At 34.4% G+C, this 72,089-nt stretch overlaps 5 protein-coding genes and 1 pseudogene across 5 annotated transcripts; 4 read left to right on the plus strand and 2 right to left on the minus strand.

Moving 5' to 3' along the window:
• The first annotated feature begins 12,953 nt into the window (after positions 1 to 12,953).
• LOC111909395 (probable purine permease 10) lies at positions 12,954 to 23,114 on the plus strand. The gene is made up of 5 exons (XM_023905214.3): positions 12,954 to 13,138; positions 13,253 to 13,374; positions 19,268 to 19,389; positions 20,377 to 20,958; positions 22,436 to 23,114. Exons 3-5 carry the CDS (start codon positions 19,353 to 19,355, stop codon positions 22,930 to 22,932), a joined length of 1,116 nt encoding a protein of 371 aa, XP_023760982.1. The 5' UTR covers positions 12,954 to 13,138; positions 13,253 to 13,374; positions 19,268 to 19,352; the 3' UTR covers positions 22,933 to 23,114.
• Positions 23,115 to 27,117: 4,003 nt separating this feature from the next.
• LOC111909383 (mitochondrial carrier protein MTM1-like) lies at positions 27,118 to 28,710 on the minus strand (annotated as a pseudogene).
• A 12,830-nt stretch (positions 28,711 to 41,540) lies between these two features.
• On the plus strand, positions 41,541 to 42,638 carry LOC128128730 (uncharacterized). The gene is made up of 2 exons (XM_052767559.1): positions 41,541 to 41,829; positions 41,913 to 42,638. The coding sequence occupies exons 1-2, from the start codon at positions 41,595 to 41,597 to the stop codon at positions 42,524 to 42,526; spliced, it is 849 nt and encodes a 282-aa protein (XP_052623519.1). The 5' UTR covers positions 41,541 to 41,594; the 3' UTR covers positions 42,527 to 42,638.
• A 4,146-nt stretch (positions 42,639 to 46,784) lies between these two features.
• LOC128127866 (uncharacterized) lies at positions 46,785 to 51,889 on the minus strand. Its single transcript, XM_052766582.1, has 6 exons — positions 51,785 to 51,889; positions 50,444 to 51,042; positions 50,217 to 50,358; positions 49,982 to 50,125; positions 49,530 to 49,901; positions 46,785 to 46,814 (listed from the first exon to the last, which is right to left on the minus strand). The coding sequence occupies exons 1-6, from the start codon at positions 51,815 to 51,817 to the stop codon at positions 46,785 to 46,787; spliced, it is 1,320 nt and encodes a 439-aa protein (XP_052622542.1). The 5' UTR covers positions 51,818 to 51,889.
• A 694-nt stretch (positions 51,890 to 52,583) lies between these two features.
• LOC111909389 (3-oxoacyl-[acyl-carrier-protein] synthase I, chloroplastic) lies at positions 52,584 to 55,158 on the plus strand. The gene is made up of 7 exons (XM_023905203.3): positions 52,584 to 53,053; positions 53,119 to 53,550; positions 54,091 to 54,264; positions 54,341 to 54,454; positions 54,537 to 54,638; positions 54,723 to 54,789; positions 54,864 to 55,158. Exons 1-7 carry the CDS (start codon positions 52,598 to 52,600, stop codon positions 54,929 to 54,931), a joined length of 1,413 nt encoding a protein of 470 aa, XP_023760971.1. The 5' UTR covers positions 52,584 to 52,597; the 3' UTR covers positions 54,932 to 55,158.
• A 3,459-nt stretch (positions 55,159 to 58,617) lies between these two features.
• LOC111909384 (uncharacterized) lies at positions 58,618 to 60,044 on the plus strand. The gene is made up of 2 exons (XM_023905198.1): positions 58,618 to 59,259; positions 59,607 to 60,044. Exons 1-2 carry the CDS (start codon positions 58,618 to 58,620, stop codon positions 60,042 to 60,044), a joined length of 1,080 nt encoding a protein of 359 aa, XP_023760966.1.
• Positions 60,045 to 72,089: the final 12,045 nt, after the last annotated feature.

Consider the following 72,089-nt stretch of genomic DNA (forward strand, 5'->3'; position numbering starts at 1 on the left):
GACTCACACAAATATGTGAACAAGGAATTAGTCTTAATTTTCCAAAGATGAAAAATTCTCATTCATCTTACAATACAAGTTGTATGATTCCAAGTTTCTATCCAACTGGAACTTGGGTGATGAGAATCTTTCCTTATTTGGTAAATTGTAACACTACCACAACCGAAAGAATCAAATCCATTTTCCAATATTGCTATCAATGGAATCATATAAACAACAATTTTTCACAAATGTCATTGTAAGGATATTTAAAATAAATAAAATTAAAACCTTTTTATTTTAAAACTTGCGGAAAAAAGACTTATCCTTACAATGCAAAAGCATATGAAAATAAATTTGTTATTTATTCCTAGGAAATCTATCCCAACTCTTAAGTAATAGCTCAAAATTCTGATCACTGAACCATGCGATCGAAATACATCTTCGCGATCAGAATCAACATATTCTTCCTTTAAGCTTCCTCTCTTTTCTTTGATTCTTAAAACATCAAAATGCCACCTAGTCACATCATGTAATAAGAATCTCAAAATAGGAACTTAATAGAGTTAGATAGTGGACTTTACCCGAAGTAGAGTCAAAGTTTTTGACTTTACCATCCTTATGATCTTTCAAGTAAATAGGGCAGCTTCGCAACCAATGTCCCTTCCTTTGGAAATAGAAGCATATGGACTCTTTGGGAATAGTACACGAGACTATCTCTGACTTAGCCTTTCTCTTTACCATTTGGTCAACCGAGTTGACTATGGCCGATCCCTTTCCATTTGGAAGAGAAAGCTTTTCTGGATTTCCAATGTTACCATTGTCAATGTCCATGTAAGTTTGGGAAGTTGATCTTCCAATCAGATTTGCTTTACCAGTGCTCCAAATGATTGCTGATTCAGCAGCATCTAGAAAATAGGTAAGATCATTAAGGGTCATGTCATGGTCTATCATATAGTAGTCCTAAAGGAACTCACTATGTGACTTAGGAAGTGATTGAAGAACCTAGTCAACAACCAACTTCCTCAAGACTTTGACACCCAACTCTCCCGACTTGTCATTATGTGACTTCATCTCTAAGATGTGACCACACATAGACTTTGCTTGCCAATAGGGATTGAGTAACCTTGAACTTGTAGGTTAAGGATAATTTTTGGAGGAGGTAGAGGAAGTGAAGTATGATTTCCAGTCCCATTAATGCACAATAAAGGGATTAATCTTTCACCTTGATTGCCATGTAGGATATCATCTTCAATGGGAAGGCCTTTTCCAAAAGGATAATGAAGAACATAGTTGTCTGAACTAGACATTTGTGAGGGAGAAATTCAAGTTTAGTTGATTTAAGTCCTTAATATAACACGCAATATGGAATATTAAGGCTAGGACCCAACACAATATTTTATAACTTGGAAGAGGGATGTCGTAATCCAAACTACAAAATATTTGAAGGTAGGTAAATGACGATTTACCAATTTCCACCATGAAAAATGAAATTTAACATTAGGTTTTAAATGAATTGAAACTCTTAGATCTTTTGAGATTCATTGAACTATTCAGTGGCATGTTTAAATCTCGATTGTGCCCTTAAAGTTTGTGACTGGGATGCCGAGGATCACAAACAAGGTGTGAATAACCATGCAAATTAACTTGGTACACCCAATGTTACAACCACCTAATCAATGTGCCGGTTAACCACACACGCTCCACTGATCTACGATTAACATCGAACTACCCTTTCCCACGCACTGCCAGTCCAAAATTTGTGTGTCGGTTAACCACACACGCTCCACTAACGACTTAACAGGGTGTAAAGTGTAATTTCATGGGTTAGCACCAAATTCACATTTTCCTAAGTAACTAAGATTGGGAATTTATAAGTGTTTAGTTACTTAGTATTTATCGTTATACATTTAATGAAGGGAGAATTAATGTCATGTCCTACCTGTTCGACTAATGACCCTCCACCAGTCAAGGAAGCGGTGGGTGAGAGTGGACACCCATTAAACTGCCATTTTATAGGCGGTAACCATATACCTACCTTATAGACCGGCTTCGTGAATGAGGCCTACTAACGGTAAGACTGACTTACTCTTATACATATATATAAATATTAAACCTATAATATTATAATAGTATAAGGGTTGAATTTTAATTATTAAAATTCTAAGGGTTTAACTTGGAATTAAAGTATTCATGGGGGGAAACTTTACAAATTCCAAAACTTAAGGGCAAGTTTTGAACAATTCAAAAACTTTTGGTTTCCATAACTTATGATTTTAAAGTAGTTTTAATGAAAAAGCTCTTCAAGCTCCATAACTTGAGGACAAGTTATGGAAGACTTTAAAACATTTAAAAAATAAGACTCTTCATTTTCATAACTTATGGAAATCTTATGAGTTTTAAAAATCATAAATTAGACATTTCATATAAATTGAGGATAAGTTACAAAAAAACATATTATGAACAACTTTTAGATCAATTTGGATCGAAAACAATTATCACATAATTTTTTCTATTAATCTAAACTAACTCACAAGAACAAGATAATTCACATCAACATTTTTCAAGAATCATATGAACTTAATATAAAACTTCAAACTTTGACAATTATCTTTGAAATTGGATTAGTATGATCATTACCACATCAAAAACAGGTTTACAAATCCAAAAAAAGTTTAGGGTAATGATCCTAGTCCAATTCCATCCTTAAAAGTCGAAAAGCTGCACTCTGGGCCTCCTACTCGTCGAGTGTATGAACCTACTCGACAAGTAGGATGAATTTATTCATGGACTCGGCGAGTCCACAGTCCAGACAGCCAGAAAATCGATTTTTTCAGCAATTACATCAAGTATAATTGAAAACAAGCCTTGGCTCTGATACTACTGATGAGTTTTTGTATACTACAACATCCTATGGTGCACAACCCTAAATACCTTGGATATATGTTTTCACTAATTATACATGCAAATGGTTTCCAAGGCATTAAACTTATAACTAGCATGTAATTTAACATAAACAATACAATATACTAGTTAGGGTAACATACCTTTTATATGGCTTGAAGTCTTGATGCATTTCGTGTTGCTAGAAAGACTTTGGACTTTAAGAACTTAGTGCCCGAAGTGTTGCACCTCAAATGGAATCACAACTCACCTAGAACAAAGGTGACTCTTGAGAGAGAAACTCCATGCACCAAAAACCACCATCAACTCGAAGAACATGTCAAGTGTCTATCGGTTGGCGTTTTTAGGTCATGGTGCATGTATTTATATGTGTGGATTCCAAGGGTCATGGGTATAACCCAAATCCATACCCATGGGTTTTATGATCCATGGTTCATGTGGCCCAATTCTTTATGTATCCATACATAAACTTGGTCCAACATGGATCATAAGCCCAACACATATAAATGATCGGCATCCCTGCTGAGGGATGCAACACTTCTGAACTCTGACTTCGTTGCTAAACTAATCACGCTAATCTGTCTATTGATCTTCCAGGCGATACCGCTGAATTGTTTCCACCAATGGCCTACAACAAACTACTTGACCATCTAAATCCAGCTCAACACACTACTAGAAAAACAGCCTTTTACGACGCTCATTGCGCGTCGTAAAGGGCTCAGACGACGCGCAAATGCACGTCAAGGAAGGCCCTGTCATAAAGAGAGACGACGCGCATTTACGACGCTCATTTACGACGCGCAATTACGACGCGCGTTTACGACACGCAATGCGTATCAAGAAAGGCCCTGTCATTAAGGAAGACGAAACGCATTTGTGTGTCGTAACCTTACGACGCGCGTGTTTATGACACGCATTGCGTATCAAGGAAGCCCCTGTCAAGAAAGGCCATGTCATAAATGAAGACGACACACATCTTTGTGTATCGTAATTTTAATTTTTTTTTTTTTAAAAAATTATTTATAGATTTACTGAATTTCAAATTAAATTTGCATATCATGTCTCATAATAGAAAATACAATACCATATACAAAAAATACAATACATTGCACAAAAGTTAATGTCATACAAATAATCATTCCAATAGTAGACAAATCTAACATTTCAACATTTTTTATATAATTAACTAAATTATTAGCCAAATTTCCTAAAATACCAACATACTTTTCTATGAAGAGCATTAACACTATTCTTTTCCATCAAAAACTTCAAAACCTGCATAATTAAATTAATGTGTAATCAGCTACATAAAACAAATTTCACTATATTTATCAAATTTAACATGAGTTGTATTAAGCCAGGTTTTCTAGCTATCTATCCCTTTTTCAGTGCTTAAGTCAAAAAGAAGCAAGTGCATGTATGTATGTACCCACTCTAAGAGAAGACCGAATTACAACCACGAGTATGTTTTTCTCAGGGTCCCACAATATGATGACAGTTTCTGCAGCAACAACCAACACAAAAGCATCACTAGAAAATGCAGCAACAACCATATAACTTCCTAATATTGTGACATAAATTTATTTTTTATGCTAAAACAATATCTAGGGGCTGCTTTTATAGTGCAAGAAAAAATTTATGTGTATATAAACTAAAACAAGTCAGAGGCGGAGGGAGGGGCTACCTTTTTTTTGTATCATCATGTTTGGGAAGCGAATCCAAGTTCTTAATTAAGTGGCCTGCCAAATTTCAAAAAGCAGGATGAGTTAATAAAGTTATAAAATTGTTGTCCATGTTTACAACCATATAGAATTTCGTATATGTCCTTGTTAAGCATCGAAATATCATATTTATCCGTCCTAATATCTAAATATCATATTTACCCTTCTTAATGTTTTAAAATATCATATGTACCCAAATCTATTTTTTGATATTTTTATTGATTTATAATTCTTATTTATATTCCTAAATCATTATAATTGAAAAACATATTAGAAATTAACAAAATTACCCCTTGATGTCAAAAGATACTATAGCCTCACTGTTCTGTCAAGTGTCAATATATAAATACAGTTACTATGCAAGCACCAAAGGTAGCTCCTCCAGACATGATATGTAGGGACAAATTCTTAGTTCAAAGTACATATGTCCCAGAGGGAACAAAGGAGGAAGATGTCACCTCTAACATGGTTGTTTTTTTTTTCTGAAAATGTTTTAAGTTCTTTTTTTTAATAGTAATTTTATTACATGATTTATAAATTTGAACAATTTGTTAGAGATGGTAAAGTTGTTGATGAAAAGAGGCTTAAAGTGATCCTCATATCTCCACCAGACTCACCTGAATCATCACCAATCAATGAAACATTAAAGATAGTGCAGAAAGATGATGCTAGAGAAGTGAAAGATGAATTTGTTCAAAAACATACCTCTCATTCCAAATCGAGCAGCCCAGTAAAGGGCAGTCCAACCATTAATGTCACGAAAGTTGACACCAACTCTAGAGTTAAGAATCGGGGTCAAGGCCCATCCCTCTATCATTTGAGACCACGACTCTTCTTCACCACCTTATTTTTCAGATAATAAAATTTGAACAAATCTCACAAGTAATAATAATTCTTCTGAACTTCTGGAACATTTTTTTTACCTCCTCTAGGGTTACTGATTTGATTTTCAAGGTACTCAAATTCACGGATTTCACTGCATGTAATACAAACAATAACTTTTCCAAGTGGCAAGGGAGGAGCATGGCAAAAAAGGACTCCCTCTAGAATAATCTCAATTCGGACTTCAGTCTTGCCAAACATACAGTACAACTGTCATAACAAGTTAAGTTCCTATGAGGAAAAAGAAAAAAAGAATCCAATTTAGCTTCTATAAATGAGGAATATGAAATGGCTCATAGAACAAATAAAGGGAACATAAAATTTACCAAATCTATTTGGTTAAGTAAGGGACCATGAGTGCATACCCCAAATATACAAGTGAAACATGCTATTGAAACTATTTTATTTTAATTTTTTTAATGTTTTTTCTTATGAAAGCATTGCTTTTTGAAAGTACAATGCTATACTTGGGGTATACTTTCAAAGTTTACCCATTTTTAGCATAGTACAATACTTTATAAGGAAAAATGTTAATTTTAAACATAAAAAATAACCGTAACTGTTACTTATTGATCCTAACTGTTCTTTTTTTATAGGTAGTAGAAATAAGAGGATAAATGAAAGTCAAACATAATGTACATATTTTTTGTTACTCGTTGATCCTAACTATTCATGGACACTTCTAAAATCATCCAAAATTTAAGCCTAACATATGCAAAGGAGGCAATCTATTTTCTATCCATGATGCAACCTTCTTCTGTTCATAAAAATAATCATAAATCGGCATAAATGTTTAATAAAGAAGGTGCATAAAGTTGCATGTTAATTGACGTGTAGGGACAGGATGGTCTTTCTAATCCTTTTAACATCCTTTAAAAAGTGAGAATTTATGTATATAAAAGTTTTTATGGTAATTAATAATCGTCAATGAACCAAACCTTCTTTTCATTTTCCAAAAGTTCTCTTATTGGATGATTTATAGCTGCCTGTTAGTAACGAAACACACAAAATTATATATATATATATATATATATATATATATATATATATATATATATATATATATATATATATATAGACACACACACACACACACATATATATATATATATATATATATATATATATATATATATATATATATAGAGAGAGAGAGAGAGAGAGAGAGAGAGAGAAAGAGAGAATAATAACCTTCAGGTCACACTCCGAGTAGTCATTTGCCATTTTCCACCGTTTTAAGATCAATATTTAGTACTAATTCCTCTTTTGTTAATATGACACTTAAAAATATTCTCTCGATTTGGGGAATCCAGTAAATTAACCATCAACATGCACACCAAATAGCACCAGATATTATATTGAGCATCCATATCTGTCAATTACCTATAATGCCCTTTTCCATAATAGAAAAAGATTACACTTACCTCTTAGGTTGTCTCCTGATGAAAGGCTCAACAAGATCAAAGGGTCTATTGGTGGCATTAATCTATCCTTTGTACGCAAACCATCCCTGTTTACCATAACTCGTTTTTCTTTTTGCACGTTGCTACAAGTTCCCCTGGATTTTCACATCTACCCAACATGTTGTCCACCTATTACAAAAAATCATAATTATTTAAGGAAATAAAAAAATTGATAAATAAGAAAAATCGGCTATAAGCTTTGTAACAACATCATCAACAAACACAACACTCGGAGTGATTTTAGTAGGAAGATTGAAAATAACCTTCATATACTTCTCCCCTAATACCAAAACAGGTTTGGATCCACATCTATGTTTGGGTGTCACAAAATCGTTAAGTCGCTGTTAAGTTTATAAATACTCACACAACTTTTAACATCAACATAAACGCCAAAAATGAAAGATAAATGAATAGCAGTAGTTTCGGTAAAAGAAAGTTCAGAAGTACCTCTAAAATCAAAACAGAAAAAAGAAAATCAAAAATGAAAAATGAAAGAAACATAGATTAGCAAACCCACTACTAACGATTGATTTAAAAAATGCAAGGGATCTTTACCTGTGTCTCAAAGAACAAGAGAAAATTGGGTTTTCTTTCCTTGCTAGATATGTGGATCTGAAAAAGGAAAAGAACACACATGTGATATAAGATTTAATCTTTTTATCAAACAATGATGAAAAAATTTCATCTCTTTACCCAGAATCCTAAGCATGTAGAGAGAGAGAGAGAGAGAGAGAGAGAGAGAGAGAGAGAAAGAGACCTTACTCTTTAGTTGGTAATGACTTCTTCATTATCAGACTAAAATCTTCTTCATTATCAGACTAATGCTCGTGATTGGTAAGAATTTGTCCTGTTCAAAAACATTTGAAGACCTTGGACTTAGTTTCCCACTCTGATGACTCCTTGTGGTGCCTGGACTCCCCAGACCGACGGTGTCAATGGTGGTGGTGGGAACCAGGGTTCTTTGAGTGAGAACATATAGATTTTTTCACGAAGCGTGTGTGAATTTTGGAAGGGATGGTGGGGAAGAGGGGGTACATGAGAAGAGATTTCAGGCACAATGAAAAGAGCTGATGATTTTTTTAGGAAGCGTGAGCTGGGGAAGAGGAAGTACGGGAGAGTGGAAAGTCTTGCAAGCTCCAGTGCAAAAGACTATTGTTTGATGTGCTCTTATCTACAGTGCTCAACATTTTGACAAATTTTAATGTTTACAATTAGCCTCGAAATTGGACAATGGAGTCTTGCAACCTATATTGTAGGGCATCACCTGTTACACAATTGATAATCCATGAAGACAATTAAACGTTTTGTAGAGTAGATAGTGTACTGAATTGACAATGAACAGATCACGAAAATGATGAATTGAAGAACTAACCTTAAACCCTCTATAAAAAATGTATGTGTATGCAGACACATCGACATGTGAGTAATGGAGTAGTAGTGGTGGGCATCATCTCCATTATCGATCGCAGACATTAAAGGAGGGGGATAACGAACCCTAGAAGGCCATTACATTGAGCAGCCACACATTTAGATAGTCAAAGGTAGTGAAGTGGTGCATCGATGGCTATTGTTTTAGCAGTCCGGTGGGGGACTGTGGTGGTCCAATAGGAGCGGAGGCAAGAGCGGATGAACCTGGTTCAAAAAACCAGAAGGGTGATTAGGGTTTTCTAGATATATATATATATATATATATATATATATATATATATATATATATATATATATATATATATATATATATATATAGAGAGAGAGAGAGAGAGAGAGAACGCAAAGGTAGAGGAAGAGGGCTGCTTCAAAAGGATTATTAGGGTTTTTTGTTTGAGTATTTTAGGAGAAGAAGGAGATGAATCAAGTGAAAAAGGATTATTAGGGTTTTTTGTTAGAGGATTTTAGAAGGAGAAGAAGGAGAAGAATCAGGCGGCTGTTTAATTTTTTGGGATTTCATTTCCCACCATAGATTATTAAAACAACTGAGAACGCGCCTTTCTAAAAAATATAAAACAACACATTTACACGACACGCTTTTTATGAGAGGTGCCTTCCGTGTTTTTTTGTGGACACTAATTTTAGGCGCGCAAAAATGTGCGTCTTCTATCCTTCAAATTTTGGAAAACTAACATTAAATTTTAGGGCACGCACAAATGCGCGTCCTCTATCAGTGCGTGTCATTAATTGCGTATCATAAAAGGCTGTTTTTCTAGTAGTGACAAGACGTATCCCACTCATAACTCTTGACATGAAAAAAAATGACATATCAATCCTTGATAAAATCAACCATGCAACAAAGATAATGGTCTACACACAAGCACATGGTTCCAAAGCACACACACACACACACACACACACATATATATATATATATATATATATATATATGTGGATAATAAGTCACAAAGAATGCAAAAGATGACATACATGCGATAGCATCTGCTGGAACTCTGGCCTCCCTGGACTGAAGTTGTAATGCCTGAATCCTTGTTGTTGGGGCTTCCGCCCTGCCCTTATGACCGTCAGTGATCCTCAAAGTAACTGGACCAGGTGCACTCACTGCTCCACTCATCAACCTCGAATAATCATCCTTCTTGTGGCCCACCTAGTTGCAGTGAAAACACATCATAACCGATCCACAGGGGTAATCCCTACTAAAATGACCCATCAGACCACAACTGAAACATCCTTTTCTTGTCTCCCGACAACCTCCTTCATGGGTCCTTCCACACTTGGCACAACGGCCCCGACCCTTATGGCTTCTCATACATGAATCCTGATTTCTCGGCCTCTTCGCCTTGCCCACTGTGATCTAAATCTGCTCTAGCTTTCTTTTCCCGAGGTGCTCCAAATCAATCTCCCTCTCTCGAGCTCTAGCTATCATGTCATTCATGGTCTTGCACCCTGATAAGATCACAAACTCACTGATGTCATCCCTTAACATATCACTATACCTCACCTTCTTCATCTCCTCGTCCGCCACATACTGTGAAACCAACAAATCCCTCTCCTGAAATGAGGGAGACTGCACTCCCAATTGTCCAACCGCAATATTGACCCAAAAGGCCCCGATTCGCTCATCCATCAACTCCATAATCTCAGTGCGGTATGCGTCCTGGCACTCCTGCTTAATCTCCATGATCCCATCCTTGATCGTACCAAAGATCACAAGAGTTTGCTGCAAAATATCGTGGGTGATCTCTGACGAGATGAACTCCCGCACCCGCTCATCCATCGGCTCAGCACCAACACCTGAGCCTGAACCAGAACCCGAACCTCCTCCACGAGTTCTTATCACCATTCTAAAAAAACAACCAAACAATAATTAGGACATACTCAAAGAATCCTCATCCCACAGGCTTCCTAGATTCTCTGTCACCATCCTTGATTCGAGTATGGATCCTATGCTTTCAGTAGTATGGTCCAAATACAACCTTCCATACATCTCCATACTATCCTCAAGCATTTTCCCGAATCCTCCAAGTCACCTTCTCTAATCGGTACTCTGAGTACCTTCTAAACAACGCAACCAAACCCACTAAAGCACTTCCTAGGCTCTCCTAGGTTCTGATCTCACCCTACTATCAGCTATTGAAACTCCCACTAATAACTACTTCATGAATATAATCACATGCAATAAAGCTTAGATATTCCTTCGAGTAACAGACTCAACCCTACAACGGTTAGTCTCAAACAAGAGTTATGCAATAGAGTCAAACCCATCACTTTGAGATTATTTAACCTTTGTAACATGTGACTTGACATATTCACTTAATAGTTAACTCACATCACTAAGAGTTCTGCAAAGCACCAAGCAAGTAGCATTCGTGTAGTAACACTCCAAGCCATATAACAAACAAAGGGCATCCTAAGCTCACCTACTATTATCCATGCTAGGAACCTCTACTCTGATTGCTGGTTGCATTATGCATGCAAATTATACACGATACAAGATCAAATAGACTGTCAAATAAAAGACTCTAGCCTAGGACCACAACCAAACGAGGAACATGAAACAAGGCCAAATCAGTCATTCTGGGGCTATATGTTCCCAATTGTATACAATTTTTAAAGCTTACTCTTAGCAATTAATGATACCAATACATATTCCCAATTAAGCATAGCATCCAATGCTTCCTAAGCTACAAGGCATCACATATTAGGCCAATCTATCATGTAATTCATGAAAGTATCCCTAGTTTTATCCTAGAATGCAAACATTCATATCATATAACATATCAACATGTATAGGTATTCTTGGAATCACTTACTTAAGCTCGGACGATTGCACGCATCACACCCTTTTTTCTTTATAAAAATATTTTTAGAAAACTTATTTCCTTTCAAAAGATTACTGATTTCTCATTTTGAGTTTAGACACACTTGAGAGTGTGCCCGAATCCTCAAACCAAGGCTTTGATACCAACTTGTAACACCCCAAAAATTATAAGGTAAAATTTTCATTTTTAATTCAACTAGAAACACCAATTATCCTTTTCTATCAATCAAAGGTATATCACAATAAAAACAATTATCATAGTACAATCCCAAAAATCATATAGTTGTAGAAACATGGGTAGATGCACTATGATCAAGTCGGGTCCTTTCCTTTCGAACAGAAAGTACCATAAACCATAACCATAAAATCGTAAGAACAAAGCTTAGTGAGTTCCCCAAAATACCACATACCATACATATCATAGGCATAGCCCACATATTGGGCCCAACCCATAGTAATAGGCTTAACCCTCATACAACGGGCCCAACCCAACATACAAATGCAAGAGCCCACATATTGAGGAACTCTACAACTCTGTCTAATTTCTTTTGACTTAAAACACATCGAACTAAAATTCTTAATTCATGAAAGGGCTGAACCACCACTTTTACAATTATACCTTTGGGCTCCAAAACACAAACCGAAATCTTGGATCACATAATCTACATTACCCTCATCCAAATGGGTCTAAACCCCTCTTTCCCCAAAGCCCGTAGTCTTAAGATAATTGATCTTTGGATCACGGGCCAGAACTATGGAACCACTCGAAAAACGGATATTTAAAAAAGGATAAAAAAAGTTGTTACTAAAAATTTAAAAATAGTAAAAACAATATAAAAAATTAAAATAAAAGCTGTTACTTAAAAAAAAACATTAAAAATTGAAATAAAAGAGAAATAGAGAAAAATCAAATGTTTAAAATATAAAAATCATTAAGAAAAACCGAAAATTCAAGAAAAATGAAAAAAATACTAATTTGATAAATATTTTTCAAAGTATACTAGAATGATAAATATATTTTTCAATCACTTTATTACGGTTAAAAACTTATATATATATATATATATATATATATATATATATATATATATATATATATATATATATATATATATATATATATATATATATATATATATATATATGGAGTGTGGCCCATATTGGTTTAATCGGTCCGGTTTTCGGTCACCCTCATTAGTCTTATCCGGTTTCGGTTTATTCGCGTACGGGCTGATTCGGTCCGGTACCGACTAGAATAACAACCCTAGCATGGACTATAACCCTCATGAGTAGATGAGAGATGTTGGCCTTGTTTTTTCGATATTCTATTGCGTACTTGGAATCACAAAAGCTGAAGAATCACCACTTGCTTGAGTTGAGTTTTGTCATCTCTTTGTTAACAGAAAATCAAAAATTAATAATAAATAAGCAATTATGTTCCAGGAATCATTAAAAGTTTGAAATTTGAAGACAATAATTAAATTCTTTAAAATGACATAAAAGTTTACCCAAAAAGTGAAAAAGATATAGAATAAATGCAGCCGTTTCCAATGGTACAGTGTTTCTTCAAGAGGTTTCAAATGGAAGACTATTAAACACGATGCATATTATTGGTACAACATCAATTTCAGAATATGTTCTTATCAGCACTACCCATGGTGTGTATGTGACAAAGAAAAGAAATGTGTTTCCATTCACCAACTTACATGTATCACATACATATAAGGAACATTTATTTAAATCGAACATTACCACACTTACTCTTCCAATCATGATTATTTTGATTTAAAATTGTACCTATATGGACAAAATAGGCAAGAAGGGAGCAATATTTTATTGAGCTTGCCTAGACCATAAAGACGATTACCATTACAATATTTTCGGCGATGGTGAAAAAGATGGTGGCGGCGTTTATGAAGGCAAGTGGTATTTTAATATGTTTAATTAACAAGAATAAAGGTGTATTAATTTGTACTTATATAAATTAATTAATACCTATAATTATTATACTCACATGGTGACGATGCTTGCAGTGGAAGTAGCAGTGTAGCACCCTTACAAACCCAAAACTAGTTCAGATTTCTCTCGCTCTGCCCTCTTCTCTATTTCTACTAATCAATGAAGGAAGATGAAGAACATGCAACAAATACAGTTGGTAAGTACACTTTTAAGTTTGAACACTTTATAATCGAAACCAATGTCTTTTTTCTCTACCAAAATTTATGCATTAGTGACTTGTATCTTGTGTATGAAAAGCTGTATATAAAATTCGGCGACTATAAAATTCATAGTAATCATGCAATATGACTTGTACAACAGGGTATAAAACTTTTATATTTTTAGGAATTGGCCATCAAGAAACTCTAATGAACTTTTATTATGAGAAATTAAATACATGGGAATGGCATAGTACTAATTATCCATTAATGAATTGAAAGTTGTAGTCTTATAGTAGATGGTAATTTAGAAAGTAGAGGCCCAAGATCCCTGATTTTTTATTTTTTATCTTTTTAGATATAAAAGGTTGTACATTCAGCTGGATTTATTATTTTATATCTGAAAATCTAAAGGAATGGCAACATTATATTCGGCAATTTCAAATTATTTATTATTTACTATTTATTTGTTTTTGAAAACTTGATTTAAACAAAATAATTTATCCCTATCGTTTTCAGAAAAAAAAAATCACAAAATAAAAAAATCATAATATTTAGAATAAAAGGTATTAAAGTCATAACTTTTCAGTTTTATTGATTTTAAGAACGTGTTTTTTTCTGTTAAAATAAGTTATTATGTTTTCAGTTTGTTGTAATTTTAACCGGTAGCATCAGGTCATCCGGTTACCACAACTAATATGACGCGATAACGTGTCAGAAGAAAAACATGGCACAAAAATTATTAAAAAGTGTGATTTGATTTAAACTAAAATTTGTTGTGAAAATAAATTAAACAAAAATCAATAATAAAAACGATTTCAGTTCTGAAGCAACTTTCCTAATCATACAATCAGTTCAAATATGGTTGTTCAGAATGCGTTCTATCTAAACTAATACTAAGAAAAACTAATAAACGTTAGTATAATCTTTTTTACCTAATAAAATTAACCAAAACAAACTCTCCAGTTAACCTCAACTTTTTTACTGTCTAATTAAACAAGCTCTTAATTAAAATAAAAAAAGTTGCATTAAGATATGTGTAAAATTTCTAGCATTACCCAATACTTCTCAGAAGATCGGAAACGTAAATATATGATTTTTATAATTTGTATTGGAGTTAAATCCCTAATACGGAACCAATCTGATACTTGTTGTTTTTTACCAGTTTGCAAGAACAATTACAGATTCTATTAACTGATTAACTGGAATGATAAAACTCTAGCTAGGTGATCAGACTAACAATAATTAAAATCAAACGCTCATTAAGCTCAAAACTAGAAAATCTGTATAGAAACACAAATAAAAAAAAACAGATGTGAAAACTAATCACATGAAAAGTACTTGTCAATTGTAGAACTGACATCTAAGGTTTTAGCCAGACATGGGTAAAAACAAATTAAAACTAATAAAAATATAAACTAATTGATTAATCTTGCTAACTAAATGTAAGAGATGATCTTTAACTTTTAGATCTTCAGAAATCACTGAAATTGAAGAGAAATTGCCTCAGAAATCATCTTTTTTGTCGTCTGGAGCATTAGGAATCGTCCAACCTTCCATCTGATCAGAGAGACGTCCTATATATATACAAGCTAGAGTCTTTGGGAGCAAGAAATCCAAAAATCCGATCGAAATTTTCGATTACGCGACTGGATTTTTTGAGTTCTGGTCGGATTTTTCATTTTCTTGATTTTAAATACTCTGGACTGCAAAGTGTTTATTCAATCGAATTTTTTTGAAAAAATTCGATCGAATTTCTGCATTTTCTCATTTTTTTTTTCACAAAGACGAAATTCGTTAGAAATTTTGTTTGTTTTTTGTAACATTTTGAATCTCGTCAATCGGAATTACGAGTCAATAGATATGATCAAAATACTAACAATGGGTCAAAGCTGCCAACAACATCCTTTAGGCTTTAGAATGTAGCAATCTATATTCGTATAATCAACTTGATCAAATATTTCTTGGCGAAAACATCTTCTAAGCATTCCACATAATACTTAATAAGTTCCAAGCTCCATTTAGACTTCAATGCTCCATTAAACGCATCCAAAGTTGCTCCCAAAGTACCGCTCCACTCAAATTATCTGAAAATGACATAATAACACGGCAGTACAGGAATTCTAACGAATGACATGAGTTGAACATTATTTAAACTAATGACTTTCAAATGTGTAAAATATAATGTTAAATGGTAATAAAAACTACCTTAAAAGATGCATGAAACAACATCTATCAGGAAGTAAGATCTATATACCTATGTTGGCATCTAGCTCCCGCAAACTTGCATAAGACATCAAACATGTTAAATGTTTATGAGAGGTAACATAGGAATACAAATAATATTTAGTTATAGTACATAATAGATAGTATTGAGTCTCATGTGACTCTCTCTATGTAGGCAGGCCAGATACAGAACTCTGGACCATCAATCCATACAGCCTCAAAAGCAAAACTCAAGCTAGGTGTAAAATCCTCGACAAGTAGCTCTAGATCTAATCCTCCAATAAAATAATCTCAACTAATCGAAATAGGATACTAATCCATAAATCTTCAAGCTTTTAGTTTGTCAACTACCATATCCAATTTTAGGGGTGTGTCGGTCGGACCATAATAAAACTTAGTTGTACATTCTAGGTCTAATTGTGGTACGACCGATTTACTGTACTAACCCTAGTTAACGTTTTAGACCTAAAATCTTGAATTGTTCTTTATATTGATGTTATTTATGATATTTAGATATATTTATAAGAGTTTATATATATATATATATATATATATATATATATATATATATATATATATATATCAGATTATTGTTTTATTAAGGGTATTTTATTAATTTGATGTTTTGTACTTCAAGACTATCATGTAAGGATTGTCCAAGTGAGAAGTGATGGAGGGTAGGAACATTTTAGCATATAGCCATTCTGAAATCTAGCAACCCAAGCGACAGTTTAAATAGACACCTCTCCCGTCAGTAGTCTACCAGTCGTGTAATTTATACTAATACTTTTAGTTATTAGGTTTAAAGCTTAAACCTAATTAGAGTATATGCCTTAACTTGTAGTAATAGTTCCTAAGGAATTACTAGTTCGCAATAACTAGTAGTTCTGATACCAAACCTGTCACACCCTCAGCCAGCGGAGGAAATGTCGAGCTGTGTGACGTTAGGGATGTTGGATCTGGAAAAAAAAGTATATTGAACAGTACATAGAAATATAACACATATATTTCTTTTATTCATTATTAATATAGGGGTTACATTTTTTGATATTCAAGCACACTTCCAAAATAATAAACTAAACAACATGAGAACAACTAAAGCTTCCATTAGAAAGATGACAACTTCCTTCAACACTCTACTTCCACCGGTACTCATTTCCCTGAGAATACATGAGTTTTGAAAACGTCAACGAAATGTTGATGAATTCACATGTTTTTATTGTTTTATACTTTCAGAATACTTTTATCATCTTTTTATTTAAAAGGCTTCTATTCTTTATATCTTATTTTTCTTAGGATAAATTAATCCTAATCCTATAGCTTTTCTTGTATATACTTTTTATCCTTTTTCTTATCTTTTCATACTTTGACTACTTTCAAGGCATTCCTTTTTAGGTATTTTAATTAATTAATGTTGGCAAACAGTGTTATCAATGAGTTCCTATAATCAAGCTATATGACTTGAAATTTCTCTACCACTACGCTTCATCAAACGTCGCAAGACTATAAAGTTATGCCTATCGGGGTAGTAGTTAGCAACTGCAAGTGAGAGTGTCAAACCGGAGATCTGTACATACCTTTAATGTTCACTTAAGATTAACGATTATAGGTTCAATGTTAGTTGAATATTAATCGGCTAAAGGATAAATAATACGTCTCATTCAACAACTTGCTTTGATAAACCTTTAAAGTATGATTATTTATCCTTGTTATTCTTACATTTACTTTTTTCCTTTAATATAATTTTCGTAGATAGTTATTCATACATATAATTAAGCATATGCGTATAATAATTATCTTTGTATTGATATTCTTTGATAGGATATTAGGGTAGAGTACCATTAAGTATATTACATATCCTTAAGTTTTCCTTTAATATAGTTTTATTCCATAATTATTCCAATACGTATAATTAAATATGCTAGTTTAGACATTCACCTTTTGGCCTAACAGGGTATAATTAAATGATTTTATAAAAATCATATCTTTTCATTTGGACTCCGTTTTCGATATTATTTGTCTTGACGTTCTCACCTAGAGAAGTACTGTGACTTTCATTTTGATGACAGTAGCCAAAACTCAACCGATTTCTTAATCATATTTTGACATTAATAACTTTAATTACATAGTTGATTTTCCATTCTACAAAAGTTATAACTCCTCCAATCAAATTTAGATTTTTACAAAGCTTATATCCCTGAAATCACACCATCCTTTACTTTCCGAATATATTAACCATCTTAGAAGACGATACGACTTTCTGGACACTCATTTTTGAGCGTATAAGTCGATTTATCTCTATATGTAAGGGTATACTCAATCACATTTATTTATAAGAATGACTTGCTACATTGATACTCTATTACATTTATTTATCTATGCTAATTTCTAACGGTGGGTGAAGTTGTGCCAGCAATCCAAAGGAAAATGATATACTAAATGGCTTGTTGGGTGAAGTTGTGCCAGCAATCCGAACAAAATGCATACCATATTTTTTGGTCTTATATGTTGCATATATATTCAAAACGTATGAAAACGTCTGGAAATGCTTTCCCTATATTCAACGACTACAAATGAATGAAAAATGGATTTTCCAATTCATTTGAAGTACTATTTACGGAGAACTTCGTAAAAAAATGTTTCTTGTTCCGAATTTCCATTAGAGCCTACATTGAAATATTGTTAATTAATAAAAATTCAATATTTAAATTAAATTAACAAAAATACTTGTTGAATATACAAACATGCATTGGAGTACTTCCGTAATTTCGGGACGAGCGAAGCTTGAACGTGCATTGTATATGGTTTTTAGTGTAGATACATTATTCTCGTCACGCTCCTTTAATATCGAGAGTATGTCATGTGGTGTAAATTTCTGATTTGTCAAGTAGGCCACCAATTGTTTCTTGTGTTCTTTCAACTGCTTAACAAAAACATTCCCCTCCATATATTATGCATATGGATGATTCACATATCGCCCTGAGGGTCCAACCATGATATTGTTTGATATATGCACCTACCAATTAAAAGTTACAATTGATTTTTTTGGTGCCAAAATTTTTAATTGTTGCTTAACTTTTGTATTCACGACCATGATCACAAATAAGTATGATATAAGATACGACACCATTTTTACCTATCTTTGATATTCTTATCACAAATGACATAATCAAGAGAAAATGCAATGTTTCGCACCCATTCCATCAACTCATCACGAGACTCAAACAACTATTATTTAAAAAAAAAAACATTTGTTAACAAATTGCAACACAAAGAAAAAAATGTTAATATCATGATGAATATAATACCCGGTTGGTAAAAAACGATGATTTTGTCATTGTGTTCTCAATTCCTCCATTTGAATTATTTCCATTAGGTCTTCATATTTTTTGCTAACCACTATAGAAAAAGTAAATAATTATAAAAAATAAAATCATATATAAAATACTAATTTAAAAATAAATATATTTTATAAAAAAAATTGTGTAAAAAACGTGTTACCCTATTTTTTACACCAACCCATTTTATTAGAAAAACATGTTAACCCAATTTTAACTTTCCATATAAATATGTTTAATTAACAAGAATAAAGGTGTATTAATTTGTACTTATATAAATTAATTAATACCTATAATTATTATATTCACATGGTGACGATGCTTGCAGTGGAAGTAGCAGTGTAGCACCCTTACAAACCCAAAACTAGTTCAGATTTCTCTCGCTCTGCCCTCTTCCCTATTTCTACTAATCAATGAAGGAAGATGAAGAACATGCAACAAATACAGTTGGTAAGTACACTTTTATGTTTGAACACTTTATAATCGAAACCAATGTCTTTTTTCTCTACCAAAATTTATGCATTAGTGACTTGTATCTTGTGTATGAAAAGCTGTATATAGTATTTGACGTCCTTTGTAGGCTTTTTATTATATATTTAACAAGGTAATAAATAAAACATGAGCTTTTATCAATGGAAAAATAAAAAATCGGCGACTATAAAATTCATAGTAATCATGCAATATGACTTGTACATTTGGGTATAAAACTTGTACATTATATTTTTAGGAATTGGCCATCAAGAAACTCTAATAAACTTTTATATATGCGATAGTAAATACATGGGATGATGGGAATGGCATAATACTCATTATCCAATAATGAATTGAAAGTTTTAGTCTTGTAGATGGTAATTTAGAAAGTACGAGGCCCAAGATCCCTAAATTATTAGATATAAAAGGTTGTACATTCAGCTGGATATATTATATATATATATATATATATATATATATATATATATATATATATATATATATATATATATATATATATATATATATATATATATATATATATATATATATTAATTAGTATTTTACGATATAATCTATTTTTTATATTTTTAGTAACAACCCAATAACGATTGTAAGCGGGAATGGGATAACTATATTATTTTCAATGGAAGGTGATCTATATTCATTATCCTTTCATAAAAATTTGATTTTAACATTCACTAAGTTTTGAATTTTTTTTTTTAATTTTGACCACTTAATTGGTCAACCTTAGTAATACCCATTAACATGCATTGCTACGTGTCAGTTTAACTTGTAATTTTTAGCATGATTGTCAATGACTTGTTTATTTAATGAAAAATTATAATAAGAGAAACTCTAAATTCTTAAATGTTTAATAGATAATAACTTGTTGAAGAAGAATATACACAAAAACTATTCTTCCACTACTCACCACTCTTTTGCTTTATTGTTATACAAACACAGAAACCCTATTAGATGGTGGCCGATGCTTTTCAAAGGTCATACGATACAAGTGGTGGATACAAATAGCAATGTTCACCATGTTTGCACTCTCCGGCCAATCAGTCGGAGCAATGTTGGGAAGACTTTACTTCACTAAAGGTGGAAATAGTAAATGGATGGCAACACTTGTTCAAACTGCTGGATTTCCACTTATGTTCCCATTTATCTTCCTATTTTCACCTTCAAAAACACCCCCGGAACACCCTGAGCAAGTTGCCAAAAAACCTTCTTGGACAACCCTTGTGATTATATATACAACTATCGGCACATTCTTGGCTGCAAATTGTATGTTGTATACTTTCGGACTCAAGTTTCTGCCAGTTTCCACGTATTCATTGATTTGCGCGAGTCAACTCGCCTTCAATGCCTTGTTTTCATACTTCCTTAATGGCCAGAAGTTCACCCCTTTCATAGCTAATTCGCTTGTTCTTCTTAGTTTTTCGTCCACGCTACTTGTGTTCCAAGGCGATTATGAAGAGACTAGAAAAATATCGAGAAACAAGTATATCATTGGTTTTGTATGCACAGTTGTTGCTTCTGCAGGTATAGTCTTCTTTTGAGCTTTATTATAATAAGGTTGTTAAAATTGCAATTTTGATTGTATACACATGATCTCATTTAGGTAAATCGATCCCAATTTTATTTTGATCATTATTTGGTAGGATCACGGTATGATCATAGGATCGAATCGTAAGATCATAGTATTGCTAATATTTAAAAAAAAAAAAAAAACGTAATTCAAATATTTTTCATGGACTAACTTCGTAATATTCCCCTTTTGAATTGTTTATCGTTAAATAATCTATTATAAATGTATTTTGTATGTTTTAAAATATTTATGGTTAACTGTATCACCGGATGAATATGTATTTTTTATGTTTTAAAATGATTTTGATAAGATTTTACGATCACGATGTTGCAAAACGACCCTATATAAAATTATGATCTTAAAATCCTTACTTTAACCATTATATTTTATTTTGGTCTATAAAATCTACCTATTTTTTAAAATAAATTAGTTGCTATCACAGTGATTCCTTTTTCCGATTTAACTGGTGCTCTTAAAACTAACATTAGTCTTCATTAAGTTACATGACATATACGTACTTCCTAAAATAGTATCTAACTTTTAAAACAACTTTAATTACATAGATGGTATGTATACTGATAAACCGGCAAATAAAAAGCAATTTCATTAAGCAATATGTTTCCTAAAAAACGTTTAACCTATCAAATTTTAATTTAATTTTTTTATAATTTTCTTTCTTTTGTTACATTTTTAAGATTTTATTTTTGTATTTTTTAGCTTTTAGTGATAGAGTGGCAAATGATGAGTTTTCTGAAGTTCTTATTTGTTTAGACATACTTTACGTGACAAAATGTCAAAATTTAGAAGTTTTATTAAATACTACTAGATATTATGTTTAATTTTTTTTTTCTAACATAGTAACATTAAAAATGAGATAAGTGATGATGTCACACTAACCCCACTACAACCAATTGACATCGTTTCCAGCATTAAATCACTACTGAAACTAGAAAGCCATATATTTAGTAAGATTGTTTCCGAAAGTTTTTCATGTACGGTATGTACACATTAGCAACAACCTGTGCCTTTCATCACTGTAAAAATATGCAGATCTTTACAGACATGGAACAAGAATATACCCAATTTCACAAAATGAAACAAAACTTAAAGTCGATTAGTTAACTTTTGGTTGCTCATTTTGGAGTCCTTAAATCTCAAATGATCAACATTAGTCTCTTTGGTGTTGTTAGAAACATTTAAGGTACTTGGACCGAAAAAAGCAAAAATTGTTACTATTTTATACAAAACTCTATTTATATATAAACAAAAAGTTAACCATCCAACAATCTAGTCTAGTAGTGATCATTTGGAATTAAGTATTCGAAAATAGAGTTTCTTCAAATGAAAATCTAACAGACTTCAATGCTTAGGTAACCTTTTGTTTGAAAATAATACAGTCAAAAATATAATGTTTACGTTATGATTGTGTAGGGTATGGATTAATGCTTTCCATAACACAACTCGCGTTTCAAAAGATTTTGAAATCTACAAGTTATAATGTGGTATTTGATATGATCGTGTACCAAAACTTGATAGCTACTGTTGGAATTCTCGTGGGACTATTTGCTAGCGGTGAATGGAAAGATATAAAGGGTGAAATGGGGAGTTTTGAATCTGGAAGGGTTTCATACATAATGAATATTGTGGGGACAGCTGTCTCATGGCAAGTTTTCTCGATTGGTTATGTGGGTTTGATCTTTGAAGTTTCATCTCTTTTCTCGAATGTTATTACCACTTTAAGTATCCCAATTGTGCCTGTGTTGGCCGTAGTGTTTTTTGATGAAAAAATGAATGGAGTGAAGGTGATTTCCATGTTGTTAGCTATATGGGGATTTCTCTCTTATATTTATCAACATTATCTTGATGACTTGAAGGAAAAGGAAAGTGCTAGACTTGTAAATCATGATCGTGAAGTTAATCATACATAAAAAAAAAACCTCACTAGTCAATAAAGTTGTTAGAGACTTCGTATTTTACTTGAATTTCCATAGAATGACGAGCTCTCGAGCAAAGTATGTATACAAAATGATTTAAATCATTTTTTTGTAAGTGATATCTAATACCTTAATTACTGTTTGTGTGTAATGGGAATACCGAATTGATACTACCATTTGTTATGTCCTCATTTTTTTTTATGATATTATGATTTAGACGTTACATTCTCAAATTTAACAATTAAGTTCTTTTGTGGGTGTTCATGCAACTTAACATAGTTGTGAGATGTATTATCACATGCAACAAAATATCGTACGTTGGTTCTTTCTTAAGAACAAGCTTTAATTTACATCGCAGATAGATTCTATCATATTTGAAATCATTTTGTGTCGTATTTAGTAATCACAAACATATTTATTATAATGAAGAATTCTATGGAAAATATATAGAACATAAATACGAAAAGTTTATCAAATATGTAACATTTCAAAAGCCATGATATATTTTTTTAATTTTTATAAAATTATTCCAAAAAACCATAAGATAGTAATCCATTGTTTTCGACCCAAAACCATAGAATCAGAGTATAAAAAATCTCTCAAAACATAATCAATCAGGAGGATGTGTACGATCACAAATTCGTCTTGCCACAATCATTTGATGTACTTGAATCCATGAAACCAACAACTGTAAGCTAAAGCTTAATGAGTTCCCAAAAAGTACGCACACAACAATACATATATAATGCATGTACACTGGGCGCATAACATCAGACTTGATTGCCCCTAAGCCCACACATGAGACTGGATTTCCTACTCCTGACCCATAACTCATGATTGGCTTGCTCCCGCACCAACATCATAAGACTAGATTGCTCTCCCGTCCCTTAGCTTATGACTGGATTGCTCCCGGGTTTTTGGCTCACAGCATAAAGCAGTACCACCTCAACCCAACTGCAAGATATCGATATATGCAACAGAAAAATGATAACTAGCAAGTACAGTTAATTATATAGATCTATCAATTTAACAGATCACTACGACATAACAACACCCTATACACAAGGGTACATAACACAATCTAGTGGGTCAGCATTGGTGCCTTCAACCCATGAGTACAGTGAGGAAAATTCACCTCAAAGTTCAGAACATAGCAATAACGATCACTGATGTAACATCCCAAGATTTGTCATTTATAGTCCCTGGGGATGGAAAGGTTTAGCCATGAAAAGCCTAAGGCCTAAGTTACAATTTTGGGACCAGGAGGAGTACGCTGCGCGTCATTAAGGGTACACTAAGCGTACTAGGCGCGCCCTAGTACGCTGGGCATACACTTGTGTACACTGGGCGTACACATGTCAAAAGGAAACCCTAATATTTAGGGTTGGGGGCTATATAAACATCCTTATGCTCATTTTCTCTCATCATTCCTAGCCTCCATATACCAGAAACGTCCCAAACCCTAGTTTTGTGTGTGAGTGTGAGTTAGTGTGTGTTTTAAGCTCTTGAAGGTGAAGGCATTGCATCAAATAATTGGAGAAGGAAGGCAAGCTTGAAGATCTGAAGTTCTCTGGTCCTCTAAAAGCTCCAAAAGGTAAAAAGCTTCTAGCTTGGCAACTATTTTGAGTAGATATTGTCTTGTTTAGTTTCTTGGTACTTTTCTTCTCCCAAAAACCCCAATATGGTGCATGATGCATTTTGGTCATATTAAGCTGTCCTTCGAAAACCTAGAAAGGGTCCTAAGTGATAAAAATGATGTACTAATAGCTGAATGTGTCCCATGCATGGAGTAGGAAGGTCTTAATGGATTAAGACCATCTGTTAAGAACTTTCTAGAAGTCCAAAGTCTTAAAGTTCAAGACTTTATGAGTCTTAGGCACATTTGGTTGATGGATCTGAAGTTTGGGCTTAATTTCTTAAGCCATTAAGCACTTATGAGAGTTTTGGTTCAGACTTGCGTATGCCCCGTGTAGAGAGAAATACGCCCCGCGTATCGAGTCAACGGTCCTGTTTTTCAGTAAACATGAGATGGAGTACGCCCCATGTACCAGAGGGGTACGCCCAACGTACTACCCCTATTGGGCTTTTGCGATTTGGGCTTCGGGATTGGGATACCTTTGCACTAGTTGGACTTGGGCCTTGATGGGCTCTCTGGATAAGAGTTTTTTGGGCCAGTTTTGGTAGTGAGTCTTTGAATGAGGCCTAATTAGGGAGTTTGGCCTAATTTGGAAAATTGGGCCAATAATGCTCCTTACATATGTGGACTTGTGGATCATGGATTTGGTATTGGGCCTTGTCCCAAATTAGAGGAAGGCAAAATGGACTATTATCATTGGTGGGACTCTTGGTAAAATTAGTATTCCCATTTATCTACTTAATATTTGTTATTTTGGATAGTTCGGGATTTTTGGTGAGACAACAATTCGGAAGTTCGATTCTTCAGTTCGAATCGACATTGTGAGGTGAGTTATCCTCACTATACTCAAGGGTCTAAGGAACGAAGGTCGGCTCTGTGGATTGTTATCCTAGTTATCTTGTGATTACGTGCTATGATGTTATGTTAGATCTGTATTCTTGTTTAGGATGGTGTTATGATTAGTGATCTGTTAGGTCTGTATAACTATCTGTATGTGCTAGCTTACATCGTTTAAAGGATCTTAGGATGAAGGGTTGGGTTCTGCTTCACAACTCTAGTCTGAGTCTAACCGTTATGGAATCGAATCCTTTAGCCTTAGATTGTTTACACTCTGAGCATATATGCTTAGTGACCTGTAGTTTGGTCTGACTATCTGTATGTTGGTAGGAGATTACTTGTTATATGTTCACATGATTGATTGGTAGTTGAGGGCATTCCATCCCGAGGAAGATAGGACCCTAGTATGTTGTCTCTATTGACTGTTATATGATTATCTGATATAGGTGCACATGTTTGACTGGTTATGGGCATTCCAACCCGATGGTTGTGGGCCGAGAGTTTTCCATCCCAAGGATGATTGGACTCATTGTAGGTGGGCATTCCAACCCAATGGTTGAGGGTCTAGGGTATTCCATCCCGAAGGATGATTGGACCTATAGTATCTTTTATATATGTATTGTGTGTAGGCATTCCAACCTGATGGTTGTGGGCCGAGAATATTTCATCCTTAGGATGATTGGACTCATAGTATGTTGGTATTCTAACCCGATGACACTACTAGAAAAACAGCCTTTTACGACGCTCATTGCGCGTCGTAAAAGGCTCAGACGACGCGCAAATGCGCGTCAAGGAAGGCCCTGTCATAAAGAGAGACGACGCGCATTTACGACGCTCATTTACGACGCGCAATTACGACGCGTGTTTACGACACGCAATGCGTATCAAGGAAGGCGCTGTCATAAAGGAAGACGACACACATTCGCGTGTCGTAACCTTATGACGCGCGTGTTAATGAAACACAATGCGTATCAAGAAAGCCCCTGTCAAGAAAGGCCATGTCATAAATGAAGATGACACACATTTTTGCGTATCGTAAATTTAGATATTTAAAAAAATATATATTTATATATTTATTAATTTTTAAATTAAATTTGCATTTAATGTGTCATAATAGAAATAAAATACCATATACAAAAAAATACAATCCATTGCATAAACTTTAATGTCATACAATTATATTTCTTACAATATATAAATTTGCATTCATCTAATCTACTCTATGTTTCATACTAACAATTGAAATGAAGAATACAACACTTGCATTTTCAGCATCTTATCTCTTTCGGTTTGAGCTTTCTTTTCCACTTCTAACTCGAGAGTTATTCACTTTCATCAACCCTGTAAACACAACACAAAATCACTTGTCATTTTCATTCTACTTTTATGTTTACTAGTCAATCCTTCAACTTTCTTTACTAATTAGATTCACCTGGCACCAATATTGCTGATGTTTACTAGTCAATCCTTCAATCTATCATATGAAGTATGAAAAATATGAACAATAGGAAATGGAAGTTCAAAATCCTAACCAAATATCCCAGATATATAACATTATGCCCTCTTGGTGCTTGTCCTCCTGACAACACAACTCCTATCTTCAAGGCAGATCCTGATTCATTAGATTCACCTGACACCAATATTGCTGATGGTTGCCCAAACAGGGATGGGAAAAGTTTTGCAATTTCATCTGAAAGAATTTGAACAAGCACAACTAAAGTCATAATCCTTCATCTTTACACTCAATCTGTGCAGGTGATCAGATGTGTTTTGCAATTCTTTTATGTGATTTTAGATTATAAAAAACAAATCTCCAATTTGTTTAGTACTGGTTCGTTTTTACAGCAGTTTCACAAGGTATTTATCGTAAGCAGATAACTTTAAAACTCAAAATGCAAAATTCGATCATAAAACCTAATTAACATCTACACACAACGTAATCAGTTAACATAGCTAGAAAAACACTTAAATTCTTGTTTATCCAATGCAGCAGTGATTGAATTAGAAAGATTATTATCAACCCATCATTAAAAAAACTCCGATCAATTGTGATCATAGCATAAATAGTTTTGCTTTTACAGGGGTTGTAAATTCACTTCAGTATCAATATGAAGTGAGAAATACCTGGATTTCCGACAGCGGAGCTAGCGGGACCATCGACGATTTTGAAGGGGCTTCTGGAGCAAGCGACAAGTGCACAGGAGTGTCTTCCACGGGTGGGTACAGAAGATAAAAGCTGTTGTCACAAACGTAAAAATATTAAATTAAGAAAAAAGAAAAAAGAAAAATATTAGTCAAATTTTTGAAAACATGCCTGTGATACGTAAAAAGGTGATTTTAATACCTTAATGCCTAAATTTTTGTGCCAAAACTGACAATCTGCAGCTCCTCCAGCCATTGTCCCCACCTGAGTTTATAATGCTGCATCTATGAATTGAGATAACTATTAATTACAAATTTTATGGAATTTATTAAGGCAAAGATCAACTGTTTCAACAATAGCATAATTTATGTCCTAAACTGACCTTATAAACACTATCAAAGGGAAAATAATAGCATAATTTATGTCCTAGACTGAGCGTGACAATGATCCAACCAGCAAAGGGGCTTACGGTGTCATGCTTGGAGCATTTTCAGCTGCAAAATCTTCAAACCAATTCCGGAAGATGTCATAGCAAGGCAGATAGATTCCCACCTGTTCAAACAAAAGATTATCATTAAGCATTCATTAATCGAAGAAAAAGAAAAAAAAATCAAGGACTTACAGTTGGTATAGCCAATGCAAGGCCAGCATTGGTGCCTCGCCATAATCTTCCAAATCCTTCCTAAAAAGACACTCACAAATCTTAAAATGATCAACAATTAGAAAAGTGCTGGACTACAGAATATATATAAGAGGAAGAAGATGACCAACCTGCCGAATAATTTTGTAGAAAACATCAAGTGTTCCTTTGTACTCAAAGCAATCTGGAGGACAGATGGACACTGTACCATGTACTCCAGCACGCGTACATGATGGAGAACATCTTAGATCCGTAAACATCTAAAACAAACAATTACATGATTATCAAGATTGCACAACATTCTAACAAATATTACAAAGAAAACATACCATGTTTGGTCCAAAAACGGCCATTCGACTCGTAAGATTAGTCATTGGATGCGAGTATGCTACACCAGCAGCCTGTGCTTGCAGCCTTGTCTGTCAAATCACAACCATACACAAAATGAAGAATCATTACCATGGTCATCAACACCCAATATGAAGTTAACGAGAATGAAAAACAAATTAGCAACATTAATAAGCAACACATATTTTTCAAGGGAGAATGATATCTGAATTTGAGTTTGTATGTCAAAATCTACCCTTTTGGGGCACAGGCTGAAGAGATTGCTGAGAAATTTGCGAGTCTGTAGCAATCAGCCTGGTGGGGAAAAAGCTTGCTTCTTTTACATCAACAGTGCAGGTGAGTTAGTAAACTCTGTCCTTTTTTGTAATTTTGGGTATTTCATGGTTAGTTGATTTATAAAAAATATGAAATTGATATCGAGTGTAGGCTGCTATGAAAGATGCTCTTGTTCGTATCTTGACTCCAAGGCGTTCTATTGACATTATGAGAAATGTTCATGTTTCCAAGGAGCAAAGGAAACCATATGTTGTGGTGTTTGTTGGAGTCAACAGAGTTGGAAAGTCAATCAATCTTGCCAAGGTATAGAAAAATATTAAAAATTGAATCTTGGCATACAAAAAAACAAAAAAATAATATGTGAAATGTTGTGTACATAGGTGGCTTACTGGCTTCAACAGCATGACATCAATGTAATGATGGCTGCATGTGACACTTTCCATTCAGGGGCAGTCGAACAGCTGGGCGCTCATGCCCGTAGGCTCCAGGTATGCAATTGAAATTGACCTTTTTGTCCTCTGATAATCTTCTTCTTTGATTTCCACCTTTGAATGCGTATATGTATTTTAAATTGGTTTCAGATCCCATCATATATATAATCAAATCAATACTAACAACTGATAACAGGGGCCCCTGTTTGTACTTGTCATGGAATGAAAATGTTAGAGGCTTCAGGTCCTCTCCAAGCTCTCTGATGAACCCACTACATCAATCAATTCATTAAAAAAACAAGCAATACTTTCTATGAAGTATATGAAACTGCATCATTACCCAGTGAAGACGCACAGCAACATGAGAATCTAAAGGGATGCCTCACCATTCATAATACTCATTCCAATTACTTAACTTATTTGTTAATATAGACAAAGGCCCTGCATTTTGAGTTTGTGTAGAGTAGCTTTCAAAAGTAATTATAAAGGATCTGAAACCAAACCAATGGAATTTTACACCAATACCTTTACAGGGGCATAATTTACTTGAGAGATTTCAGCGCTTATCATACCTTCCAATTAAATGAATAAACAATGAGATTCCGTGTGTAATTTAATCACATGTGTATTGAAACATTGGGAGAAAATAAGGATAAAAAAGGAACCTCAAATGATCCAAGGAAGTAATCAAAGTCGTACAGATACATGAGAGGTAAAAATTAAGGTGTGAGAATATGATTACCTAGAAACATAGACGATGGCAACACGGTGGGTCTGGGTGACTGGGATGGTTCCGGTCTTCATGTAGCCATTTTTGTGTAATATCTAAGATTGTTGAGTTCTTTTCCATGAACCGTTCTCACCAATTACCACCACTACTGGATTCCGATACACTGTTTCCAATATATTTTTCTTCAAACGAATGAAGTCGGAGGTTCAACATTGAAATTGATTTGAACAACAAGAACTAGGGTTTTGGGTCGATTTGATTTTGAAAGAAATGGGATAATAAAAACAAGAAGCGTCGACATCTGCAATCCATTTTGAGGCGTTGGAAGCAGGAGGAGGTATGGTTTCATCAATTTTGACTGTGGTGGTGTTGGAATAGATCGTGACAATGGTGTTGGTGTTGTTAATGGAGAAGGCGAGACGAGAAGGAGGATGATAGAGATGCGATAAAACCTGGTGGAGAAGGAGAGACGAGAAGGTGGAGGTGTCGATTAGGGCTTGTTTAATTGGTAGTTTCAATTGACGGTTGATGAATTGTAGTTTTTAATCGGCACAGTTTGAGGCTAGAAAAGGCATCGAGGGTTGAACGCAGTGGATGTGGGTGAGGGGTAGATGAAAGGGAGAAGAAGGCGGGGGTTTAAAAAATTTGGGGATTTCATTTTCCCTCTAAGACGAAGGAGACGCGCGTTTCTTAAAAAAAATATAAAGCGACATTCACAAAGGACGCACGTTTTAGATAAAGTGCCCTCCGTGTTTTTAATTTTTTTACATGAGACATTAATTTAAGGGCACACAGTAATGCGTGACCTAAATCCTTAAAATTTTTGAATAGATGACTCTTTTTTAATGTCACTCTCTTTTGCGTAACATAGATCAATGAGTGTCGTAATTTGCGCGTCGTAAAAGGCTGTTTTTCTAGTAGTGTGGTTGAGGGGCCTGGGGTTTTCCATCCCGATGGATGATTGGATCCATAGTATGCTATTTGTTATTATATGTGTATTGTTGTTAGTATGGGTATTTTGAGGGTAACTCACTAAGCCTTCAAGCTTACATTTATCGATTATTGTTTCAGGTACAACGGATGACCGCGGTAAGGTGAAGGTGTGACTGTACACTTCCTCGATTTATGATTATGATTTTTGGGATATCTGATATGAAACTATTTTGAAAACACTTTGTAATAATAAATGGTTTTTAAATGTTTTAAGTAGTTTTAAATTTTCATGAATTCTTATGGATGTTACAAGTTGGTATTAGAGCCTAGGTACGAGTGAATTGGAGGAACACTCGTGTGAATCCAGTCTCAAATCAAGGAAAGGATTTTCAAAATGATTTTCAAATGGTTTTTCAAAATAATAAACAAGGATGCAAGTGTATGATCAGCTGGAGCCAGTAAGTAGATCCCAAAATACTATACAGTTATTTGATACTGTGATATATTAGAACAACATGCTAGTACTAGGCTAGGGATCTACACGAAACACATGATAGAATTGCCTGATTATATCATGCCTGATAGCCTAGGGTTTTCCTTATATGAAACTGACATCATTATTGTAGTTGTTTAGTGTATGCATCACGACCGTACATAATTAAGCTCTTATAGCTTGAGAATGTTTGGTTTAACCTTATCTTCTATTCTTGTATGGTTAAGGGCTTAGGGTAGGATCAAGTATTCGAAAGTCTATAGGGTCCATCATTATGTATGACTAGCATACACTAGATATGCAACCCTTGCTGAGACAGCTGCCGTAGTAGCTACAACGGCTGTAACAACCACAGGGGGAGGAGCTGGTCAGGCTTTTCAGTACAGGGACTTCAATACAGGAAGCCCCCTACTTTTGACGAGGCTCAGGACTCAGGACGAAGCCTATGGTACGAGGGGCGTACTCCATCTCGTATTGATGGGGTCCTGAGTCCCATCAAAAGTAGGGACTTCGTGTTGTCGAAGTCCGGGTACTGAAAAGCTCGGCCAGCTTCTCCCCCTTCTACTGTTATAGCCGTGGTAGCTGCTGCGGCAACCGTCTCAACTAGGGCTACATATCTGTCATCAAAATACTCCATTATAGTTGTGTTAATAGACCCAAACATCTCAGGGATCTTACCCTAAACAATCTCGACCACCTCCTCACGGATGATCTCCCTGACACAATCCTCTAGTCATTGTTGGCCCATCCTGGCTGATAATCTCGAGCTCTGTCGGAGCACCCTGATCGCCCTGCCCTGATCCCGATTCGGATCCCGTCACAAAACGCCTCGTAACCACCATTCTAAAAATATATTAGAAAGATATCAGATAATCCACATAATAACAGGGAACCGACTCCTAACTAAACCCTAGGGGTTGTGACTTCCTTGCTACACGTATGGGTCCTATGCTTTCAGTAGTATGGGCCCATACTACCTTCCACACCTACCAATATTTATCTCAAGTATCATCACAACACCCTAACAATATATATATATATATATATATATATATATATATATATATATATATATATATATATATATATATATATATATATGCATGGTGGTCACTCATTCCTCACTCCTAGAGGAAAGCTAACCATCTCATAACTGACCTACCAGCCCGACACAACCCACCCATGAAACTTCCACCAACCCTGCAACACTCCTGTATGCTAGCCATATATAATGCTGGACCCTATAGACTTTCGAATATCTGATCCTACCCTAAGCCCTACATTAAACAAGAACAGGAAATAAGGCCAAACCAAACATTCTCAGGCCATAAGATCTTAATTATGTACAGTCATGATGCTTACACAAGCAAATACAGTAATGATGTCAGTTTTATATAAGGAAACCCTAGGCTATCAGGCATCATGTAATCAGACAATTCTATCATGCAATTCTTGAAGATCCCTAGTCTAGTACTAGCATGTTGTTCTAACATATCACAATATCAAATAACCGTATGATATTTTGGGGTCTACTTACTGGCTCCGACTAATAGTACACCCTGCATCCTACTTTGATATTTTGAAAATCATTTTGAAAATGGTTTCCTTAGTTTGAGATTGGATTCACACAAGTGTTCCTCCAATTCACTCAAACCAAGGCTCTGATACCAACTTGTAACATCCATAAATATCATGTCAAATTTAAACTTTTTCAAAACCATTCATTATTACAAAACTTGTTTTAAAAATAGTATAATATTAGAGTATCCAAGAAACAAGTAATAAACATGAGGAGCTATATGATCACTCCATTTCCTTCCCGCGATCATCTGATGTACCTGAAACAAAAACTACAAATGTAAGCCAAAGCTTAGTGAGTTTCCCCAAAATACCGATACACTGCACATAACACATATACAAATAATAACAGCATGTAATGGGTTCACAACTCTATAGACTGGAATACCCCCTGGGCCCACAGTGTGAGTATGGCTTGCCTTTTGGGCCCACAACTCAAATTTTGCCTGCCTCTGAGCCCACAACATAAGTATGGTTTGCTTTCGAGCCCGCAACTTATGACTATCTTGCCCCCTGCAGTCGTAAGACTGAAACATAACTAATCTACCCTCAGTATGAGTCTGGAATACCACTCGGTCCTCATCTCGTCTCTGGCATGCTAATGAGTCCTCAGTATGAGTCTAGTATGCCTTCCCAACCCTCAACTAATATCTAGCATACTCTAAAGTTTGTTGGTTACTATACGAGGCAATGCAACCTCAACCTTACCCACAGAACATGTCTACATATACAACTAATTGTGCATACAAATAATCAAACGATAACACAGGTAGTCCTATAGATCTACCTAACCGGCATGGCAACTAGCTTGCATAACTATCTCATACTAAAACATCATCAAAAAACTGGGATATCAAATCCAATGGGGCGGCCTTGGTGCCTTAGACCTCTTAATATAGTGATGATAAGTCACCTCTTAACTGTCGAATAGAAGTGATAAATCAAACTCTCGAACCATAGCCACGAACTCCACCACCTATATTTATCATAAGACTTTTTCCATAAATTCCAATTTACCAAAATACCCAGAAGTCAACTAGTCAACCCCTGGTCAAAGTTCAAGTCAATGGTCGAGGTTAACTTTCCATGTTGACCCGACTCATTGAGTGCAGTTCATTGAATCGACGAGTCCTTACTGAACTCGAGAAATCATGAAATCCCCAGTTGACTCGTTGAGTTTCCCTGAAATACGCCGAGTTCATGCATGTCCAAATCTCGGGGAAACCCTAGTTGACTCGCCGAGTCCATGCAAAAGAACTTGCACAACAATCTTCATTGGACTCGCTGAGTTGGCCATGTAACTCGTCGAGTCCCTTCAGTGCTTTCTCCATTCAGATGCTTTTTAAGCCAATTGCAGATCAAGCTTCCCAAGGCATGTTTATCACGTAAAGTTTCAAACTTTACGTGCATGTAAGGCTCTAAAGGCTTAGAACGTCAAATCCAAGCTTGTAATGGGTTTTAACTCTCAAGAGAAGGTTTTATCTTGCTAAAGTTGGAGACTTTATAGACATAGAGACCGAGGTAAATTCAGATCTGAAGTTGCAACTTCATATCCTAGCCCATACCCAAGATGGCTAACAGAAATATGCTAGAAATTCCCTAATCTTTAACATAATGAGATCTAAAAGGGAAGAAGGTCAAGGTAACGACTTGTTACCTTGAAACGGATGTCAAGAAGCAGAAGAGTCAAATCCACTAGCTCCTCTTGCACTACTCCTCTTATACTTCAAGTCTTCTCCTTGCAAAACACCTTCCAAGCTTGAAAATCACACAAGAATGGAGCACACACACAAATTAGGGTTTCTGGACTCGTAAGGGGCTATAAGGGAGGCTAATGACCCTTTAAATAGGGTGCAAAACCTCGGAAGTTAGGGTTTCATCCTCTAGCTCCAACTCGTCGAGTCATGTCTCCGACTCATCGAGTTGGTCATTTAAAACATGTGGCCTCAAAAGTTCCTACTCGACGAGTCAGGGCATCAACTCGTTGAGTAGACCTTTCAATTTGAAAAATAAAGCTGTAAAACTTAATACCTAAGAGTCGGGGTGTTACATACACCACAACAAAATGGAAGAGTAGAAAGAAAACATAGTCATATTTTAAATGTTGCAAGAGCTCTCTTAATGCAAGCAAAATTACCTATTGATTTTTGGGGAGAAGCAGTCCTCACTGCTGCTCACTTAATAAACCGAAGTCCATCACTTTTAAAACAAAAAACGCCCCATGAGATTGCTTTTTCCTCGTTACCTTCATATAACTCTCTCAAAATTTTTGGGTGTTTGTGTTTCGCCCATAACCAACGAGCTAAAAATGATAAGTTCAGTAGTAGAAGTCGAAAATGCATCTTTATGGGTTACCCCTTTGGAAAAAAAGATGGAAACTGTTTGATTTGGACACCATAGAATTTTTTGTATCCTGTGACGTTAAATTTTTTGAGGACATCTTTCCATATTCTGATATGCATGACATCGCAAACAATAAAGATGCCACCATTGAAGAAATATATCCTAGTTATAATGATTAGATATATGGAGAGGAACCATTATCCGTTAAACCCAGCCTAATCATGAAGTGCATACCAACAACTTCTCTCCGGGTACTCCTTTGGTTAGTAGTAGCGAAGAACCATTCTCTTCATCTTCGGTTCCAATAGTGACGCCTCCTGAACCTTCTGTGACTCCACTGGAACAAATGGGTCATGGCCACAGGGAAAAATTCCTCTATGTTCTACTCGATAACTTTATTTTTTTTCTACTCAAAGACATTGTCTCTCACACATCTGCAATTAAAAGTCCATCCTCCTCTACACCGTCTCCACAGTCCTCTAAAGGTATACTATATCTTATCACACATTATATAAATTGTGACAAAATTTCTCTTAGTTATCAACATTTTATTGTAGCCGTGACCTCGGGTCAGGAACCTTGCACTTTCAAGGAAACCATGAAACACGATGGTTGGAAAAATTCTATGAAAAATGAAATTGGAGCATTATAGGAGAATGGTACTTGGACGTTGGAACCTTTACCACCAGGTAAACGAGCATTGGGCAGCCGGTGGGTTTATAAAATCAAGTATTTGTCCAACGAAGAAATTGAACAACTTAAATCTCGTTTAGTGGTGTACGGAAATTATCAAGAGGAGGGTGTAGATTATATAGAGACGTTTTCTCCTGTCTCCTAGATGACCACTGTCCGGGTATTTTTGGCGGTAGCAGCTTCTAAACAGTGGGAACTTCATCAGATGGATGTACATAACACGTTCCTACACGAGGATCTTCAAGAAGAAGTGTACATGCGGCCTCTGTCGGGTTTCAAAGGCTCTAATCCAAACCTTGTTTGCCAACTTCGTAAGTCCTTGTACGGATTAAAACAAGCCCCGCGCTGCAGGTTTGCCAAATTGGTGACAACACTCAAAAATATGGTTTTCGCCAATCCTATTTCGATTACTCTTTATTTACTTATGTTCGTGGGGATGTTCGACTATATGTGTTGGTGTATGTCGATGACTTGATCATCTCTGGTAACAATCCTAATGCAATCTGGTCATTTAAGGAATACTTGTGTAGTTGTTTTAAAATGAAGGACCTTGGAGCCCTCAAATACTTCCTCGACATTGAAGTTGCTAGAAGTCCAGCTGGTCTTTTCTTGTGCCAACGCAAGTATACGAGTTCGACATTTGTGGAAGAAACTGGATTGTTGGGAGCTAAACCATCTGCCATTCCCATTCAACATAATCACAAATTGGGGTTGGCTACAGGTGCCAAATTTTTTGATTCAGAGGCTTAGTTGGACGATTGATTTATTTAGCCGTTATGCGTCCAGATCTTGCCTATTCTGTGCATGTATTGTCTCAGTTTATGCAGATCCCTCAGGTAGAACATTGGGAGGCAGCTTTGCGAGTTGTTCGATATTTGAAAGGTACACCGGGTCAAGGAATTTTATTAAAAGCTACACCCAACTTGACCCTGAAGGGGTGGTGTGACTCGGACTGGGCTTCTTGCCCAGTCACAAGGAGATCATTGTCAAGATGGATTGTGTACCTAGGTGGTTCCCAAATTGCATGGAAAACAAAGAAGCAGCCCACCGTGTTGCGTTCCTCTGTTGAAGCGGAATATCGTTCTATGGCTGCCATTACTTGTGAAGTCAAGTGGCTGAAGGGGTTGTTGACATGTTTTGGTATTAAACATTTGCCACCTGTTACTCTTTACTGTGATAGTGAATCTGCTATCCAACTTGCTAAAAACCTGTTGTTCCATGAACGCACGAAGCACATAGAAGTAGACTGTCACTTCGTTCGAGATGCGATTGTTGATGGTCTTATTGTTCCTGTCTATGTTCACACGAAACTTCAACCGGTTGACATTCTTACGAAGGCTCTTGGTAAGAACATGTTCGATAATCTAGTGCTCATGTTGGGCATTTTTGATCCCCATGCTCCAACTAATTGAGGGGGGGGGGGGATGTCAGAGCACACATGTTTAGCTTGGTTCAACTTGTTTAGAGTTTATCTCTTTAGTTTGTTTTATCTCTTTGTTTTTAAAATTGTTTTCGATAGATGTTAGCTCCTAATGGAGTAGACACATGGAAACTGGATCTGGACGTGGAACTTCTTAAAAAGGGAGTTGTTGGTGTAGTTTCAAAAAGAAACTTTTTTTGTTAAAATTGAGGTAGATTTTTTATACAGATTAAAAGATGTTGAAACTTAATATAAAGTCAAAATCGCAATTGTAGTTTCTCTTTTATACATTTATGGTGGATATGATTAAGATTCTCCCAACAACTGTTCGCAAACATTTCGATGCTAATTTTTATGTGAGGATCAAAAAGAAACTATTTTGTTAATGTTGCCATTGATTTTTTTTTTTTAATTATAGTTCAGTAATTAAATCGAAAAAAAAAAACAATAGTTTAGTAGCTAAAAGCCTGAAACACTCAATATGTTGTGTTTTTTTTGTATTGCTTGTGATGTCAAAACTCAAAAGTAGATAATCTACTTAAAATTAGAAACTTTTTTAACAGTCATAACATGTTAAGTATAAATTATGAATTACAAAGCTAAACAGTACGAAATGAAGATATCTAACAAAAACTTACTTTCCTTCACAGATTTAAAAAGTTGAGGATGGAATGATTGCCGAAGTGTAAGCCCTTACCATGTTTTTACTAACTTTTAGTTTCTTAGTCAATCAAAAACATGATATGTTTCATTTTTTCCTTTATCATTTACCTTTTCCCTGAAATCGATTTTATAGGAAATCAATCCTTTTTGTATTACTTCAGGTGTGCTATCGATGGATCAAGGAAAGGAGGTGTGAATGTGGTGTTTGTATGTTATTTTTCCAAATATTGGTCTTATTGATGTTGTGCTACGACTCATACGACTGATGTTAGTTTTCCACTCCTAATTTTATGTGTGTGTCACGTCAGTGAACTTTTATTGTTTTTTTAAATACCAATGTAGTTTTATTCATTTGTTTATAATGGATTTCTACTTTGATGTTGACTATATTAAAGCATATATATATATATATATATATATATATATATATATATATATATATATATATATATATATGTTATTTTGTTTTTTCACTATCTATTGTGTGCATGTATGACTGATTCTGAACCAATCATTTTAGTTATTTTAAGAAAGTATTTAATGCATATTACATGTTGAAGATATAATAGGTATTAATTACATCTTCAGCATTTAATATACATTAATTACTTTCTTAAAATAATTAAAATGATTGGTCCAGAATCAATCATACGGGCAAACAATAGATTGTAAAAACATTTGAACCTATATATATATATATATATATATATATATATATATATATATATATATATAACTTTCTGCACTTCTTACATTATTATTTGTAATTCTGTGATATATCTAAATCATACCATTTATATTGCAATTACTTTCCAGTTAATATGCTTTCAAAAGTGGTGAACACCTCAATAATTATTTTATCTGGATGTTTTAATCATATATCTATATTTACATACCAATAACTTTAATAGATATTATATATTACATTTTAATACTATAACTATAATTACATAATAATAACTCATATATATATATATCACTTAAAGGAGAAAATGTATGTGGATGGTCTTATACTCTTATGTCAATCTGGGCTTGCAAAAAATTGACATATTGCAATTTAAATTGACAGATGCGATAGAGAAGGTTTTAATAACATCACACTAATTATAAAAGTTGTAAAAGTCATTGAAAAAAGAGAAAATGACAAAAATAGCCAATTACACTAATTGCATTACAAAAATAGCCAAAAAAAATCGGGATTGCATATTTAGCCACCCATTTCGCAGATGAGAAGGCCCCATCTGCGAAATGGGCATCTCATCTGCGAATGTACAAGTGCCTGAAGCACAGTTGTGCTTCAGGCACTTGTACATTCGCATATGAGATTTTTTTTTTTTTTTAATATTTTTCGGTATAAATAGGGGTAATTTCGCAGATGGAATAGGTCCCATCTGCGAAATACTCTGATCCTATCTGCGAAATGATGATTTTTTTTTTTTTTTTTTTTTTTTTTTTTTAAGGTTGACTACGAAATGAATTGGTTTGACTACGAAATGGGCTTTGCTATATAAAAATTTTTGTAGAAAAAATATCATTTTGGTTGTTATTTGGTTTGTGAAATACTCTCTATCTCTACAATTTGCTCAAAAAATGATTGAATATTTGGTTTGTCTTGTAACCGGTGGGAGATGGCAAGTTAATGGAACTAATCTGGAATACATATGTCCACAGGGAGGTATTTCTGAATTTGCTTTGATATTTTCTGAGTATATTAGTTATAGTGATTTTGTATCTATGGTAAGAAGCAAAATTGGTTTGTTAGACAAATATAGAATTAGTCTTCGTTTCCACCATCCTGAATTAAATTATTATATAGCTATAGTTGAAGACGTGGATGTTAGAATGTTGATAAACGTAATCAAATGTAGTGGAGGAAGGGCTGTGAAAGTGTTTGTGGTGGTTGATGAAGTTGAGGAGGTTAATGGGGGCGGTGAAATTGGAAACGAAGTTGTTGGTAATTTATGCAGTTTTAAAGGGAGCAACGATCCGATAGGTACTTTCAATACTCCTAGTGTACCTCAGTTTCACAGTGTTGCTGAAAATGTTAATGTTAGTTATTCACCTATTCAATATGTGGATCCCGAGAATTACAAGTATGTTGGTGATGATGATGTTGGTACATATCTTAATCATGTTGGTGGTCGTTGTGATGATGTTGCCGAACAAGAAGTTAAACTTATGAATAGGCGTGTGGTAGATAAAACTAAAAAGAAAAAAAATTCAACTCAAAAAAATGAAAAAAATCATGTTTACGGGCATTATGTTGATGTTGGTGATGTATGTTTAGATATAACCGAGCTACAAAGTAATTCCGATAGAGATGAGTTGGGTGATGAAGTTAAAGCTAAGTATCCCGATAACCTTTTTTACGGTATGCCCCCTGTACCAGCATGGCCAGTTGATAATAATGAAGATATCCCAACACAGATGGTAGACATTAATCTTCAAAAGATTCAATGTGAGAGTATATTTAAAAACAAAGAACTTTTAAAGCGGTGTATTGGTAAAAAATGTCTTCGAGAAGGTTTCCAGACGAGGACAAGTAGATCCACCAAATCAAGGTATGAAGCTGTGTGTGTTTCGAAAAATTGTTCTTGGTTACTAAGAGCAAAAGCAATTAAAAATACTGATGGACTTTTCCAAGTGAATAAATTTGTTGATGTACACACATGTTCTTCAACATTGTTGCAACCTAATCATCGACAAGCAAACAAATATGTTTTGGGTGAATATGTTGCTGATGTTTTGGCTGAAGACTATAGTAGAGTTTATCGGGGAAAAGAAATTGTTAATGATATGAATGCTCAATTGAATATCAATATCTCATACCATCAGGCATGGCGTGCGAAACAATATGCATTGTTGTCGTTTAGGGGTACGAAAGAGGATTCTTTTACCAAACTTCCGGCGTATTGTCACAACTTGGCCAAACATAATCCGGGTACTGTCACACATATTAAAACAGATGCTGATGATCGGTTTGAGTTTTTGTACGTCGCACTCGGTTGCTCGGTTAGTATTATCATGTTCTAATTTTTTTTTAATATTTATTTTGGTGTATTTGAATAGATATACAATGTATTGTAGGTACGAGCTTTTGTCAATTTTTGTAAGCCGACCCTAGTAGTAGATGGAGCTCACCTAAAGGGCGAGTTCAAAGGTACCATGCTACTTGCAGTTACTAAGGACGGACAAAATCAAATATTACCGGTTGCATATGGTATATGCAAAAATGAGTGTACTGATTCTTGGACATGGTTTTTTCAAAAACTACGTGATTGCATAGGAAATATGCAGGAGCTTACAATTATATCTGATAGGTCTCCATCTATAGCAACATCCGTTGCCAACATTTTTCCTCACGCTCATCATGGAATATGTGGTGTCCATTTGTATTTCAACATAGTATCTAGATTCGGCAAGAGTAAGACGGTTAAAGGAATTTTTTGGGAGGCGTGTAGGGCGTACACAGTTGATGCTTTTGATGCTGCCATGGATGTTATGAAAAAGACAAAAGAACCAGTATGGGAGTACTTAAAAAGTATAAATCCAGAAACCTGGTCAAGGGCACATTTTAAAGGGAACCGATACAATCTTATGTCGTCCAACAGTGCGGAGTCTATAAATGCATTATCTAGACACGCACGTAAGGTGCCAATACTTATGTTGATTGATTTTTTTCGTGCTACAATGCAACAATGGTGGTTTCAAAGACGTAACTTTGCAGGTATTACGTAAATTTGTAATATTAATGTTTTATTAGTTTCGATGTTATTGATTTTAACTTCTTCATTTTGGCTGTTTTTTTAGCGGAAGCAACAACAACACTTACCCCTTGGGCGGATGAAGTTGTAAAAGAAAACAAGAAAAATTTTACCAAATGGGATGTTCGCATGATCTCAAATACGAAATGCGAGGTCAAAAAGGGGGCACAAAATGTGATTGTTGATTTTCAACATATGACATGTACATGTAGGCATTGGCAACTTGATGGGATACCTTGTGGTCATGTCATAAGATGTTTAACAGTGAACAATTACCAAGACTGCTCGAGGTTTGCATTAAATGCTTACTTTACCGAAACACTGAGGAAAACATATGAGGAATCAATAAACCCTCTGCCGAAGCCATCCGAATGGGAGATCCCCGATGATTTGATGATTGTTAAGCCACCTATAATGGATAAACGTCAGCCAGGCAGGCCAAGAAACACAGACCGCATTCCATCCCAAGGCGAGGGTCCAATTATAAAAGAGTGTTCTACATGTGGTCACCTAGGACACACGAGAAATAATTGTACTGGAAGGGCCTCTGGTAGCAGAGCAGGTCACATAATTTCTACTGCAGAAATGGCATATAATATTGGTGGTTCAGCGGGTTGCTCACAAACCCATAACGCTGATTTTGATATAAAACAACCTTGAAATTAAGAGTAATGACGAGTTGTTAGCTTATTATGTATTGTAATATTTTTATTAACTCTTACAAGACATTGCTATGCTTTCATATTTTAGTTAAGTTTGTTGATTATAACAATGAATGAAGCCTTTATATTATAAAATATAGTTTGCAGATTTATTTTAACAGTTACAACATGTTATTTAAAAAAAACAACAAACGATCATTTGGCAACCTAATCTGTTTCATGATAATATTACAACAACTTTATAACTAATTTTTAAACTCAGGGAACTGCAACGGGTACTTCTCTTTCTCCATTGTTATATAGTCATCCCTAATTCTCATTTTGTCTTCGAAACGATCCTTTTTTACCATAATGTGTATCAATTGCTCATCCTTCTCAGCAAGCCGTTTTTCAGTCGTTTTGATTGCCTTCTTACTCTTTTTTATCCAATCTTTATGCTCTTTGATTTTGTTTTTATTGAGGTCAATCCATTCTTCAGCTTGTTTGCATTCCGAACCTATATCATTAGCAAGTTGAGTGAGAAGTCGGGATGACTCTTTGTCCTCTTCTTGTTGTGCTTCAGCCTTCTTTAATTCTTCAAAATTTTCATGTGACATATATGACCCGGCTGAAGAGGGTGTAAAAAAAGGGTCTACCGAATCACAGTAGTAACAATCTACTTCGTTGCATGAGCAAATTTCGAATTTGTGTGAGGAACTCATAATAAAATCGATGTTGTATTAAACTGGAGCAATAAGTGGTATTTATACATACTAGACAGTAATGAGAAGTCCAACTTTGAAATGACTAGACAGTAATGACAAGTCACTGTAGTAACCTGCACATCCCAGTGGGTCCCTTTAGTGACAAGAGATAAATGACAGTTTGACATGACAAAACACTGCATAAAGCTGAAATTCGTAGTCCAAATATAACCATTTCGTAGTCAAAGTATTATTTCATAGTCTATTTATTTATATAAATAGATGTTTAAGATCTATAAACCAAACACCCAAATCACCTAAACGAAACGAATTCCCATTATTAGAAATGTCGTCGAATGCAGCAAGTTCTTTGAATGAAGTACCTGGTTCCAATTCTGAAAGGCCATGGACGACAAACGAGGTGTTAGTTCTAACACGGTGCTGGCTAAGTGTTAAGGATGGTGAACCGTTACTTGCTCCCCCGCATTGCCTAATTGGTGATGAATGGAGTCGCATCACATCTTTGTTTAACCATGAGATGGGAGAAGGGCAAAAAAGAGAAAAATCAGATGTTGTTACTAAGTGGACGGATGTAAAGGAGGAAGTGACATGGTTCAATCGAGCATGTAGTTATGCGAAACGTAACAATGTTCGTTGTCGTGACGAAGAAGAGTTCTTGGAAGTTGTTACAGAGTTTTACATCTTTGAGCATGAAGGCAGAGACTTCGAATATGAGAAAGTTTGGAAGGTTGTTAGAGATAAACAGTATTTCAAGTAGACCGCTCTAATTTGTGTTAAGAATAAGCCATGGACTTGTGTTTTACGTTAATGCTTTGTTCGTATTATGTTGTTTTTTTCATGTAATTGTTGTGATGTTTTAATGGTTCATGGAATCTTGTTACTAATGTATTCTAATATATTTTGATAACTAATGCAATGGCCATTTATTAACTCAAGTTAATCATACGAGTTTCTCACATAATAAACTAAAATATATATATATATATATATATATATATATATATATATATATATATATATATATATATATATATATATATATATATATATATTAACTCAACTTAATCATACGAGTTTCTCACATACTAAACTAAAATATATTTTAAACATATGAAACACATACGAATTACATACGAAATACATGAAAATAACCTAGTACTCACATAATAAACTAAAATAGATTTTAAACAAACGAAATACATACGAAATACATAAGAAATACATGAAAATAACCTAGTACATGAAAATAACCTAGTACTGAAATAATAAACTAAAATAGATTTTAAACAAACGGGATATATTTCAAAATATTCCAAGGGGCTTCAAACTGGAATTCCAACCCGTTACTTAATGACTTGTATTCCTCCTTAGCAGCTTCCAAGATGACATCCTCAGTAGCATTTAGACGGGCGTCGTCAATTTTGGTATAAAGATCGTTGAATAATAGAACTTCGGTTTTCATTTCATACCATCTTGCTAAGATGTCTAGTTCGTCACGATCGTTTCTTGTAGCCATTCGGTTTGCAGCATTGAAAATATTTGTTAGACGGCTCCAAAACATTGGATCATTCAACTTGCTTGTCTCGTACACATGAATATAAGCATGTGTAAGAACCAAGAACTCTTCATTACTCCATGATATAGAAGTCATTTGGATTGAAACAAAGAGGGTAGAATCTAAAAAACAATATTTGAACAACTATATTGGTTAATTTAATAACGTTTTGCGTGTAACTTAGGGTCAATTTATAGTAGTTTCTACACAAAATCGCAGTTCAAACTTCTAATATGTCTGCAATTCATAGTCAAAATTAACTGACGAATGCAATGTACTATACTTATAACACAACAGATCACTGTTCGAGTTGACAATTCATCCCCAGTTGAATGACAACACAATACATTGTTGTTTGAGTTGACAACTCATTGCACCAGGAAAGTAAGGAGTCTTTTTGTTGTATGTGTCTAGCCGTTACTATTTAATAAACGTCCATTTCTTTTAATGTATGTTGTTCCCTCAATAGCCAATATTTAGAAAGCAATAAAATAAAACCGGGGTACATAAATAACTAACACATAATACGACATAAAAAATAAACTGGGTACATGGATAACTAATACGTAACACAGCAGTAAAATAAAAACGGAGTACATAAAAAACTAATACATAATACTACATAAAACATAAATGTGCTACATGAATAACTACTGCATTGAGGGAGGTAACAGGACCACCGTTTCATTTGGTATTTCCCAATGCTCATATGATGGTATACCATTCACCAACTCAGATCCATATGCAACTCGATACACATAATTAGTGAACTTGTATTCAACCATTCTCTGAATGGACTCAGATGTACGGGTTCTTAGACATGCTATAGCGTGACCACATGGTATACCGCTTTTTTGCCATTTACCACAACTACATACCCTTCGTTCAAGTTGTACGTTGTTGGTGGCAAAAGTGTCATGGACTTCAAATGTATCCCCATACAAACGTTTTGCATTACAATTGTAAGACTTGCTGAGACTTTTTTGAACCTTACTCTCAATGTAAGGGGTCAACCCACCAGACAACCTCCCTGTAAAATTTGATATTTTAATAAAAATAGCAGCACAATAAAAAAAACAAAACATAACAATCTCCCTTACCAGCCAGTTCGGCCCGCTCAGCATACTTTGATTTTATCGACGTGGTGGTTAACTCAATTATCGTTGTTATAGGAAACTCACGTGAGGATATAATTTGCAAAATTTCAGGGACGTCAATCGATTTAACATTGTAACGTATTTTTGGGGAAAATGCTCTTGTCCATTTTGAAATCGGTATATCGTCAAGCCAGTAAATTGGACTCATAAGCAAGGTGCAGAAAGGTGGTTGCCTACATGTACTTTGCAACCTTTCGAAACACAAGTAAAAATCATCAACGCTATATGCATTGCATGACTTCCAAAACAACGATTCGACTTCCGTATTGTTATGTCCGATAGACTCACGTATCTTTCGAGCTATATCTTTAGGACAATATCCATGATAGGAATCCGGGTAGGCACTGTCAACACCAAAGTCTATGTTATCACACATGTTGCTTATGAAACCAACCTCTGTGTCCTCACCTAAACAATCTCTTAACCTCATCATGAACCATCTCCATGATTCTTCACACTGTAAGGTTCCCAAACCAAGTGCTAAGAGTAGTGGCTCATGATTTCCATCTAAAGCCACTGCGAAGTACATTGTTGTCAGAAAGCTCCCAAGAAGGGGTAAATAACCTACATATATCAGCGGTATCATGCACCTAAGGAAGGTACGAATCTACATAAAAACGAAGACATATTAGTGTTATGTAAGAACTAATCGACATAGATTACCATGAAATATTGTATAACTCAATAAAAGAAGTATGTTATACCACGCAACCTAAAGCCACAAAACAGAATTGAAAGCGGTTGTTATCGGTTTTCTTAATGGCTGTGAAGGTATTAGGATTTGTTCTTTGAAGGTTATGCAAGAAAATTGGTAGTTGAGAAAAGGTTCTTTGGCTGTGACTACTCATTTTCAATACCGATAATTGTGCTCTACAATGATCACACAAATGGAATTATAAATAGAAGATATTGTATCTCTACTGATCAAAATTCATAGTTTAACCCTTTAAATTCGTAGTTGAACATTTTGAATTCATAGTCAAACCAGTTCATTTCATAGTCAAATTTCACTGACCGACATGACAATACTACAGAATGTACTTGTCTGCATTTCATAGTTGAACTTTTATGAATTCATAGTCAAACCAGTTTATTTCATAGTCAAAAAGAATTGTCCGTAATATGATTTATTCTATAAATGGGTGTCACTCATTATGAAAAAAATTTAACTGAGAAAGTAACTCCGATTTAAAAGAATAAGAAGGCTAATGGCATACTGCAATTGTGGAGGAGAACGTATCGTTAGGATTTCGGGTACAACTAAAAACCCAGGAAGATTGTTCTACGCTTGCCCGTATTTGGTATCATGTTCTTACCGTCATTCAAATTTAAACCCTCGTGTTTACATGACACAAATTAATTTTCTTACTGTGGATATTAAATTTAACAGGGACCAAAATGCGGGTTTATCAGTTGGGTTGATGAAGAGAAGGACCAATCTTCTATGGTAATAGCTAAAGTAGCTAACGCTAATAAGCTCTTTCAATCAGAAAATAAGAAGTTAAAGATAGCGTTGGTTTGTAGTTGGGTGTTGTTCTTGGCAGTTCTTGTTTACAAGTTGTAAGCTTTTCAATATTGTTTTTATGGTTTTGAAGTTGTTAGGTCAATAAATTGTTGTATTTGTAACGTTAAAACAAATGTTGTGGTCGTTCTTATGTTTTGAATTTATTGATAAGTAATTAGTAGGTCATTAAATTGTGGTAATTGTCGTAACGTTATATTTTTTGTCATCCGTTGAGTAAACTCTAAAGATAAACTAATAATGAAATCCAACATTAATTTGTATATACATTTATATAATCCAACTACAGAGGAGCAAGACTAGACCCCCAAATAATTTTTGCCATCCGGAGACGGAACTCTAAAGCTGCGTTCTTTGGGTCAATAAGAACATGTATTGGTTGACCTGAAACCAATTGCTCCATAAACATACAAAGAAAAACACCGCAATCTCCCAAATGACTACTTTGTTGGGGAACGTTTTCTTCATAAATGAATTGCATATTCAATGGAATCCTTGGGATGTTCCTCCGCGCCCAATACTTAATCTTGTCCAAATAATTTGCCACCCGACGTTCAAATTTGGAAAAGATTCGTTCGGATTGGAATTTTTCATAAGCACGTCTACCAAGACTGTCATAAATATGCACTTCCATTGACGCTAATCGTAGTTCCCCAAATAGCCAATGATTAGGGGATGAATGAATCGGCAATAAGACCTGTATAAGGATCAGAAAATAAAATTATGTTTATTTACATCACAATACAAAAACATCACAATACAAAAACATAACAAAAAAACGATATTATTTTCAATATAAACTATTAAGTTTACCGTATCAACATCCCACCAAGCAACCATGAAGTTAGGGTATGTAGCAATACCAGCCATAAACGCCCTCCAGTCCTGTCCTTCTTCCAAAGCATGAGAAACAAAAAAATTTGGAGGCATTATTGTATGTCGGTCGCTCTCAAACCGTCTCTCCATCAAAAGTCAGTACCAAATGGTTATATGCTGCACACATGATACTTTTGTTATTGACTAAAAAACAATTAACTTTTAAAAGAATTAATTAACAATTTATTTACCGCTGACTCCAACCATCCGTAGTGTGTATGCCCAAACAATGAGCTCCAAAAATCTCTATCTAACACGAAATTAAACAAACGATGCTGCACATCGTATGAATGCAATACATAATTTTGGATGACATCCTCACCGCCTGCTACGTAAGGTTGCAGGCGCAACATGGAGAAGTCATGAGCAACACCAAAAACTGGAGGAGGAACGGGGCATGTTGATTTCGTACCAACCTTCTTTTTTGTTCTTCTTTTTTGTTTCGGTGTCGTGTGCAACTAAAAACAATATTCATATGTTTAAATGTATATCTTTCAGATAATTCACATAAACATAGATAATTCACATAAACATAAAATCATCAGTTTATAAATAAAACGAATATCTCGGTGTAAGGAGTGCATAAAAATTGTGATGGTTTTCGACTCCTAGGTTTATCGGGTGTAACTTCTTTGTCATCATCATCATCATGAAAAAAATCTACATTTCCCGTTATTATTAGTTCGTCTTCATCCGGCACATCATCATCAAATTTGTTCCCTGCATTGTCATTCCTCTCCTCCCACTCCTACATTAAAGATAATACTTTATACTTAATAACGAAATACACATAATTTAATAAGCAATAATATCTAAATAAACAAAATATTAATATAATATTAATGTAACTATAATAACCTCTTTAACTTCACTATAATCGTTTACATCAAACACATCATCATCAAATTTGTTCCCCGCATACTGATTACTCTCCTCCAACACCTACATTAAAAATATAACTTTTTACTTAATAACGAAAGACACTTTATTAAAAAGTAATTATTAAAATCGTAAAGGTAACATCTATAACAACCTTGTCGTTTTGAGTATCACCAAAAACATTTTGAGTTGTATTGTTTTTATTCATCACTTCATCTTGCACAACCTATATTTTCAAATATAAAATATGAACACAGGTATTCATATATGTTAATAAAATTTAATAAATAATGTAGCGTGTAACTAACCTGTTCATCATAATTTCTTTGTGACACTGTCGGTTCCGCAAAAATAATGTCGTTCCAAAATTGTTCATTATTCACTTCTTCATAAAAAACCTCTGTAGGTTTTTGTTGATTCATAAACACATGCTGCTCCAGTGCATGTACCCGTTTCAACAACTCGTCTAGCTTGTGTTTCCCACTGCCCCGACCTCTACCATGAGAGCGACCACTGGACGACATACTAGACGAAGATTCGTCTTGTCTCCTAAAATGGTCCCGTACTGGGGATGGAACTGCTTTCCCTTCACCATATACATACTCTTGAAATGACATATAATAAAAAGATGTCATCTCACCATCACCCGGTAACATGTTTTGTCTTGGTGGTAGCCCCTCCTAAAAAATTAAACATATTAAAAATGCATATAAAACTATAATAATCAACTTTATTAATAATAAACGAATTATTTTTAAACCTGCATCTTTGACCAAATCTTGTTCACGTCAACCCATTTCAATTTTTTTGTTCCGCTCCATCTTTTCATCCGAGGCAAGTCTTTATTTTTTCTCAATGCAAATCCACATGCACGAACAGCCGGAATCATCTCATATATCCATATCTACAATTTTGTACAATAACAGTAATAAAAGTTAAAATTAAAATAAAAAATATAACAATAAAACAATTTAAATATAATAAAATTTTTATACCCTAATTGGAGCAGTAAATCCTGAGACGGAATACTTTAAAGTTTGACCACGCTCAGGAAGTGATAAATAATGATGTATCTTATTCCACGTATCCTCAAGGTCAACATAAGTAAAATCCCATAGATAGCTACCCCAAGCGAAGCTAACAAAACAAAAAAAAACAAAATTGATTATTATATAAATTATAACTTTAATAAAATAGAACTTTTAACGTAAAGAAAATATACCTATTCCAGAGATCCAAATTCTCAGCCAAATAAAACCAATCTTGTGGCACCCGATCGTTAACTTCTTTGCCCAAAAAACCTTCACACAAAATGTATATCAAACATACTCTAACTGCATCAAGGTCGTCAAGTGCTAGGAATGTTTGATTTAAAATTAAACTTTTCAGGTCGCCGATTTTCACCGAACTATTAGTATGGTCCGGAAATAGCCGTTCACGCAGTAAACATCTTTTTTTACTGCTTATTAATTTTTCCGACCCTTTTCTCCCAATGTTTTTTGGATACTCCCCAAAATTGAAGCCGGTAATCAAACAAAACTCTTCCGGCCCATAAACCATTTTGGTATTGCCTACTCGAAAATATAAACGTTTTATTCCATCTGGAGATAAAACAGGGTCCGGCCGGATCTGATGAAGGAACATTTTATGAAACAATAAAGCGTCCCCTTGTAAACGAGGGACATCAATAAAATAGCCAAAGACGGTATTTCTGAAAATAGCACGTCGGGCATCATCTAAAACTTCAAAGACTTCCCATATGTTACCGCCAGAGCCTTTTAGGTTCGCAAAGGCTTTCGTATTCATTAAACTAAAATCATGCTGCAAAAAAAAACACAAAAACAAATTAGATAACTAAAAAATATACTTTTTTTTTAAATATATTACGAACTGCAAATACTTTCTTAATTACTAATATATATATTTCCGATAAAAAACAATAACATACACATATATAAACAATTTTCCAAGTTATACAACAAATATATTTACGATAGATCACAATATCATACATAATTATATAAATATTTTCAACTTAAACATATTTTCAACTTAAACAAATTTTCAACTTAAACGACAAATATATAAACAATTTTTATCTTTCTAATTAAAACTAACATTATATAACCATAACCATATAAACAAAAAAATTTAAAAATAAAACGACAACCAAACTAACAATTTTGCAAGTTATACGACTACTTTATACAAATTTTTCAACTTATACGACAAATAAAAACAATTTCTAACAATATATATACGACAAATTTTCAACTTATAAATGTTATACGACAAATATATATACAGTTTATATAAACAATTATAGGATAAAAATTTACAAGATTTCAGGTTATACAACAACTAAAAAAACTACAAAAATAACAAATTGTAAACATTATCCACGCAGTCTCTACTTGTCTCTACTTGCATTTAAACTTCAAGTATACTAAAAATATACTAAAACTATCAAACACAACAAAATTACCCTTTTTTTAACACTAAATAATACAACAATTGATAAAAAAAAAAATAACTTTAAACATTAAAAGAGTTAAAATCTAACCATATTTGCGGGATTGTTGACATAATCCTCCATTTTCTTCAAAAACTAGCCAAAATTCCGAGAGAAGCCCAAAGTTAGAGAGAGTTTTTGTGTAGAGAATGGTGAAAATGAAAAAAAAAAAAAAAAAAACGTTTTTATACCTTTTAACCACCCATTTCGCAGGTGAGAAGGCCCCATCTGCGAAATGGGCATCTCATCTGCGAAAGTACAAGTGCCTGAAGCACAGCTGTGCTTCAGGCACTTGTACTTTCGCAGATGAGATGCCCATTTCGCAGATGGGGCCTTCTCACCTGCGAAATGGGTGGTTAAATTTGTAATCCCGATTTTTTTTGGCTATTTTTGTAATGCAATTAGTATAATTGGCTATTTTTGTCATTTTCTTGAAAAAAACGACATCCATTAAAGAATATGCTGTGTATTTGGAAAACAAAGTGGGGGTCTACTTATATCCCATTTTTGCAATATATATATATATATATATATATATATATATATATATATATATATATATATATATATATATATATATATATATATATATATATATATATATATAATATAATATGCTGTGTATTTGGAAAACAAAGTGGGGGTCTACTTATATCCCATTTTTGCAATACATATTCATATATATATATATATATATATATATATATATATATATATATATATATATATATATATATATATATATATATATATATATATATATATATATATATATATATATATATATATATATATATATATATATACCATGCATGTGCATGTCCAATCACCATACCCTCTATCTTTATACATCATTTCTAGACAATGGAAGCTCAACATATTATTCAGTTAAAAAATCCCTCCTTGTTCCTATTCCCCAAAACCTCTTTTTCCACAACTGTCAAATCACCATCACGCTTGAGCCGTAGATTCCGCCATGTATTATTAGCTTCCCACCCCTCTGTCGCAGCCCCTAAGCGGGAGAAAGATGCAAAAAAGCGTGTCGTCATTACAGGTATGGGTGTCGTCTCTGTGTTTGGAAATGATGTTGACACATACTACGATCGGCTCTTAGCTGGGGAGAGCGGAATCAGTTTAATAGATAAATTCGATGCATCAATATTCCCAACACGATTCGGTGGCCAGATTCGTGGATTTAAGTCAAATGGGTATATCGATGCCAAAAGTGACTCTAGACTTGATGATTGTCAACGCTATTGCCTTGTTGCTGGGAAAAAAGCTCTTGAAGATGCTGGTATTGGAAGCCACGAACTCCTCAAGGTTTGTAATTTCTTAGTGTTTTTTCATGTATGTATATGTTTTATCGAATATGGGTATACATGCAGATAGATAAGGAACGTGCTGGAGTTCTAGTTGGATCAGGAGGCGGAGGCGTTACAGTATTTTCTGATGGTGTGAGGTGTCTCATAGAGAGAGGTCATAAGAAAATTACACCATTTTTCGCTCCTTATTCTCTATCAAGCATAGCGTCAGCTGTTCTTGCTATGCATGTTGGATTTATGGGACCAAACTACAACATCTCAGCTGCTTGTGCCACAGCCAACGCTTGCTTCTGTGCTGCTGCTAATCATATTCGTTTAGGGAATGCGGACATGATGATTGCTGGTGGGGTGGATGCTCCCTTGATTCCTCTGGAATTGGGTGGTTTTGTTGCATGTAGAGCATTGTCTCGAAGAAACCATGATCCCCAGAGAGCTTCTAGACCATGGGACAAAGAAAGAGATGGGTTTGTTTTGAGCGAAGGGGCTGGTGTTTTGGTAACTTTTCCACCCATGTTTGATGAATTGATCATTTCAAACTGCCCATCTGGTTATATATATGGGAAAATGACTTACAATCCCAACTAAGTTTCGATACTGTTCAAAAAACCTCAATCATGTTTTGTTTGTTCAAGAAAACCTAACGAACTTAACCTTTTGTTTAAAAAAGCCCAACGGAGTTTTCAAATCGTTTAAAAAATCCCAACCATGTTTTGTCTATTCAAAAAGTTAAATTCTTTGGTTTTTTTTCAATAGAGAAAACATGATTTAGGCTTTTTGAACGGTTTAGAAACTTCATTGGTGTTACAAATCATTTTCCCAATATGGTAATAAGCCATGTCATCTGTTTCTCTTCTTTGACTTCCATAGAATTGAACTAAAATGTAACTCCGTTGGGCTTTATTACACAAAAGGTTAAGTTCGTTGGGTTTTATTGAACATACAAAACATAAGTCGGGTTTTTTGAACTTTTTGAAAACTTCGTTGGGCTCCTAAGTCATTTTCCGGTGGATATATATTTATATTCTTTGTTTCAAGGTGATGGAAAGTTTAGACCATGCAATGAGAAGAGGTGCACCCATACTTGCTGAATACTTGGGAGGAGCAGTAAATTGTGATGCATATCATATAACTAATCCGCGACCTGATGGATTCTCGGTTTCATCTTGCATGAAAAGGAGCCTTATAGACGCTGGTGTATCCGCAGAAGAGGTAGTTGATATTTTAGTTTTCATTTTTAGAGAGATTAATACATTATATATTTTAAGTTTTTAACGAAATCTTGTAGGTGAATTACATCAATGCACATGCAACTTCAACCCTGATTGGGGATCTGGCCGAGGTAAATGCTCTAAAGAAGGTGTTTACGAACACTAAAGGGATCAAAATGAACGCAACCAAGGTGAAGAAGCTAATATAGTCCACTTTGATTGTTCAAGTTTCAGTAATGTGTTGACGTTTCTTTTCCTGTTTTTTGTGATCAGTCTATGATTGGACACAGTATGGGAGCATCTGGAGGTTTGGAAGCCATTGCTACAATCAAAGCCATTCAAACAGGATGGTTGCATCCCACCATTAATCAATTTGTATGTGCTTGTTCATTACATTAAATTTTCTTTTCCTTTCATGGTTCCACTTTGATGATCTTTGAATACTCGTTGTAACTGTAGAACCCAGAACCTGCAGTTGAATTCGACACTGTTGCAAATCGAAAGCAACAACATCAAATCAACGTTGGTGAGTTTGTTTTCCCTTCTCCATGGGCCATTTTAATTAATTAGTTCACTTATTCAAACTCTTTTTGGATGCAGCCATCTCAAATTCGTTTGGTTTTGGAGGACAAAACTCAGTAATAGCATTTTCTGCATTCAAACCTTGATATGATCGTATTGAACTTGCACCCGATCTTAATTTAGAGAAACTACATTCCCTGTAGTTCCATACATTTGACCAAATTTTAAAACCGGCAAACGCATCATTACCAAATATAGCAGGTCCATGTGAATATGTTTTTTTTTTTTGTTTTTTGTTAAAGCTGCTCAGATGTCATGAACTCACCGAATTAACAAATAGCAAGTGGAAAAGTATTATGGAAATTTGAAATTGACAAAACACTTTTTTTTTATTGAAATAGCAAATATATTAAATCAAGGCCCAAACCTAACAAGAAGCTAAAGGGTACAAATAAAGATTACAACACAATTAAATGAATTATAGAGAACTAAAGGGGTAGTGCAGCCGCTCTTCCCACTTACACTTTTCCATTTACTCCTTTAACTGTATTAGTAAATATCTGTTGGAACAACCTTTCACACGTCAATATGTATGTACTTTTTTTTAATAATTATATTTAAGTAAATGAAATTTGGAAAAATCAATCCATTGACCATTCATGGTTAATTTAATTTAAAAAATGGGATAGAAAGATGAGTTACAATGCAACCAATCTAAATATAACCTTGAGGTTGATCCACACACAAGATTTTCTTGTCCTTAATTGGTTTTTGCTTCACTAGAGAGCATTCACAGTACTGAATTTCATAAAATTCAACGGATTAACATATTATCTTTCTATATTTCATATAACTTCATAAAAAAATTATAATTAAACTCTATAAAATTCAATACGACATCGTTAAGGACATCCATAATGCATTAAACTCCATAGAGTTCAATAGATTGTCACATCATCTTTTTAAATCCATACAACTTTTATCATTTTTTTTTCCTACAATGTATTGAACTCAGTAAAGTTCAATCTACACACAAGATTTTCATGTCCTTAATTGGTTTATGCTTCACTAGAGAGCATTCACAATATTGAATTTCATAAAATTCAACGGATTAGCATATTATTTTTCTACATTTCATATAACTCCATAAAAAAATTAATTAAACTCTACAAAGTTCAATAGGACATTGCTCAGGACATCCACAATGCATTGACTCCATAAAGTTTAATAAATTGTCACATTATGTTTCTACAATACATACAACTTTTATTATTTTTTTCTTACAATGTATTGAACTCTATAAAGTTCAATATATTTAAGAAATTAAAAACTTTCTTTTTTTCCATTGAAGAGTTCAACGACCATTGAACTCCAAATCAATTGAATGACAATGTGACATTTTACAATGTTAGAGGTTCATTCATTAAACTCACAATGCTCTAAATAAACTTCCACAAAAACCACCTCTCAAAAAACGTTTTCTTTATGGTGCCAAATCAACAATTCAAAATCCTCTAAGTTATTTATCAATAAGTTTATTTACACTACCAAGAAAACACCATTTTCCTACGAAAAACTCTGATGCAAATAATAATATCTGAAAAAACATATGACCAATTAGCGAAAAAAAAAATTCTTCTAAAATTTAATTGAAATTACTTGTCGTGTAAAACAATGATTTTGTTATATATATATATATATATATATATATATATATATATATATATATATATATATATATATATATATATATATATATATATATATATTGACAACACAAAAATGTTAAGAACGCGTGAACGATTCTGAATCTATCTTTATATAATCACAGATTGAGAACGCGTGAACAATTCTGAATCTATCCTTACATAATCACAAAGAAAGAATTTTACCATATTATTAAATATGAATTAATTATTAGGGAAGTAACCGCTACAAATTAAAGGTTAATGTAACCGTCGTTTTCCATATATCTAATGGTAAGAAACAAAAATTTACATATTTAATCGACGTCTTGGGATAATTTTATTGGGGATTAAGTAATACATCATGTTGATGCTAAAGAAGGTATGGATTTTTTTTTCTGTCATAATTTTTTTTTTGTTATAGGGTAATAAGTACAATAGTCTAATCTTATGTGATTACCATGGTAGTTGAAGTTTTTTACATTTTTTGGTTGATTGTTTTTCTTGTTTAGAATATGATGTTTTTACGTTTGTGACTTCTTATGTACATTATAATTCTTTGTAATCATAAATGATTAAGATTATATATGCATTCTACGTTGATCAACTGATCGTAAGTGAATAAAATATATTGTAGGTTTATGTATACAATTGTAATCATAAATGAATAAAGCATAAATTGTAATCGTAAATAAATAAAACATCAAACAAATAAAAGAAATGCAGTACAGTTATAATCATTGGCGGTCCTAGCTAGATACCCGGTGTGGCACCGGCAAAACCTAGCTTCCGCGCACGTAATAGGAAAATTTTCGTTTTTTTAAATTTTTACCTATTGTGCCACAACATAAAAAAAATCGTGCAATTACTAATTTTTTTTTTTTTGCAACTACATGTCTGCATAAAACAATATTGTCACTCTATCGGGAATTACCAAACGAAAAAAAATAATAACAAGCCCAATGTTTTAATCAATTATTGTCTATTTGGTTAATAGTCCATTTGCGTAAAGTCAAAAATAAAACATAATTGGATAAATTAGCAATTGGGCTAATTGCTTGTAAAAAAGATAGCCCAATACTAATTAATTGATTTTGTAATTGTTTATTATTGGTACAATGGAAAAAAAAGTCTAAAACACGATTACAGAGATCGACATCGACTAATCGACTTCCTGCCTCTAAAATTCATTCGATCCAAGTCTCATTATTTCGTTCCTGGCCTTGCTACTGTCGACATTCTATGACTCGCGACATCAATCATCATTCTTGATCGATTTGAATGTTGGATCGATCACAATCCTTGATCGATTCCAAAAATAGTCAATCACTCAATCTCTTGAAGCAAGTATCGATCAACTAGTATCTTCTTTTAATTTCTACTGTTTTGGTTAACAAAATCCACTTTAAAGCCCTACACTACAATGAAGCAAGTATGTTATACCAATTCATTTAGATATTTGAAATTGATATGCTTTTTGGAATTTATTGATTGACTTGGGTGAAATTGATTTGTTTTATTGAAGTTATATTGTTTGCTTAGGTTATATTGCTATGTTTTTTATTGAATTGATTGTTTCATTAGGTGAAATTGATATGTTTTATTGAATTTATTGTTTGATTAGGTGAAAGCAACTTATTTAATTGAATTGATTGTTTGATTAGGTGAAATTGATATTTTTTATTGAATTTATTGTTTGATTAGGTGAAAGCAACTTGTTTTATTGAATTCATTGTTTGATTAGGTGTAATTGTTATGTTTTTATACGTTAAACTAAGTGGTTTTTTCACGAAAAGACAAAGACCTAATCCTAATGAAAGTGGTGAAGAATGTTCCCAAATACCAATCACTAATCAATTGATCCCTTCCGTTTCCTAATGCTATTCCACAAACACCAATCACTAATCAATCAATCCCTTTGGTTTCTAATGCAACTCCACAAACACCATGATTTAACCAACCTAATGATAATGTTGAATTGAAAGATCTTCCAAAGGACCCGTCAAATAGGCCATTGATTACAAGTTACAAATAAAATATAAGAGATGATGTAAGAAAAGCATATTTGCTTCAAGGACCGTGTCAAGTAAGGGCACATAAGTTTCCTAAAAAAAAATAGGTGATAGATTTAGAAGATTCGTTCCCTCATGGGACAAAAAGGAGGAAGTGATGCATTTGTTTCCCAAGGTTTTGATACCTGGAATAAAAAGATGCATTTCAGACTCATGTGGGTGGTATTGATAGTTTTTGACAACAAAGCAAGAGAAAAGTGTGATTTTTTAATGAGGGAAAAACAAGTTATTAATGTAGTTTTGAGGAGGCAAACCGAAGCAGAGGACCATAAATATAAAGCTCAATTACACATTTCTATTATTGTTTTTAGACTTTTATTGAAAACCGGTTTACCGTTTCGTGGTCATGATGAGTCAGTGAACTCGGAAAATAGAGGGCTTTACATTGAAGTGTTAAAAGCCATTCGAGAGACTAGTGAAGATATTTTCATCAATACTTTAGAAAATGCTCCTAAAAACAATCAACTAATTTCCCCTAAAATTCAAAAAGAACTTGTGCAATGTTTTGCACAAGAAGTACTTTTGAGTATTCGTGAAGAGATTGGTGAAGATGTTTTTGCTTTCCTAGTTGATGAATCTAGTGATGTTTCAAAAATGGAACAAATGACTATTGTTTTGCGTTATGTCGATAGTCTTGGCTTTGTGAAAGAAAGATTCATAGGACTAGTGCACGTGAATGATACATCATCTTTGACACTCAAAAACGCCATAAATGAAGTACTTACAAGTAATAAGTTGAGTTTTAGCCAAATAATTTATTCTTTACTTTTTTGTTATTTCAATTTAATATATATATATATATATATATATATATATATATATATATATATATATATATATATATATATATATATTAATTGTTTTAAATTTTAATAGATAAGACGACAAGGTTATGATGGGACTAGCAATATACAAGGGTGATTCAATGGTTTGAAAGCTTTGATATTACAAGAGAATGACACGGCTTTTTATGTACATTGCTTTGCATACCAACTTCAATTAGTAGTTATGGTCGTAGCAAAGAAACATGATGGTGTTAATGTTGTTTGTACCCCGTGTAAAAGAAAAGACTTACAAGAGAGCAAGTAAGAGAAAGGGTGCAAAAAGGCTTGTATAGTGGTGAACTTGAAACCGGAAGAGGGTTAAATCAAGAGGCTACACTTGTTCGAGTGGGAGAAACAAGATGGGATTCACATTTCAACACACTCACGATTTTGATGAAGTTGTTTGCGGATGTTCTTGTAGTTTTAGATTTTGTGAAAAAGGAGGGAGGGTCATTGGCAAATCGTCAACAAGCATCTGGAATCTTAGCATATTTTAAATCATATGAGTTTGTGTTTTACTTACATATGATGTATGACATTTTACACCTCACAGGTACATTGTCAAAGCAACTTCAAAGAAAAGATCTAGACATTTTAGAAGCAACTTCGATGGTTAAAGGGACAATGGAGGCATTGCAATCTTTTAGAAACATAGGGTTTGCTAGCATTTTTTCATAAGTATCATCTTTTTGTCAAACACACGAAATTGATACTTTAGATATGGAAGAGTTATATATCGGTGCGAGTAACCGTAGGACTACAAAGACTAATAGGTTTCATTTTGAGGTTGAAATCTTCAACACGGTGGTAGATATGCAACTTACAGAATATCGGGATCCATTTAGTGAAACAAGCACCCAATTATTAGAATACATGGGTGCTTTGAGCCCTTGTGATTCATTTGCACAATTTGACAAATCAAAGTTCTTGAAGTTGGGCAAGTTATACAAGTATGACTTTGATGATTCAGATATGATAGACCTTGAAGGACAACTTGAGATATTTTATATCTCTTGCATCAAAGATGAGCGCTTCACTAGTTTGAAAGGAATTTCCGACCTTTCTCATTTGATGGTTAGTACGGGGAAGCATCGATTTTATCCTTAGGCTTATAAGCTTTTAAAGTTGGCTTTGATATTATGCGTAGCGACCGCAAGTATAGAAAGATGTTTTTCAAAGATGAAACTCTTGAAGACCGACTTGCGTAAAAAAATTGGCGATGGATTTTTGAACGACGCATTGCTTTGTAATGTCGAGACCGAAGCACTTGCGAAAGTTGAAAATGAAAAAGTAATGGAGCGGTTTCAATAGATGTCTGCACGAAGAGGAAAAATTTTAATTCTAATAGATCTTTGTTATATTATGTTTAACCAGAAAAAAAATGTATTAGATGTTTTATATTATGTTTGAACGAAATTTTTTTTAATGTTTTATATTTTGTTTGACCGGAAAAAAAAAATTGTGCAACCCCTACTACTAATTCCTGCTTCCTCCCCTGGTTATAATCGTAAAAGATTAAAAAACTTATGTTATATCCATAAGTCAACAAACATTTTAAATGAATAAAAAGACAACGGTTATATTCATAAATGATTAAAACTCAAAAATATAAATCATATTAAAAAAATTCATTTTTCTAATTTCACCATGTTCTTGTTCGGTATATGACCTTTCTGTTGTTCTCCAAGATAAATTTCATAATTAAATTCCACAAGCTCATCCACAAGTTCGATCACAATATTTTTCTTGATGCTTCATTGGTGAATTTTTTTAAATCCATATATTTTTTCAAATCCTCTTGCTTGTCTTTCTTACTGAGAACACCTAAAAGAAAATTATAAATTTCATATACTGATAATGGTTAAAACAAAAAATAAATTGCATATATTTGTATTGGGTTTCATAAAAAAAAGTAGTGTCTTTCAAAATAAAAAAGATCAATAAGTAAGACTATAATCCGTAAAAAAGTTGGTTAACATTTACAATTACACAAGTATTTTGGATACCGCAAATATTAACTGTTATATGATGTAAAAATGAAAAATCAATAAGAATTTCTCTAAATTGAAAATCACAAATGATTACATAATATACTTTTAGTAAGTTGTGAAACCATTAACTGTCATATAGGATAAAACAAAGATTATTGGACGAAGCAAAACAACTGCAACATCATCAATGAACAAAGAGAAAACATCTACTAAAACAACTCTATAAATTACACTCAACAAGCAGAAATAAAGAACCCAAAACACACCAGGAAAAACATTAAAAAAAAACAAAAAAAAAGGTAAAATAACAAACTAAAACTGCAACAGCAACCAAAGGGCAAGTAGGAAAAAAACTTCAAAACGCTTGCAAAAGAATCATATAAAGAGATTTAGAACACTAGAGGAAGAAACATCAACACTAAAAAATGAAATCCCAAGAAAAGGAACAACAAGCAACATCAACCAAAAGTGAAGGACCAACCATTAAGTCGAGCACCCACAAAACTAAGCTTCAAATATCAATAAGAAACCACATAGGTAAAAGCCCCAAACTCCAAAAAAGATATACAAAAAAAAGTATTAGCAACAACATCCATCACAGGGGCAATATGGTGTAACTCGAACACATGATTATGTGGTAGAGTAAAGCCAAGACGGGTGAAAGAGGAACTAAACCATAACCGAACATGGGGTAAATGAAGAAAAATAAACAATAGTGACAAAACTGTTGGAATAGTGTCTAATGCTGCAACTATATTAGGCAAATATTTGACCCCATTGTGCATGGTCCTTTTGGGTTGCCTTCACCATAGCAACTTGACAGGATGATTTATTATGAGAGAATAAATATTATTAATATATTATGAGAATAATATAATGAATAATAATATTGTTATTTGATTAATATAAGTCATAGATTAATTAGTATTAATTTGGTGACTTAAAGACATTAATTAAATAAGAGGGTATAAACTCTCAATTGGTTGATAGTTACACTTTGGGCTGTAAATTCTTCTTGGATAGAGGTTGGACGATTTCTAGGGCTAGGATAAGCCTCAAATTCGTCCAAGGCATTATCTAAGGTAAGGATTTGGATTGCTTTGAGTAATAGTTATCCAGCTAGGGTTTTACAGTGAAACTCAAAGAGCCTTACAAGTATAAATAGACCCCATGGGCAAGGGAAATCGGCACCTCTTCTATTGGAAGGTTACCCTGGCCGATTTTCTCCTCTCTCCTCTCTCTCAAATCATCCTCTTTGCTAGTTGGTGTTTGTAAGCCATTAGAGGAGTGACAATTATGACTCTAGAGCTCCAAGACAACAAGATCAAACAAGAGGTTCAATGGTAAACTTTTAGATTTGATTTTATATTGTTCTTATATCTAATTAGTCATTAGAAGTCTTGGTTTGAAAGCATGTTTAGTTAGAGAAACCTAGATCCAAGCATTAGGGTTTGCATGTGCACATAGGAATGTTCATTTGGCCAAAAACCATCAGTGGTATCAGAGCCTAATCTGGTTTATATTAAATTGTTGCTTGTTTGTTTGAATCTTATTTACAAAATTTGATTTTTGAGTTTCTGATTCATGGACTCGGCGAGTCCCATAGTGGACTTGGCGAGTTGGCCTGACTCGGCGAGTCCAGAGTGCGTACTCGGCGAGTCCAAGCGTCAGGAAGGGTCAGATTCGGGATTTTTTGATGATTATCTTATGGAAACTTGCCTTAATCATATTAGATCAACCCTAATCCGATTTTTTGATATATATATGACTATAATCTTGATCTAATAAAAGATGTTTATCAATTAATAAAATATTTAATTTCCTTATGTGATAATTAAATGATTATTTTGATTAAATTGGTAATTATCTTGCAATAAATCTTAAATAAATCAAATATGGATAATTATGGAATTAATTGTTAATTAAAATTATTTGTTATTTGATCCTCCATGTTTTAAATGTTTAAAACTTGTCCTCAAGTTTTGAAATTTACGTTTTGTGATTAAAAGTTTGAATTTAGAAAATTTAAATTTCAAACCCTAGAATTTTACAAGTTTAAAATACAACCCTATACTAATATAATATTACAAGATTAATATATATATATATATATATATATATATATATATATATATATATGTATGACTAAAATGCTAGTCTTACCGTTAGTAGGCCTCATTCACGAAGCCGATCTATAAGGTGGGTATAAGGTTGCGGCCTATAAAATGGCGCTTAATGGGTGTACACTCACAACCACCGCTTGCTTGATCGGTGGAGGGTCGTTAGCCAAACGGGTAGGATAGGGCAACCTCATCCTCTCATTAAAAGTATAATAAGAAATATAAAGTAACTACATGTTTTTAAAATTTCCCAATCTTAGTTACTTTAGGAAAAGTGAATTGATGCAATCCCATGAAATTACACTTTGCACCCTTGCTAAGAAGTTAGTGGAGCGTGTGTGGTTTACCGGCACACTAATTGGTTCTAAGCAAAGATGGCAAAGGGTGATTCATTGTTTATCATAGTTCGATGGAGCGTGTGTGGTTTACCGACACATCAAATAGGTGATCGTTACAATGAAGGCACCATGTGAATTTGCATGGTAATTCACACCCGCTTTGTGATCCTCGGCATCCCAGTCACAAACAAGAGGGGCATATCGAGATTTAAACATGCCATTGAAAAGTTTCAATGAATCTCATCCAAAGCTAGGAATTCTCAATACATTTAGGACTTAAAGTTATGCTTTTCGTGGTGGAGAATTAGTGAATCGTCATTCACTTACCTTCAAAATGTTTGCATGTTAGATTACGGTATCCATTTTCTAATGTGTAAATATTGTTGTTGGATCCTAGCCCTAATTTTCTTATTGGGTGATAATTAGGAATCATATTCTAATCTATCTTTGTCCTTTCTATTTGTAGATGTCGAACCCTAACAACGCTGCTGCTAGTTCATTCACTTTGATGAGCCTTTGTCAAAAGGTCACCTTCGATGGAACGAACTTTAGCGAATAGATAAGATACATTCGCACGATTGCTCGCTATGAGGATAAGGAGTATGTCCTCGATGAGAAGCTCGAGAAAATCAACCCTGAAATCGCTACTCCGGCTGAAATGACCGCTTTTGAAACTCATGAGCGTGATGCAACGAAGGTACATTGCATCATGATAGCCACTATGAACTCCGAATTCCAAAAGTCCTATGAGGACATGTACCCGTACGAAATGCACCAAGACTTATTGGAGAGATACCACCAAAACGCGAGACAAGAGCGCTATGAGATTTTCACTAAAATGATTTCCGCTAAGATGGGTCATGGAGAGTCTCTTACCGTGCACCTGCAAAATATGCAAAGGTATGTTGACCGTCTTCGCAAGTTGAATGTTGACTTTGGGGAAGACTTGGCGATCGACATGGTGCTTCACTCTTTGCCTCCAAGCTACAATCAATTTAGGATGACCTACCACATGAACAAAGAGGAGGTCACCCTAAGCAAACTCCAAGGTCTCTTGAGGGTCGCTGAGAGCAACTTCAAGGACAAGTCTGTTGCACCAACTCCCAATCCACCCACTGCTCCTGTCTTGGCTATTAGACAAGGAAAGGGAAAGAAGAGGAAGGCTTTATCTAAGAACTATCACAAGGTTAAAGCCTGAGATGGTGCCTCTTCTAGTGGGACCAAAGTTGACCTTGCTAAGCTCTGCCCCAACCCAAAGGAGGCAGAGTGCCACCACTGCCACAAGATAGGACATTGGAAGAGAAGCTGCCCAGAGTACCTACAAGCCATCAAGGAAGGAAAGATCAAGCCGTCTTTCGCAGGTATATACACAATTAAATCTAACGATTCATCTCATGCTATTTCTTGGGTTCTTGATACCGGTTGTAGTTACCACATTTGTTCTAATGTGCAGGGACTAAGAAGAAATAGGGATGTGGAGGCTGGAATAATAAATCTAATCATGGGGAACAGAAGATCGTCACTTGTGACCAAGATTGGAGCGTATTCTTTAGTGCTTAGGAATGGTTTAAGTTTAGATTTGAACAATTGTTGCTATTCGCCAGAAATGGCTAGAAACATCATTTCATTTCATGGTTTGTTTAGACAAGGTTTTAGATTTTCTTTTAATAATGAGAATGGTTCTATTTTGGCTTATCTAAATGGTGTCTTTTATTTTGAAGCTATACCATGTAATGGAATTTATGAAACTGTTATGATTGTAGATAACTTAGGAAATGATGTTTTGAACATAGATTCTTCCAATAGTATGGATAAAGCATCCTTGTGGCATTGTCGCCTTGGACATGTCAACAAGAAACGCATAGCCCAACTCCAAAAGGATGGAGTGTTGGAGTCATTCGACCTTAGGGAACATGACACATGCGAGTCTTGTTTGCTTGGAAAGATGACTAAGTCACCCTTCGCTGGTTCTTGCGAAAGGGGTGATGGTCTATTGGACCTAATATATACCGATGTATGTGGACCGTTTAGATCAACCACGAAGGATGGGAACCGCTTCTACGTGACTTTTACCGATGAGTATAGTAGATATGGGCATATCTATTTAATCAAGCAAAAGTCAGAAACTTTTGAAAAGTTCAAAGAGTTCAAAAATGAAGTGGAGAATCAATTGGGCAGGAAAATCAAGATGCTTCGATCCGATCGAGGAGGAGAGTACCTAAGTCTTGAATTCCACGATTATCTCAAGGAGTGTCGAATAGTTTCACAATTGACGCCACCTAGGACACCACAATTGAATGGTGTGGCAGAAAGGCGTAATCGAACCTTGTTGGACATGGTTCGCTCTATGATGAGTCGTGCTTCACTATCTATCTCTTTTTGGGGGTATGCCATAGAGACTGCCGCCCATATCCTTAACCGAGTCCCTACTAAAAAGGTTGCTAAAACACCTCACGAGATGTGGACAGGGAAAGCTCCCTTGTTGGCACATATCAAGTCTTGGGGTTGTGAGGCTTTCGTAAGACGAGATACTCACGACAAGCTCGAACCTCGTAGTGAGCGATGTATTTTCATCGGCTACCCGCAGAAATCCTTTGGATATCTCTTTTATAGACCGAAGGACAATGTAGTCTTCGTTGCAAGGATAGGAGTTTTCCGAGAGCGAGAAATAATAAGCCAATGAGACAGTGGGAGGCAAATCGATCTTGAAGAGATTCAAGAATCGATAGATGAAGGAACCTCTACCGCTGGCACTCAACCCGAGGAGGAAACTCCGGTTGAACCGATTGACGTATCGTTACCTCTTAGACGTTCCGAAAGAGTTAGAGTTCAACCCCAGTTGTATGGTTTTCATATTACTACCGAAGGGGACACATATATTAGTGATAGTACACTAATAAACCTTGATGAACCTAATAGCTATAAGGAAGCCATGGCAGGCCCAGAGTCTGCGAAATGGAAAGAGGCAATGAATAGCGAGATCCAATCCATGTATGATAACCAAGTTTGGAATTTGGTTGATAATGTACCCGGACGTAAGACCGTTGGGTACAAATGGATCTTCAAGTAGAAGACCGAAGTGGATGGAAAAGTACACACGTATAAGGCGCGATTGGTTGCGAAGGGCTTTACTCAAACTCCCGGAGTTGACTATGATGAGACCTTTTCACTAGTTGCGAAGATAAAGTCTATTAGAGGGATGCTAGCTATTTCCGCATTTCATGATTATGAGATTTGGCAAATGGATGTCAAGACCGCTTTCCTTAACGGGAAGTTGGCTGAGGATGTTTACATGGCTCAGCCAGAGGGGTTTGTGGATCCAAAGCATCTGAATAGAGTGTGTAAGCTTGAGAAGTCCATTTATGGACTAAAGCTAGCGTCTCGTAGATGGAATCTTTGTTTCGATGAGAAAGTCAAAGAGTTTGGATTTGTACGAAGTGAAGATGAATCGTGTGTATATGTCAAAGCCAGTGGGAGTATAGTAAGAATCCTCATTCTATATGTCGATGACATATTACTCATAGGAAACGACGTCCCGACTCTGCAGGAGGTTAAGTCCTGGCTCGGGAAGTGCTTCGCTATGAAGGACCTCGGAGAGGCTTCCTATATTTTGGGAATAAGGATAGTAAGAGAGAGAAGTAAGAGACCAATAGGACTTAGTCAGAACACTTACTTAGAGAAGGTACTAAAACGTTTTAGTATGGAGAACTCAAAGAAGGGAGAATTACCGATACAAAGCAATGCCAAGTTGAGTAAGACTCAAAGTCCAAGTACTGAAGCTGAGATAGCTGAAATGAGCCGAGTACCATACGCTTCCGCAGTTGGCTCAATCATGTACGCTATGACTTGTACTCGCCCTGACGTAGCCTTTGCTTTGAGTATGGTTAGCAGATATCAAGGGAATCCTGGTAGAGCTCATTGGATTGCGGTGAAGAATATCCTTAAGTACCTTCGGAGAACGAAGGAATGGTTCTTAGTCCTTGGAGGGAGTGATAACTTGAAGGTACGAGGGTATAATGACGCCAGCTTTCAGACCGACAGGGACAACTACCGTTCGCAGTCGGGCTGGGTCTTTACCCTGAATGGAGGAGCAGTAACTTGGAAAAGTTCCAAGCAGGAAACCGTAGCTGATTCAACGTGCGAATCAGAGTACATTGCAGCGAGTGAAGCGTTAAAGGGGGAAATATGGTTGAAGAACTTCATTGGTGATCTTGGAGTTGTACCCGCCATAAAGGAGCCCATGGAGATTTTCTGTGATCATAAAGGAGCGGTTGCCTTGACCAAGGAACCGAGGGATCATGGTAGATCTCGTCATCTCGATAGAAAATATCACTTTATTAGACATCGTGTAGAAGAAGGACAACTCATAGTGAAGAGGATATCATCAGAAGATAACCCAGCAGATCCTCTTACGAAGGGACTAAGTAGGGTTAAGCACTTGCAGCATGCTAGGAGTATTGGGCTGAAGGATGATATTAGCATAGATTAGATAGTATTAGAAATGTGTAATAGATAAATGTAATTAACATTTGATGATTAAATAAAGGAGTTTCATTTATGAGTAATGTTACTGTCTTATGTTAATTGTTTAGCTATTGTTTCACTTTGCATGTTTTGACTTCCAGAATAATTGAGTTTATTAATAATAATCGAATTATTCAAATTGTCCACAATCGTTCATATGTTGGAAGTAGATATGAATGAAGATTGTTGTGAATTAGTGCGTAGATTGTCTAAATGGTATTAGACATAGCAAAAGATTGCTGCGACGTTCATGAGTGCTTATGAACTAGTTTTGAGCATTGGAACAAACCCGCGCTTGCTGGAATCACCTAATGGAATATGATATAAAAGGGTGATCGCAAGACGCTAATATCATATAGTCTTAAAACCTAGATATATGGTTTGTTATTTGTTAATTGGTTGTACATTGATAATGCGAAAACGCATCAGTAACTCGGTGTAATAAAACGCATTGTTGTGTATAGTTGATTAATGAATAAGTAAATGCATATAAGTCGAAGTTTATCTGTGACTTTTATCCTAAGAGGTTAAAAGCGATATCTTGGCCGCTCGATGATTTGATTTGACTTATGTGTCGGGCCCGGTCAGAACTGAATTGATGTGTTCGATTAAGTTCTATGTCAAATAAATCAGAGATCGAGAAACCTAAATGCTTGACTAATCATTCCATAGAATTGTCAGCATGATATCTAACAGAGGACTGTACGATCCCTTATCTAAAGGACAAGATTGATTAGATCAGAGTTTGACAGCGTCTTTCAGAGCTACGATTGCAAATCGAATTGTACTTGTGCATATAGTTACTAGACTTATCCAAGTGGGAGACTGTTGGAATAGTGTCTAAGGCTGCAACTATATTAGGCAAGTATTTGACCCGATTGTGCATGGTCCTTTTGGGTTGCCTTCACCATAGCAACTTGACAGGATGATTTATTATGAGAGAATAAATATTATTAATATATTATGAGAATAATATAATGAATAATAATATTGTTATTTGATTAATATAAGTCATAGATTAATTAGTATTAATTTGGTGACTTAAAGACATTAATTAAATAAGAGGGTATAAACTCTCAATTGGTTGATAGTTACACTTTGGGCTGTAAATTCTTCTTGGATAGAGGTTGGACGATTTCTAGGGCTAGGATAAGCCTCAAATTCGTCCAAGGCATTATCTAAGGTAAGGATTTGGATTGCTTTGAGTAATAGTTATCCAGCTAGGGTTTTAGAGTGAAACTCAAAGAGCCTTACAAGTATAAATAGACCCCATGGGCAAGGGAAATCGGCACCTCTTCTATTGGAAGGTTACCCTGGCCGATTTTCTCCTCTCTCCTCTCTCTCAAATCATCCTCTTTGCTAGTTGGTGTTTGTAAGCCATTAGAGGAGTGACAATTGTGACTCTAGAGCTCCAAAACAACAAGATCAAACTAGAGGTTCAAAGGTAAACTTCTAGATCTGATTTTATATTGTTCTTATATCTAATTAGTCATTAGAAGTCTTGGTTTGAAAGCATGTTTAATTAGAGAAACCTAGGTCCAAGCATTAGGGTTTGCATGTGCACATAGGAATGTTCATTTGGCCAAAAACCATCAAAAACTACATACTAGTTCTAATTAACAACTATAACCTAGAGTATAATCCATTTACTTTAGTAAAAAATAAACAAAAAATGAAAAAAATTGACAATGTTACATACTAGTTCTAACTTTTTATGCATAACAGGAAGAGGAAAAACGGTGACAAAGTTGCAAACAACACAACAAACTGAAGTTGCTCCAATTGGATAAAGAAGATTTTGACATTTAGAACACACAAGTTGGCTTTCAGAACCTGTTAAAAATAATATTAATAATGCTCAATTTACTTTTTTACACTTTTGAGAGTCAACAAAACTTGTTTTCAATCAGAAAATCAATAGAATTTTTTCCTAGTTTAAAAACAATGCATAAAGTGTGAAATTAGAAACACCCACATGCAGATTTTCGATTAAGAAGTTATGGATGTAACAAATCACAGAAACAAACCTTACATTCTTGAATATTTACATCAATACTTTTACATCAATCACTGGATAATCAGCAAAGGGATTTAGGGGAAATGATCCAGGGCTTGCTTCATAAACCTTTTTGATAGGAAGAACTTATATGAATTTCTTGTATTTTTTTTTCTAATTTGGATGCCAATAATACGTAAAAGGGGAGATTGGGGAAAAGAAGACATAGTGCTGGTCCGATTGCATTGGAGGCGTAGTGATGGGCAAAATAAGCGATGAAGGTGGTACTAGTATGATTGTGTCGATGGTGCGGTGGTGGCTAAAGAAATTAGAGAGGAGAGAATGCGAGAAGAGAGAAGATGAACACGATCTAGGATTTCACTCAAAAAATTATGAATGAAAATGGATTACACTAACAATCATTTACCTGATATCTTGATAGCTGATAGGAAGGAAATGGATCTAACTATCCCTTACTACCATATAAAATTTAGATATTATGCTCAAACTTTATCTAATGTACATAAGTGACGTGTTGAATAATAACCCTTGATCTAAATATTTTGAAGGTTTTGATCTATTCTCATGTTCTCAACATTTTAGGTGTTCTCAAAATCTCTCTCTCTCTCTCTCTCTCTCTCTCTCTCTCTCTATATATATATATATATATATATATATATATATATATATATATATATATATATATACTAGCCGTTTACTCGCGCCAAGCGCCGGGTGCGAATAGTTTTTTTAGAAGATAGTTCAAGAGGTGATTAGCTCTTTTGCACAAATAGTTACTACATATAAACAATTATCAACAAGAGTTATTCTAGCAAATATAAAATCAGTAAGAATAAGTAGTGAAGAGTTCATATTGTTACAAATGTATACGAACATTATTATCTGTACATTATTAATCATGCAACACTTTTTTATATCCTCGGGATAATGTCAGATAAAGTTAGTCGTGCAAGAAAATCAATTCTGGAAGATAAATACCTACATTTTGACTTGTTAGTCGTGCAAAAAAAGTCTCTAACTTTTTATAAAATAGACTGAAAAGAAGTACCACAACTTTTGTAAAAAAGAAACCCTAAATAATTTTGTAGTAATCGACATTTTCCAAAATAAAAAATAAATATTTTAATCATAAAACCCACAGACCAGAAAATGATATTATGATTTTTACACATGTTTTTCTTCCACTTTTCTTTAACTCCCAAAACACTCCTTCCTTCAAAAAAAGTTTCCATGCTTCAGCTTATTCATTACTTATATTTCTATAACTAAATAACCATTTTTTGGAAAAAAAATGCCCTTGAAAATCAAATTTTTCCACAGCCAAAGATCAGTCACAGTTGAAGAACCAAAGTTCATTCAAAGTTCTTTAAAAATTAGTCCCACGGTGCATTTATTGATCACTTAAGACAATTTTCCAGAAAATCAAAGATGAGTCACAGTTTAAGAACCATAGATTAAAAAAGAAAATGCACAAATCATATGTGCACAGGGAACAAAGATAAAGACAGAGAAAATGATAAAAAAGACACACATGACACATATACACACCGAGCATTAATCACATGTGTCATGATACAAATTCAGTGTTGATTATAGGTTACATACATATAAGCTTCTCATCAGCAACTATGATTATCTATGTGTTTATATTTCTTACAGGTTACATACATCTAAGAAAGACAAATGACAAAATACTTTGGATTTTGATTGCAATTGTATCATATACTCAGATT

This window comes from Lactuca sativa, chromosome 1 (assembly GCF_002870075.4).
Source record: "Lactuca sativa cultivar Salinas chromosome 1, Lsat_Salinas_v11, whole genome shotgun sequence".
In the NCBI taxonomy this organism is placed as follows: domain Eukaryota; kingdom Viridiplantae; phylum Streptophyta; class Magnoliopsida; order Asterales; family Asteraceae; genus Lactuca; species Lactuca sativa.

Excerpts from the sequence above, each read along its gene's own strand:
- LOC111909384 (XM_023905198.1), top strand. The coding sequence starts at position 58,618 with ATGGGACAAAAAGGAGGAAGTGATGCATTTGTTTCCCAAGGTTTTGAT. Across the intron at positions 59,260-59,606 it reads TCAAAAACGCCATAAATGAA|AAAAGACTTACAAGAGAGCA; the intron begins GTACTTACAAGT and ends CCCGTGTAAAAG.
- LOC111909389 (XM_023905203.3), top strand. The coding sequence starts at position 52,598 with ATGGAAGCTCAACATATTATTCAGTTAAAAAATCCCTCCTTGTTCCTA. Across the intron at positions 53,551-54,090 it reads GCGAAGGGGCTGGTGTTTTG|GTGATGGAAAGTTTAGACCA; the intron begins GTAACTTTTCCA and ends CTTTGTTTCAAG. Across the intron at positions 54,639-54,722 it reads ATCCCACCATTAATCAATTT|AACCCAGAACCTGCAGTTGA; the intron begins GTATGTGCTTGT and ends TTGTAACTGTAG.
- LOC128128730 (XM_052767559.1), top strand. The coding sequence starts at position 41,595 with ATGGATGTTATGAAAAAGACAAAAGAACCAGTATGGGAGTACTTAAAA. Across the intron at positions 41,830-41,912 it reads TCAAAGACGTAACTTTGCAG|CGGAAGCAACAACAACACTT; the intron begins GTATTACGTAAA and ends CTGTTTTTTTAG.
- LOC128127866 (XM_052766582.1), bottom strand. The coding sequence starts at position 51,817 with ATGGAGGATTATGTCAACAATCCCGCAAATATG. Across the intron at positions 50,359-50,443 it reads AATTTGGATCTCTGGAATAG|CTTCGCTTGGGGTAGCTATC; the intron begins GTATATTTTCTT and ends TTGTTTTGTTAG. Across the intron at positions 50,126-50,216 it reads GATTTACTGCTCCAATTAGG|ATATGGATATATGAGATGAT; the intron begins GTATAAAAATTT and ends ACAAAATTGTAG.
- LOC111909395 (XM_023905214.3), top strand. The coding sequence starts at position 19,353 with ATGAAGGAAGATGAAGAACATGCAACAAATACAGTTG. Across the intron at positions 19,390-20,376 it reads ACATGCAACAAATACAGTTG|AAACCCTATTAGATGGTGGC; the intron begins GTAAGTACACTT and ends ATACAAACACAG. Across the intron at positions 20,959-22,435 it reads CACAGTTGTTGCTTCTGCAG|GGTATGGATTAATGCTTTCC; the intron begins GTATAGTCTTCT and ends ATGATTGTGTAG.